This window comes from Curcuma longa, chromosome 9 (genome assembly GCF_044706935.1).
Source record: "Curcuma longa cultivar G26 ecotype Majalengka, Jawa Barat chromosome 9, ITB_CL_G26_1.1, whole genome shotgun sequence".
In the NCBI taxonomy this organism is placed as follows: domain Eukaryota; kingdom Viridiplantae; phylum Streptophyta; class Magnoliopsida; order Zingiberales; family Zingiberaceae; genus Curcuma; species Curcuma longa.
This window is the reverse complement of record NC_133869.1, coordinates 5,144,074-5,207,064: the sequence shown is the minus strand read 5'-3', so window position 1 is coordinate 5,207,064 and position 62,991 is coordinate 5,144,074. Positions and strand designations below refer to the sequence as shown.

At 36.8% G+C, this 62,991-nt stretch overlaps 4 protein-coding genes, 1 long non-coding RNA gene and 2 pseudogenes across 6 annotated transcripts in view; 3 read left to right on the top strand and 4 right to left on the bottom strand.

Moving 5' to 3' along the window:
- Positions 1-9,223: 9,223 nt before the first annotated feature.
- Positions 9,224-15,156, top strand: LOC141834865 (calcium-dependent protein kinase 10-like). The gene is made up of 7 exons (XM_074722246.1): positions 9,224-10,465; positions 11,564-11,707; positions 11,823-11,975; positions 12,227-12,342; positions 13,738-13,905; positions 14,535-14,759; positions 14,837-15,156. The coding sequence occupies exons 1-7, from the start codon at positions 9,664-9,666 to the stop codon at positions 14,948-14,950; spliced, it is 1,722 nt and encodes a 573-aa protein (XP_074578347.1). The 5' UTR covers positions 9,224-9,663; the 3' UTR covers positions 14,951-15,156.
- Positions 15,157-16,579: 1,423 nt separating this feature from the next.
- On the top strand, positions 16,580-21,635 carry LOC141834894 (ARF guanine-nucleotide exchange factor GNOM-like). Its single transcript, XM_074722284.1, has 2 exons — positions 16,580-17,621; positions 17,735-21,635. Exons 1-2 carry the CDS (start codon positions 16,911-16,913, stop codon positions 21,296-21,298), a joined length of 4,275 nt encoding a protein of 1,424 aa, XP_074578385.1. The 5' UTR covers positions 16,580-16,910; the 3' UTR covers positions 21,299-21,635.
- A 5,373-nt stretch (positions 21,636-27,008) lies between these two features.
- On the bottom strand, positions 27,009-29,303 carry LOC141835433 (uncharacterized). Its single transcript, XR_012602387.1, has 3 exons — positions 29,054-29,303; positions 28,295-28,562; positions 27,009-27,036 (listed from the first exon to the last, which is right to left on the bottom strand). It is a non-coding gene; the product is annotated as an uncharacterized LOC141835433 (long non-coding RNA).
- Positions 29,304-39,111: 9,808 nt separating this feature from the next.
- Positions 39,112-42,324, top strand: LOC141835188 (receptor-like protein EIX2; annotated as a pseudogene).
- Positions 42,325-43,506: 1,182 nt separating this feature from the next.
- Positions 43,507-44,739, bottom strand: LOC141834978 (uncharacterized). The gene is made up of 2 exons (XM_074722384.1): positions 44,491-44,739; positions 43,507-44,410 (listed from the first exon to the last, which is right to left on the bottom strand). Exons 1-2 carry the CDS (start codon positions 44,698-44,700, stop codon positions 43,664-43,666), a joined length of 957 nt encoding a protein of 318 aa, XP_074578485.1. The 5' UTR covers positions 44,701-44,739; the 3' UTR covers positions 43,507-43,663.
- A 15,653-nt stretch (positions 44,740-60,392) lies between these two features.
- On the bottom strand, positions 60,393-62,154 carry LOC141834434 (thermospermine synthase ACAULIS5-like; annotated as a pseudogene).
- LOC141835196 (ribosome-recycling factor, chloroplastic-like) overlaps positions 62,011-62,991 on the bottom strand; it is a 20,994-nt gene continuing 20,013 nt past the window's right edge. For both annotated transcript variants that reach the window (XM_074722626.1, XM_074722627.1), the window contains exon 11: positions 62,011-62,223. In XM_074722626.1, coding sequence (XP_074578727.1) covers positions 62,206-62,223 — 18 coding nt within the window. In that variant the 3' untranslated portion in view covers positions 62,011-62,205. The remainder of the gene's footprint in view (positions 62,224-62,991) is intronic.

Below are 62,991 nucleotides of genomic sequence, written 5' to 3'. Positions count from 1 at the left end.
GATTGTAAAACCCTAACCTGAATTAATTTAAGAAATTGTCAAACATCAAAAAGGGAGAGATTATTGGTGCAAAGAACACTAGGTCTGACCCTAGAGTTTTGATGTTTAACAATACACCTAGGTCTGATCAGTTTATCCAAGGATTGATCCAAACAGGACATAATATTTGAATGTGAGTGAAGTCTAGTCAGGTCAGTTTGATCAGATGATTAGCGAGAAGTCCTAGTCAGTTAGACTAGGTAGTAGAAGTCCTGATCTGAAAGATTGGGCAAGGAAGTCCTGGTGAGTGAAGCTAGGCAAGAAGTCCTAGTTAGTGAAGCTAGGCAAGGAAGTCCTAGTTGGAGGCTAGGCAGTGGAAGTCCTGGTCTGGAGGACTAGACAGAAGTCTTGGCGGATCAAGTGCACCAGGTGAAAGTCCAGGCAGGTCAGGTAGACCAGATGCATGGCAGGAAATCCAGGCAGGTCAGGTGGACCAGATGTCAGGTGAAATTCTAAGCAGGTCAAGTAGACCAGATGTCTAGCAGTAAATCCTCGAGGCTGATGATTGAGGCTAAGTGAAAGTCCAACAAGTTTAGAGGACTTGGTTGGCAAGTAAATTCTCCCGAGTGGAGTAGGTAAGGGTGTGTTCCCAGTGTTGGAATAGTAGGCGTCAGTCTAATTCAGGATTTCATTGAAAATTCAAAGTTAGACCTACAAGGTAAGGCTTAAGTTGCTTTCATATTTGTATGCTTATTTTGCAGGAACTAGGAGCTAGAAGCAAGATGGAGAAAACATAAGTGGAGCAAACAGAGGTAGCCGAACCAAACTCGGGGTCAACTTAGGTCAAACCTAAGTCAATTGAATCTAGGCGCCCTAAAGATTCCCAGGCGCCTGGATGGTTCGGGCGCCCCTATTATGCTTCCAGGTGCTCCGATTGAGAAGACTCAGTCTGGATAAGATCAAGAGATCGGATCGGATCAGATCTTATCTAGGCACCCGGATAAGATTTCCAAGCGTCTGAAAGGGGCTATATAAGGGACCTTGGCATGAATCACAGATAGACAACTTCTCTACGCCATCCTCTTCTTCTAGTAGTGTTGCTAAATGTGAACGGGACCAGGCTCGTGCAACCAAGAAAGTTCCAAGAGGAGTGTGTGACGTTCAGGACTTTTGGATCAGCTTCGACACAAGTGTTTGGTTTTCTTTCAAGTCTTACTTTCTGTATTTCATTTATATATTTATTCTGGACTGTAAGACATATTTCTCCGCCTCTAACAAGGTTCGAAAAGGAGACCACTAGTGGACTGGCGCCTCCCATACATAAGCCTTGGATGTACTAATCTTGGGGGGTTAGGAACCAAGTAAATCCATAAATCCTTGCATATTTTATCTAATTCTGCTGTTTAGTTATCTCTGATAGAATGAAAATGAATGAACGACGAATGCACTATTCACCCCACTCTAGCGCGTCCCACAGATCCTACAGTTCCCTGATTTTAGTAATGTGATCCAATTCTATCTGTCGTTTATCGCTATTATCACTTCCATAAGTATGGACTCGACTTGATTCCTCTCTGACTTCTACAGGTATCACTGCTTCTCCTCCATAGACTAGGTGAAAAAGAATCATTTGGGTACTATCTCTTGGAGTAGTTCTGTAAGTCCACAAAATACCGAGTAGCTCATCCACCCAATTTCCTTGCACTTGGTCTAATTTTATTTTGAGACCTTTGACGAGCTCCCCGTTAAATACCTCTGCTTGTCCATTACTTTGTGGGTAAGCCACAAAAGTAAAGGCTTAGATAATTTCTAGCTCTTTACACCAATCCTGTATCATGTGCCCTTGGAACTGTCGTCCATTATTAGATCCTATCTTTGCGAGAAATACCATATCGTCAAATGATGTTCTTCTATAGAAACTTTAAAACAACGTCTTCAGTGATCCTAGGCAATGACTCAACTTCCACCCATTTGGAGAAGTAATCCACAACTACCAGAAGAAACTTCTTTTGGTTAGGTCCTATTGGGAAAGGACTTACAATATCCATTTCTCCATTGATTAAACAGGCAAGAGGCAGTGACAGTTCATAATAGTTTCGTCGACTGATGAGGAAGACTCTAATGCCTCTGACAATTAAGATAGGTACTGGTCATTTGAGCCGTATCCTTTTGCAAAGTAGGTCAAAAATATCCAGCCAATAATACCTTTTGAGCCAGAGTTCTGCCTCCTATATGTTTTCCACAAATACCTTGATGAACCTCTTGCATGACATACTCAGCCTCATTAGGTCCAAAACATTTAAGTAAGGGTTGAGAGAAGGTCCTCTTGTATAGAATATCTCCAATCATAGTGAACTGAACTGCTCTCTTTATGATAATCCTAGCTTGCTCAGATTCGATTGGTAAATTTCCATTTTTAAGAAAGTTTATTATGGGAATTCTTCAATTAGCCATCTCATTTGTTTCAATGACCTAGTCAATGTGAGCTATTAGTTGATCATGTATTATAGGCTGCTCTTGTTCCCAACTAGTCAGACTACTGCCAGACAAGCCAGCTCATTTGCCTTCTAATTGTCAGCTTGGGGTATCTTCTAAACAGTGACTTCCTAGAAGGAAGTTTTTAATTTGTTGAAGGCCTCTGTATACTTCCAGAGTTTATCATTACGAATCTTAAAAGTTCCCTCTATATGCTGGGTGGCTAATTGAGAGTCTGAACAGAGTATTGCCCGAGTTTCTCCTACATGCCGAGCTGCCTGTAACTCGGCAAGTAATGCCTCATACTCGGCCACATTATTAGAAGCTCTAAATTGAAGGTTTATGGCTATCAGCAATAAGTCTTCTTTAGGGAAGCATAATAAAATTCCAACTCCGCTTCCCTTTTTGGTGGATGATCCATCCATAAATATCTTCCATGTCTTGAGTTCACTGGTGTCAGAGGTTAAGAAATCTGCTAAAGCTTGTGCCTTTATAGTTGCCTTCGACTGGTATTGCATATCATATTCTCCTAGTTCAGTAGTCCATTTGATCAATCGCCTTGAAGCTTCGAGATTAGTCAATACTCGACCCAAAGCACTGTTAGTTAATATTGTTACTACATGAGAAAGAAAATATGGTCAAAGCCTGCGTACAATCAAAACCAAAACCATAGCCAATTTTTCCAAAGTGGTCTATCTAGTCTCAACATCCTTTAGCAAATGACTGAAGAAGTAAATAGTTCTCTGAATACTTCCTTTTTATTTAACCAGAACTGAACTTACAGCACCTTCGGAGGAGGATAAGTATAACCATAGAGATTCTCTCTGAGTAGACTTTGCTAAAATGGGTAAGGTTGCCAAATAGATCTTTAGGTCATTAAAGGCTTGTTTACACTTCTCGTCCAAGTGAATTTAGCAGCCTTGCTTAATATATTAAAGAAGGGCAGGCTTTGTGTGGCTGACTGTGATATGAATAGTGATAATGCATTGATCCGTCCCACCAAATTCTGTAGTTCTCTAGTATTCCAAGGCGAGATCATATTTTGCAAGGCTTGTACTTTTTTGAAATTAGCTTCTTTACCTCTTTCAGTGACTATGTATTCCAGAAACTTGCCACTTTTGATACCAAACAAACATTTATTAGGATTCAATTTAAGATTATACCTGTAGGGAGTACCACACATTTCATTGATATCACTAATCAAGCTTTCAGCTCAGACTGACTTGATTAGAATATCGTCTACTATACTTCCATGTTACGACCTATCTGATGTTTGAAAACCTTATCCATGAGTCTCTGATACGTTGCTCCTGTATGTTTTTGTCCGAAAGGCATAACTGTATAACAAAAAATTCCTCCAGAGATAATAAAACTAACCTTTTCGTGATCCTCCCAAGCTAACAGAATTTGATGGTATCCCTGATAGGCATCCAACATGCATATATATTCGTGTCCTGAAGTAGAATCCACCAATTGATCGATACGCGACAGAGGGTAACAATCTTTGGGACAAGCCTTGTTGTGATCTTGGAAATCAATGCAAACGCGCCATTTTCCTCCTGTTTTTGGGACCAATACTATGTTAGCGAGCCAGGTGGGGAATTGAACTTCTCGGATATGTCCGACATCTAAGAGCTTGGCGACTTCATCTTGTATCACCTTGTCTTGTTAAGGTCCGAAATGTCTTTTCTTTTGCATGATAGGTCGGGCATTAGGGAGGACATTAAGCCTATGTTCTATGATGCCAGGAGCTATTCCTGTGACTTCTTGAGGCACCCAAGCAAATACATCATTATTTTGGATGAGGCAGGTCACCAGTTCGGCTTTCAGCTCAGGTGTTAGATCAACAACTATCTGAGAGACTCTGTCGGACAGCTCGGGTATGATCTGCACTTTTTCTTTTTCTTGCGCTTGCAATAGTTGTGTCACAAGACTCTTTTGTAAGGAATGTACTTCTTCTTGTAGAGTTCTTCTTAACTTCTTAACATCAGTGTGAACCATAGTTGTATAATATTTTCGAGAAACAGCCTGATCTCCTTTAACCAAGCTAATTTGATCATCTATTGGAAATTTTATCTTCTGATGAAAAATAGAGAATATTGCTTGGAAAGCACTAAGTGCAGGTCTTCCATAATAACATTATATGGAGCATCTACCACTGTAAAAATAATACTACGAGTTCGTATTAAAGGTTCTTGTCCCAAAGAGAGAGGTAGGCTAACCTGTCCCAATGGTTGTACTTCATGTCTAGTGAATCTGAATAAAGCAATAGTCATAGATTTTAGCTTGGATTTCTCTATCTGCATCTGACTGAAGGCTTCTTTGAATAATATGTTGATAGAACTACCGTGTATCAATGAAAACCCAAGCTACATCATAGTTTGCTATTATGGCACGAATGACTAAGGCATCATCATGAGGAGTGGAGACCCCTTGGAGATCTTGTGGTCCGAAGCTGATGATGGGTCCTTTGGCTTTACCTCTTCTAATACTGATATTGTAACTTTCCAGCCTTCTTCCATAAGCTTTCCTAGCACGATTAGAATCTTCATCCGTAGATCCTCTTGAGATCATGTTGATGATGGCCCGATGAGGAAGGTTATCCTGTTGAGTTTGATCGACACGTGCTTGTTCTTTTCTTCAATCTATCCGATGATTCTGAGGTGAATCGGGAGAATGTCTTTTTAAGGATCTGATATCTCGGCCTCGGGAGGAACTAGTTTGATTTCTTTCTGTGTGATTCTTTGTCCTTCTTGCTTGAGATATTTATGGGTGTCATGTCTCGACGTGGGGGGCGAAGCTCTTTTTCCTTGTTGCTTTTCCTTTATTACTCGCTCCACCTCTAGTGCTAACTGCCTGCATTAATTAGTGTTATGACTAGAAGATTGGTGATATGCGCAAAAATGAACCTGCTCTTCTGGAGGCCTCTGGCTAAGTGCTTCTTCTAAAATAGGAAAGGACGAAACAACGTGCACAGTGTGTTTTCCTTGTCGGGAAGGTACGTAAACGTAAAGTCCACATGATACCCCTTTGTGATGCATAGGTGGAGAGGCCTTTTTTCCAATCTATAGCTGGCCGAGCTGTCATCTCGTCGGGTAAGTTGAGTTTCCTCTAAATGTATATATTTTTTGGCTCTTTCCAATGACTTAGCATAATTGACAGGATATTTTTTCACTAGGTATCTGAAGAATTCTCCATCCATCAGCGCTTGGGATAAAGCACTGGTCAGCACCTCTGTGGGTGTGGAAGGGACATCCCAAACGACTCGGTCAAATCTCAGGATATACTCTCTAAGAGTCTCTTGAGGCTTCTGCTTCATAGTGAACAAGTTCAAGGGTGTTTTCTAATATCTTTTACTACTAGAAAATTGATGGAGGAAGGCAGCCTTGAAATCAGCAAAGGAATGTATCGACAAATGAGGAAGATGACTAAACCATCTCTGAGCAGAGCTTGACAAAGTGGTTAAGAAGACTTGACACTTGACTCTATCCGAATATTGGTGAAGTAGGGCAGCATTTTTGAAACGACACAAATGATCTTCTGGATCCAAAGATCTGGTGTATTCTCCTAATTAAGATTGGTGAAAGTACCGAGGCAGTTCCTGTTCCAAAATTATTTTAGAAAAAGACGTGTGAAGTAGGCTTACCTCTTCCTCCATGGTTGCCTTGCTTTTATAATTAGGTCGGTTCTTGACTCGTGCAAATCTTCTTCCAAAAAAGCAATTTCTTTGCGAAGGAAGTTTAATAGGAGCACGTTATCCTCTCTTGGCGTTGGTTGCCTTCTATGGAGAGAGAGGTCTTCTGGAGAGGGTGCAGGATTTCCCAAAGGGGGCAGTAATGAATGTTGTTGCAATACCTTTATCATTGTTTGCAAGACCAACTCATTGACCTTCTCGGGGGTGACTATCATTTTATCGCCACAACTTTTTTCTCCAGCAGAATCATGCTCGCCAACGATTTCTCCGGTGTTAGCCATTGTAGCATTTCAACTCAGTATTCTCACAGACGGTGGCAATTTATTCAGGCCAATACACCGTGGATGGTTCCAATACTGGTTTAAGGATTGTCGACGTGCACACTCCTGAGATAAGGTTACGGAGAGCGGAGAAGAGACATGCAAAGCACTCAAAAAGAGGGTTAGAATGGGGTCAAGGGTGGGTCCCAGCAAGCTACTCTGACGCTCAAGTTAGGGTTCGGCACGAGGAAGAAATTTAATGACTTGGAGAAATTAGGGTTGATGTGTGTGTACCTCTGCCCATGGATATGGGCCACCTTTTTATAATAGTCGATGTCAGACTCGATTTTAAGAAACATTCTGAAATACTTGTTCTTATTTAGAAAGATCTCTTCAATTTTCATAAGTTTGGTGAATATGCTCCTGTATTTTTGGAAGAGATGGTCCTGTGATCTCCGAATTATATGGGAGCATTATCTTCCTTACGATAAGGTTAAGATAAGAATCTCACACAAACACCAGGGTTCGTGTCACGAGGTCGGCACGTGATGCAGGAAACATGTCGAGACCGAGGCAAGAGGTCGGCACGCGGTGCAGGAAGCATGCTGAGACTAGAGCAGGAGGTTAGCACGCGATGCAGGTAGCATGCCGAGACCGGAGCAGGAGGTCGGCACATGATGCAGGTAACATGTCGAGACCTAAGCAGGAGGTCGGTACACGATGCAAGAAGCACGCCTAGACCGAGCAGGAGGTCGTCACATGATGCAGGAAGCACGCCAAGACCGGAGCAGGAGGTCGTCACATGATGTAGGCAACATGCCGAGAGGTCGGCTGAGCAGAAGGTCGGCACACGATGTAGAAAGCACGCCGAGATCGGAGCAGGAGGTCGGCACATGATGCAAGAAGCACGCCGAGACCGGAGCAGCAGGTCAGCACACGAAGCAGGAAGCATACCGAGACCGGAGCAGGGGTTGACACATGATGCAGGCAACATGCCGAGACCAGAGCAGGAGGTCAGAACATGATGTAGGAACATGTAGAGACCGGAGTAGGAGGTTGACACATGATGGCTTGGATTCATGAATTAATCTTAAAAGTTAATCGATAATTATGCTTACCCCACCTTCTTACATTTCTCTAAACCTCCTCTCCATATGTTGTCCACGTAATCACTAAAAAAACTCCACCGGATCACATATAATGATACATCGAATAAAATCGAATGATGCATCTATAGGATCTAGTTATCATCAACAATAAGGCTACATCATGAAATTGAATTAATACAATGGCAAAACTGAATGTCGACATGAGTCAAAAGCAAAACCATTGTATCTCTTATTTATCATCGGGGAGATTCCTACAATGCAGCGGAAGTCTTTTTGCAAGGATCGAGCAATAATCCGCAATCCTTCTTAATGGGAAAGAGAGAAGGAATAAGAGACTCTTGATCAAGCTCTTAACATCATGCTCATATACCGATCCATCCTAAGGTTATCCATATAAAACTCATATTCGATAACAACCATTAATCTACATATTAAATTAACATCCATTAATCTAAATCACTTTCATGTCATAAATATTAGATTACTTAATTATAATTTAATTCCTTAATGATAATTATTATTGATAGTAATTCAAGAAGAATAAATCCATCCAATGAAGAACTTAATCCTTTTAGGAACGACTTAACTCATAAATATCCTCGAAAGCTGAGAGAGGTTGTGTCAGAATACTAAATAAATGTTAGTAGATGCTTGGAGGAGTAGGTTATGTATGGCAAGTGTCGAGTTGTGTAGGGCACTTTTGAGGAGTGAGTCCTTGAAGGGATCCAAATGCAGCACTCAGGACGGGATTATTTGATAATATCTTAGGTATGGACAAAAAGAAAGTGACAGAAGATATGCATTTTAGAAAATTCCAAATTAGGATGCCTAATTTAGGGTGGGAAAGAGTACATATGCTTAAAATTGGCTGTAGTTGTAATGATATATGATTTATTTATTAGGACAGCCAAGTCAACTTCAGAAAGCGCGTCTGCCGTTTGCTCAAGTCAAACATGAGGACGAGCCGGTTTCCAAACCCTTTGAAATGACCGTTGTGCCCTTTTTCTAGTTGCAAGTCCTCCTAATTTTGCTTCCGCACCCTCGCAGAACTGAAATTTATTATCCTACACCTTCCGTGTGTGAAAGTGAAACCTCATAATTTTGGGGGGTTTATTTTCATTTTCCCAGCATAAATTATCCTTTGCTTTTTATTCACAAACTATATCCTTGAAATTTGAGTAACACTTATAACCCTCTTTAAATTTAAACTCATATAATTATTTTCTTTTCCTTTTTTGATCTATTCAAAATTTCAACTTGTTCAACCCATCTAGAACATTCAATACGTATGGATTGTGAAATAGTTCGTCTAATTTATTCAATTCTTTTGAAAGGTCTAATTTATTTATTTTTGTCAAATTTGATTCGCTTATTTAATTAAGTCAATTTGACTGTCTATTCAAATAGATCAACCTCTCAATTAGCTAACTTATCATCTTGTTCGGCATATGAAGTTTGTTGGATCTCTCAAACGTGTTTACTTTATAAACTTGTTAAATTACAAAATAAAATTTGGGGGTATGTTGCAAAATCTGACAATAAATAAACTACAGGCATCTAATTCAAATTATTTCGCTTTGGTAAATCTAATTTGTACGGGGTTGGTAGTGCAAAGTTAGGAGGGGCATAAGAGTGAACAACAGAGCTCATTTTTTTATCTTTATTTCGGCGTCGTTTCCTCCACTTCGTCTCGTGGCAATTCGCTATCGAGCAGGCGGATTTGATGGGTATTTGATTTCTTGACGGGTTCCTGCTTCCGCTTTCGATCATCTCGATCTTTGCCCCCTTCCTAGTTCTTTATTATCCATCCCCTGTCTTCTTCGAGTTACCTTTTCCGTTGAAAATTGCGAGATCTTTTTGGCTGTTCTCGTCCAGTTTCACTATCGTTCCTAATCAAAGATTCAAGTTTTCCAGCATTTTTTACCTCTATCGATCATTTGTTCCTGTTATTGGTTAGCAAGTTTTGATTTTTACCTGTGTTTCTGGATTTGGAAGCCTTTTCTCCCTCTGTGGTTGCGGCTCCATGCTGGGATGGTGGTGTTGTAGCGGTGAGGTTTGAGCTGTCAGTAGATCTTGGATGCTCGTTGAGTGTCCCCCAAATCGGATGCTGAAGAGCGAGATAGGAGGGATTTGAGCGGCGGATCTCATGGGCAACACATGCGTCAGGCCGAGCCTGACGAAAAATGGCTTCTTCCAATCAGTTTCAGCTACCATTTGGCGCCCCCGATCCGAGAACGAGCCTCTCCCGCCGGCCACCGGCATCGATTCCCCGAAATCTTCTTCGGTAGTCGCCATAGATGCTCCCGAACCCATCAAGATCGACGGAACCGATTCGAAGCCCTCAAAAGTCCCCGAAGTCGTCGGGAACGCGGCGCCGGCGCATTCTTCGAAGAAGCCGATCCAGTTCAAGAGGATTGAGAGCTCCGCCGGCCTTCAGGCCGGATCAGTGTTGAAGCGCAAGACCGAAAACTTGAAGGAGATTTATAACTTAGGAAGGAAGCTTGGCCAGGGGCAATTTGGTACCACATTTTTGTGTGCGGAGAAGGCAACTGGAAAGGAGTACGCTTGCAAGTCGATCTTGAAGCGGAAACTGGTCACCAAGGACGATGTCGAGGATGTGCGGAGAGAGATCCAAATAATGCACCACTTGTCCGGCCACCCCAGTGTCATCTCCATCAAAGGGGCTTACGAAGACGCAGTGGCAGTCCATTTGGTCATGGAGCTGTGTGCAGGTGGGGAGCTCTTCGATAGGATCATCCAGAAGGGCCACTACACAGAGAGGAAGGCCGCAGAACTCGCGAGGGTGATCGTTGGAGTAGTAGAAGCTTGCCATTCCATGGGCGTCATGCACCGGGATCTTAAGCCAGAGAATTTTCTTTTTGTAAACCAGATGGAGGATGCTCCTCTTAAGACCATTGACTTTGGATTGTCAATATTCTTTCGACCTGGTAATATTTCTTTCCTTCTACAAATGAACTCCTGGAAGTACTCCTGTTTGTTGGTTTTGCAAATAAGCTTTTTTAGATAAATGCAGATTCACCCTTGATCTAGAATGTGTTAAAAGTTGAACTCAGTTCAACATCGAACAAAATGGAGGAGAATGAATGAACCTGTTTGTTGATATGTTAGACCATTTAAAACAAATTTTTTTTTTTTTTCGTTTGCAAGGTGGATGTTCATAGTTCATCAGCAAGCTGCCATATTTCATGATCAGTTGAGTTGCTATATGAATTGCTTGTGCACCTTGCTGATTGAGGATGATATTGTTGCACAAAGCACATCTGAGAGCTTGATAATAGTAATTTATCAATATATTTCTAAAAGGAAGTTTTTAGAAACATCATAGTAGTGAATAAGGTTTCAGGTGATCTCAAGTTAGTATCAATCCTAATTCTTGGAGAGAATAAAGGGATATCCAAATCAATTGTTCACTCGTCTCTTGTATACATTCTTGGTTTTTATTCCACTAATGACTACACACATTCCACAAAATTTTTTGAATTGTTTCTCTGATTGTTAGAAAACTTGTTAGCCTGTCATCATTAGAAAATAAGTAGCATGAGTGATGTTTGTGCTTACAAATGTGTCATCATTAGAAGATGGTGTACATACTACATTGGTAATGACCTTTTTTACTTCAAAGTCAGACAGTGAGCATCAAGGATGGCTCAAGATGGAAGTTCAGTAGTTAAAGCTAACTATAGGTCTAGTTCACATTATTGCATCAAAGATAATTCTGCAAATTTCCTTCTTAGATGCTCATCTTTATTTCTGCTCCATAAGAGTCAATTGGTACTTGTTCTATGTGAGTCAACTTGACATTTAGTATTTAAAATATTGAACAAGAAGTTCAAGACAAGATCACTCGATCATTTTTTATGCCTCAGATAAGTCTGTCATATAAACCTCGAGAAAAATAATTCTGTTTGCTAGATTGAAATGTCAGTTATAGATTCATTGTAGGTTTATTAGCTTCTATAAGATAACGTGTGGGAGGAATTTCACCTGACTTAGCTGATTTCTAACTGGAATATATTCATTTTCAGGAGAAATATTCAAAGATGTGGTTGGAAGTCCTTACTATGTTGCACCAGAAGTCCTGAAGAAGCTCTATGGTCCAGAAGCAGATGTTTGGAGTGCTGGAATAATCATCTACATTCTTCTTAGTGGCGTGCCTCCATTTTGGGCTGGTGAGAATTTGTCCTGACTGATTTTCAGTTCTATTGTCGAGCCACTTCAAAGCTATTTGTCGACACTCTTAATATTAGTGTATATATTCCTACTCTTTCAACCCTATGTTCCCAGAATCCGAGCAAGGAATATTTGAGGAGGTGTTGCATGGTACACTTGATTTTGAGTCTGATCCATGGCCTAGCATCTCAGACAGTGCAAAGGATCTTGTAAGGAGGATGCTTGTGAGAGACCCCAAGAAGCGGTTGACTGCCCATGAAGTTCTATGTGAGTTTTATACATATGCTTTAATTTTAGATTTTTTTTCATAGAAGCTAATTCATTTCCTCCAGTGAGGAATAACATGTATGACTTACTCATCTTGGTTTTGATTTTTTTTTTTGTTTCGATTTATCTTAGAATAATTCAGAAAATTGTGCCACTGGAGGTTGATATGATAAGTCAGCCTGTTTTTTTCACTTCAGTTAAAAATGGCACTCACATAATGCATTGCATTGGTGTTTACAATTACTTTCCAGGTCATCCTTGGGTTCAGGTAGATGGTGTGGCTCCAGATAAGCCTCTGGATTCTGCAGTCCTCACTCGCTTAAAACAATTTTCAGCAATGAATAAACTCAAGAAGATGGCCCTCAGGGTAAGTCTCTGCTGCTCCAAACATTGTAATTTTGAATCTTGCAAATAAATGCACTAATAAATCATCAAGTCTTGAAGATCCCAATTGTATAGTCAAAAATGCACCCTTATCTTTTGGAGAATTTAGGATTCACAAGTAAGATGTGATTGTGATTGACTTTCATCACCATGTGATAGGGCTTTATTATTTGTGTGGGTTCTAAAAGTTTAGACAGACACAAGGTCCTCCCGTAAATTATCTTTAAATAAATTTATAGAATCTTCTATTAAAGAGCCAAATAAATAATCATCAATTATGCAACACATTTTGTTATTATGGTATCCGTTACATGGAAAGTAAAACTTGGAATGCATAGAATAGTTTGAGAAATTTGGTAGAAATTAGTAGGGGAGCCTATCTGAGGCTTAGCAATGCGCTTGAAGACTCAAACATATTTCTGGTTCTGAGCTTGACTAGTGGTGCAAGACACGCTGACAAGCTTGCAACTTGGAATTGGGTTCAATTTGGGTGGAGTTTGAATTTATCATATGTGATGTGGTTTTTGATCAAGCGACTTGGCTTTTGATGAGTCAAATGACTCAAAAAGGATCCAACAATCAACCGAGTTACTCAAAAGGACCGAGTACAATTGAAATTTAATCAGACTACTCAAGGGAATTCAATTTGGTGTGGTTTCTAACCAAACAACCGAAAAGGACTTGGTAGAATTTAACTTTAGTTAGATGACATAAAGCATCCGACTATCAACTGAGTGACTCAAAATACTTGGTGGCATATAAATTTGCATTAGATGACTCTTAAGGGATTCAATGTAATGTGGTTTTTGACCAAGTGTCTCTTTGACACTTTGTAAAATCTGAATGTAGTTAGACTACTAAATGAGATCCAACTTTCAACCGAGTAACTCAAATTAGAATTTGAATTTTCCCCAAATGACTTGAGATCTTATATGATTGGATATTAAATTGCCATGAAGTTGGCTCAAACTTGAAATTTTAGTGTTCTAGTGCCATAGGAAACACTGAATTTGCAAAGCAATGTTTGCTTTGAGTTGATAACTAGTCAATTTATCTTAGTTGAAGTATTTGAAATATTAAATTTGTTAAATGACAACTTCGTAATCTACATGCGTTAATCCAATATGGATTTCTTACATGATCCACTGTTCAAGAAAATTACTTCCATGGAAATGAAGTGACCTAAAAAATGCAACACTAACAGTTTAATGAAAAATAAAATATAATGAAAAACATAGAACATGGATGCAGATATGGCCATTAGTGTTTTTTTTTTCAAAAACATCATGCATCCACTAAATATATATTTGCTATTCATTCTTAGCACTGACTGATATGTTTCCTACAATTTCCCTTCTCTCTCTATTTTCCTATCTAGGTTATTGCTTCAAACCTCTCTGAGGAGGAAATTGCTGGACTCAAAGAGATGTTTAAGATGATAGACACAGATAATAGTGGACAGATAACTTTTGAAGAACTCAAGGTTGGATTAGAAAGAGTGGGTGCCAATCTTACCGAATCCGAAATTGTTGCACTGATGCAATCAGTAAGTTGTATAGTAATAGTTATTGATTTTATTGTGTTAGGTTTTCTGTGGTTATCGTTCACATTTACTTTGCACTAATCAGTCAAAGTCGACTAAAATCAGCAATTGTTACTTTAGAACATATAACAAATCTTTTTCATAGTAACATAAAATTGATTCATAGGTGGTAATTAAGATCGTGGTGCTAGATTTTGGCCACCAATTTTCTTCTAGATAAGTTCATCTTTTAAACAATGTTCTTTTTTTCTTTGCGATGCTTCTCCCATCATTGATGTTACTAATTGTTATGCAAGTCTATGTTCGCTAAAAATGTCTAGTTTTCTTTAAATTTTATACTAGATGTTGCATTTACACATGGATTTTTTGTTGCAATTTCATATAGACGATAAATGAGCTACAATAGATTGAGATAATATGAAGATGTTCCATAGACATAGAAGAATTGAACCTATTAGAGTGTAAAGCATAAGAAAAAATCAGTTTAAATATTATTAGTAACATATACTTGCATAAAGCAAGTTCAATGGAGAGTTGATACTATAGCCATAAACTAGTTGGAACCAACACGGTTTGAAGATCGATGGCAATGATGACATTAACTTCTCTCTGTGTTGATATGTGAATTTCAGGCAGATGTTGATAACAGTGGCACTATAGATTATGACGAATTCATCGCCGCTACATTGCATCTAAACAAGATAGAGAAAGAGGACCACTTGTTTGCAGCCTTCCAATATTTCGATAAAGACAGCAGTGGCTACATAACTGCAGACGAGCTACAACAAGCCTGCGAAGAGTTCGGTATAGAAGATGTTCGGTTGGAGGAAATGATCAGAGAAGTAGATCAAGATAATGTATGCTAGCTATTCACCTGTCATCCTTTTGCACTTAAGAATCTCGCAACGATGTATTCATTATCGTAATCTTGCAGGATGGACGCATCGACTATAATGAATTCGTAGCAATGATGCAAAAGGGTAATGCTGGCCTTGGCAGAAAAGGATTACAAAATACTTTCAGCATTGGCTATAGGAGGCCTGCCTAAAGCTCGTTTGGAATGTGCATGCTTGTTGTTTTTGTTAGATTTATTGTAGTTTCTTCCAAGATTTGTCATCGTATTTTTTGGAAGAAATTGAAATAAAGAACACAATAGTTGCATTCATAGAATCCACAGAGAGCTTGCAATTACTTGTAAAGATCCATGGAGCTACTACAATTGCAATGAGTATCAATTACTGACTTTTGTATTCATACGATTAGTTAGTGGATTCTTTTATCTCCCAATCTCTTGTTCTATTTGGGAAATATAGAAACGATCTTGAAGTTTGTATTCATGTATCATCCAGGCTAGGCTTACTAAGAGATAGACGGTCTTTTCTCTAGTTCAATTATTTGTAAAGATCTATGGAGGGATCGACGGTATTTCTTATTATTATTCTGATATTAAATAAATTCTAAGTACAACTTTTATATATATATATATATATATATATATATATAAATATTGATATTCTGTGCGATCTATGCCGTGCGACCCTGTGCGTGACACAGCCGACCTCCGCCGCTTCCAACTGCCCTTGCCGCGCCGTCCGATCACCGTTGGCCGCCGGACCGGGCCCGATCGACACGCCACTCGCCGGCGCGTTGGCCAGCATCGGATTTCGGGCGGATTGTAGTCGGAATCCGGCGCAATTTGGCCGGAACACGGCCGGTAGTGGCACGCGGCGTTTCCGGCTAAGTCGCGGTCGGATTCCGACCAAATCGCGGTCGGAGACCGGTCGGGGAAGGACCGGCGTGCGACGGCGGTCCTTCCTCGGTCGGTCTCCGACCGCGATTTGGTCGGAAACCCCGCGTGCCACTGCCGACCGTGTTCCAGTCAAATTCCGTCGGATTCCGACCACAATCCGATCGGAATCCGACGTCAGCTGACACGTCGGTGAGTGGAGCGTCGATCGGGTCCGGTCCGACGGTTGGCAGTGACCAGACAACGAGGCGAGAGCGGCCGGAAGCGGCTGGGGTCGGGTGGGCGAACATACTATGCATTTCTACATTTGGACGATCAGATCTGGCTTACGATCGCGTGATGAACGGTGGATCACGAGTCGCGCACGAAACAGTCGCGCAAAATATCAAAATAATATATATATATATATATATGACTTCTAGAATACTTATTTCAATTGAAATTCAAATCTGTTTCATTCATTACATCACATGTAGTCAATAATAATATTTTAGAAAATATTTGTAAATTTAAAAATAGATATTTTGACTATTTTTATGAGTACAAAATTAAGATAAAAAAAATTAGTTATATATTTACTAGTATTAAGTAAAGAATATAATAAAAACAAAAAATAAATATTAAATGTTAATGCTAGCAAAGATTTAATATTGTTCCTAGTTTATAGCTACTATATTTCTTTAAACATATATATTTTTTTCTTTTGTAAAAGATATATAAAATTAAGTATAAAGAATAAAGAAATTTAAAATATTTATGATAAAAGAGAATTAAATTTTTAGTCAAAATTATTTGCTAGAGCCTAGAGTTGCCCTTTCCATTTTAACCCAAAAGTTTGTGATATTTTCGAAGTTGTAATTTTCGAGGAGTTAAGATTAAAATTTTGTCAAATTGATAGAAAAAATAGAGCGAGAGAAGAGCCTTCTCTCTCTCCTTCCTCGCTCTCTCTCTCTCTCTCTCTCTCTCTCGCTCTCTCTGTTTCTCGCTTCGGACTTTCTTCCTCACGGAGATCTCGTCGCTGGCGTCTCCGTTTCATCGTCGGAGTTCCCTCCTCATCGTCGATCTCCATTAATCCCTCGATAAACCTCTGATCTCCACTCGTTCTTCCCATTTCTTGTTTCCATCCCCAGATCTGGCGGACTTCTCTTCCCTCGGAGATCTAATCTTTTCAATCACTTCCCGATCCGATCCCCTTCGGATCCCTCTGGCGCTGATGCTTATTTAGCCCTCTGATTTCAAAGATCCAATCTTTTCTACCAAGATGGGCCGCCGAGGGATCCAGAATTCCGCCATCGATGCTGCATCTCCAGAGGCGGGGGATCTCGCTTGCGTGATATGCTCGGAGGTGAGCGCTGTTCTCGCCGTGATGCGACGGAATGTTCGGTGGGGCAGCCGGTATGGTTCCCCCGAGGATGACGCCGCACTGGAACACTCCCTCATACGTTCTCTCAAGTTACTTCGCCGGCAGGTCTTTTCTTGGGGGCACGCCGGCAGCCCTTGGAGTTCCATTGAACCTTCCCTCTATCTCCGACCCTTCCTCGACGTGGTCTGCTCCGACGAGACGAGTGCTCCTATTACCGGCGTCGCACTGTCCTCAGTCTACAAAATCGTTGTGCTGGACACCCTGGATCCGGAGGCTGGTATCGGAGTGGATGCTGCCATGCATTTGGTGGTTGAGGCGGTCACGAGTTGCCGGTTTGAGGTCACGGACCCGGTGTCTGAGGAGGCTGTGTTGATGAAGATCCTCCAGGTCCTGCTTGCAATAATGCGGAGCCGAGCGTCTTCTGTGCTCAGCAATCAGCATGTCTGCACGGTTGTCAACACATGCTTCCGTGTTGTCCACCAGGCGGGCACCAAGGGGGAGCTGCTGCAGAGGTTCTCGCGTCAGACCATGCATGAGCTCATCCGATGTATCTTCTCACGCTTGCCTGATCTAAAGGCTGGTGCCGGATCTCTTTCTGTCAAGCCAGAGGTATTTACTAAGGAACTATACTAGAAAAAAGTTCGGTAATTTATTTTCGTGTTATCTGGAAGCTTACTTTGTAGCAGTTTTCTTTCGTATCAAATGATGATTTGGTTTTGCAGATGGGTGCAGTTGACAAGGACCAAACTTTTGGGATCAACCAAGAAGATAATGCAAATTCTAGTGTTGGACCTGCGAGCGCAGGTGGGGAAGATAGCCATTCACCAGTACCAGAAGCTCCAAATGGAGAGCAAATTAAAGTAGAACCGTATGGAATCCCTTGCATGTTGGAAATATTTCACTTTTTATGTTCCCTTTTGAATATAGATGAGCATATCGGGATAACTCGTGGAACAAATCAGATAGCTATTTATGAGGATGTGCCACTTTTTGCTCTTGGAATGATTAATTCAGTTATTGAATTAGGGGGTTCATCAATAAACCAGCATCAAAAGTTTCTATCACTGATACAAGATGAGTTGTTTAGGAATCTGATGCAGCTTGGGTTGTCCATGAGTCCACTTATTTTGTCCATGGTTTGCAGCATAGTTCTGAACCTCTATAGGCAATTGTGTACTGAACTCAAATTGCAGCTCGAGGCATTCTTCTCTTGTGTTATCTTGAGGGTTGCACAAAGCCGATATGGGGCTACATACCATCAGCAAGAGGTAGCCATGGAGGCTCTTGTGGACTTCTGCAGGCAGAGAACATTTATGGCTGAAATGTATGCCAACTTTGATTGTGACATATCTTCTAGCAATGTCTTTGAAGAATTAGCTAACCTTCTATCAAAGAGTGCATTTCCTGTTAATTGCCCTCTTGCTTTCACACATCTTCTTGCACTGGATGGTTTGATTGCCATGGTTAAGGAAATGTCCAATAGGATTGAAAATGCATCTCTTTCTTCAGAACAAACTACATTAGAACTTGAGGTATTTTCTCCCTTTTGGACATTGAAATGTGAAGACTACTCTGACCCAAACCAGTGGGTAAAGTTTGTCAATCATATGAAGCACATCAAAAGAAGATTAATGATTGTTGCTGATCATTTCAATAGAGACCCCAAGAAAGGGTTAGAGTTTCTTAAAGGAACTCACCTCGTGCCTGAAAATCTGGATCCCCATAGTGTGGCATGTTTCCTCAGATATACAGCTGGATTGGATAAAAACCTTGTGGGGGATTACTTGGGAAATCATGATGAATTTTGTGTGAAGGTGCTTCATGAGTTTGTCCGCACTTTTGATTTCCAGAATTTGAATTTGGATACTGCTCTTCGCCTTTTTCTAGATACCTTCCGGCTGCCTGGTGAATCTCAGAAGATTCAGAGGGTACTTGAGGCTTTCTCAGAGCGATACTTTGAACAATCACCAGAGATTCTTGTTGACAAGGACGCTGCCCTTGTGCTGGCTTATTCACTTATAATGCTCAATACTGACCAACACAATGCCCAGGTTAAGAAGAAGATGACTGAGGAGGATTTTATACGGAATAATCGTCGCATTAATGGTGGACATGATCTTCCAAGGGAGTTTTTATCAGAACTCTATCACTCAATATGCAGGAATGAGATAAGGACAATTCCTGAACAGGGTTCTGGTTTTTCAGAAATGTATCACAGCCGTTGGATTAATCTTATCCGAAAGTCCAAGAAGATGTCTCCTTATATTGTTTGTGATTCCCGTCCTCTCCTTGATCGTCAAATGTTTACAATCATGTCAGGCCCCACTGTTGCTGCTATCTCAGTAGTTTTTGATAATGCAGAACATGAAGAAATTCTTTTGACATGTATAGATGGCTTCTTGACAGTGGCGAAGATCTCAGCACACTACCATCTAGAAGATGTTTTAGATGATTTAGTAGTGTCCCTATGCAAATTCACAACCCTCTTGGACTCATCTTTCTTTGAGGAACCAGTGACCATATTTTCAGATGACATGAAAGCTAGATTAGCGCTTGAGACAGTTTTCAGTATAGCAAATTCATATGGAGACTGCATACGTAATGGCTGGAGAAATATCCTTGATTGCATACTAAGATTGCACAAGTTGGGTCTTCTTCCTGCTTGCATTACCAGTGATGCTGCTGATGATTCTGAAACTTCTCTAGATTCAGTCTATGGAAAGCTTGTTCCTAACTCACTTTCTACCTCTCAAGTTCAAATGGTCACTCCTCGTAAATCCTCTGGGTTGATGGGGAGATTTACCCAGCTGTTATCTTTTGACATGGAAGAGACAAGGTTGGAACCAGATGAACAGCAGCTTGCTGCTCATCAGAGGACACTGCAGATAATAGAAGAGTGTCACATCAACAGTATATTCATGGAAAGCAAGTTTTTACATGCTGATTCACTAATGCAGATTGCTAGGGCCCTTATTGTAGCTGGTCATCCTCAGAAAGTTACCAATTCATCTGATGATGAAGAAACTGCAGTTTTCTGCTTGGAGCTACTTATTGCTATCACATTAAACAATCGAGACAGAATTGGACTCCTCTGGCAAGGTGTATATGAGCACATAGCCAATATAGTTCAGTCTACTGCAATGCCTTGTCCTCTTGTGGAAAAGGCAGTTTTTGGACTCCTAAGAATTTGCCAGAGGTTACTACCTTACAAGGAGAACCTGGTTGATGAGCTTTTAAGATCACTGCAGTTGGTTTTAAAGCTTGATGCACGTGTTGCAGATGCTTATTGTGAAAATATTACTCAGGAAATCACACGGCTTGTGAAGGCTAATGCAACCCATATGAAATCTCAGGTTGGTTGGCGGACCATAATTTCACTGCTTTCTATCACAGCTCGCCACCCAGAAGCTTCAGAAGTGGGTTTTGAAGCACTTTTGTTCATTATGTCTGAAGGAGCTCACATTTCACCAGCCAACTATATCCTTTTGATTGAAGCTTCACGTCATTTTGCCGAATCTCGTGTTGGACTAACAGATAGATCAGTACGTGCAATAGATCTAATGGCTGAATCCTTTAATTGCCTTTCTTGCTGGTCTCGTGAGACTAGAGATGCTGGTGAGGAAGCTGATAAAATTGCAGAGGGAATTAGAGAGATGTGGGAAAGGCTTATCCAAGCACTGAGAAAGATCTGCCTGGATCAGAGAGAGAAAGTAAGGAATCATGCTTTGTTATCTTTGCAGAAATGCCTGGTAGGAGCAGAAGGAATGTGCCTGTTACCCTCAACATGGTTGTGGGCCTTTGATCAAGTTATATTTACTGTGCTTGATGATTTACTGGAGATTGTACAAAACCAGTCACCAAAAGATTACCGGAACATGGAGGGCACACTTTTGCATGCCATGAAGTTGCTATCAAGAGTGTTTTTGCAGCTAGTTCAAGAGCTTTCTCAGCAAAGTAGTTTCTGCAAGCTGTGGCTAGGGGTCATTGGGCGAATGGAGAAGTACATGAAAGTTAAGGTGCGAGGTAGGAAAAGTGAGAAACTACAAGAACTGATTCCTGAACTTCTCAAGAACATTCTGTTGATCATGAAATCAAAGGGGATCCTTTCAGAAAGGAGCACCACAGATGAGGATAACTTGTGGGAGTTGACATGGCTTCATGCAAACAATATTGCACCTCTATTGCAGTCTGAACTGTTACCTGTTCAGGAAATGGAACAATTACATTCAGGTGTTCAGGCTGATCTGAGTAGCCCTAGGCTAGTGGCTGAGCCCTCTGTTGGTTAGGCTGAAGTTACGAGGTCCTTCTGATTCATTTTATTGTAAGAGGCATAAAAATTCTCTCAAAGGCCACTCCTGTGTATTTCTCACATACAGTGGTTACCAGCTTTTAGCCACTTATGGTGTCATGTTCTTTTGGATCCTTGATTGCTTGAGTCAAGTCTCATTTTGTGGGACGAGCATAGCTGAGTCTTAAGCTGAATTGATTCTCTTTGACTACCATGTAAAGTTAGGAGTTTGTTAAAGATTTGGATGAGCAAAGAAGTACTAATGGATTAAAGGCTAAATTTTTCTTGCCAGTGACTCCCTCCAGGTGCAATCTATAAGATCACATCTCTGCATTCATCTTTTTTACTTCCCATGCTTTTGTTTTCTCAATGTCAATACACTTCTTATAGAATGTTAATTAAAATTAATTTTTGGTATTTCTGATATCATTATATGTAATACAGGCAATTTGGCTCATCTTTCTAAGATGTCAAACAAATTTTGTCTATTTTCAGTTCATTGTATCCTGCAAATTATGGTAGTAAGAGATCTTTCTAATCTGATCCTGTTTGTAGAGTAGGACTTGGAAAATTTTAGTAAATTTTTCCAGAAGCCAGGATTTGCATAAATAGTGATTCTAATAATTGTTGCTTCAGCACTTTAGCAGGATATTTTGTCCTTCAGAAAACTCAGCTGGATATCCTAGTAAATCTTAGTTGAAATATTATATATATATATATGTATTTCAAATTGTTAAATCATTTGGATCTATAATCTTCAAAATAATAAATGTAGTTAAGTGGTATGTTAATCCAACTTGGTATGATAAAAAATATCCAACATGTCTAGTGGTTTAGGTGATCAATTTTTCATTTTCTAAGGCTGTGTTACTTCAATAGAAAGGAACACAAGTAGAGAGGTGGGGGAGGAGGGGAGGGGATACCCTCCACTGTTTAATTTGGTAGATAAACAATTCTGGCAAATGAAGAAATACACAAGTGCTCCTTTCTTCTCAAGCTCTTCCTCCCAAACATGGACAGGACACCTATGGTGCAGAAAAACATAAAAATACAAACAACATATAAAGCTCTGGTGAAAAATACAAAGTGGAATGATTTGGTCCTTTTTTTCCTCCTTCCCTTTTCTTCCACATCCTTGATTCTTTTCCCCTCCTTTTCTTCTTCCTCCTTTGACCCCCTTCACCTTGCCCATCCACTGAAGTAAAACAGTATGAAAGTTGGTAAAGATTAGTTGCAGTTTGAAGAATTTATTAAGTAGGTAAAAGTCTTCAAATCTACTGCCAAGTCTTGAGCTCAAAACTTACCTTACAAATTGAGGATAAGTCCAATCCTGGTTATTTCAGTAATAAATTTCTTCAATTATTCTCCTCGTCTCTGCTTCATCATTTCCAACCTCTCTCTTAGAAACACTAGTTCTTAAGGGAAAGCCACTGGTTGGTGGTTGGCAGTCTAAGTTGTTTGATGTGGATTTGCTTAGCAAATTATTAATCGACATAGTTATCAAAATCATACGATTCACAATAAATATTATATGATTTGATATGATCCACATATAAAACAATACAATTCTTACATACGAATTGAAAATAAAAAAGTACCATGATGATGATTTGATATGAATCTTATTTAGACAATTCTAAAAAAGAAAAAATCATTTAAAGTTAACCTGATCAAAACCAAATCCAACCTGTTAAAATAAATAAACACATTAATATAAAAGGAAGAAAAGAATAATGGATTTTGTATTATGCTATAGAGGTATGAACACATTGTGTTCTCAGAGTTGACCATGATATAGAAGAAAAAAAATATCTTATCAAATCGAGACACAAAATTGATGATAGCCAACTGTGAATTTGACACCTAACAATTAATGAGAAGAATAATTTTTTGTCATGTTATCACGTTGATATATAAAATGACAATAAAAATGACATGTTAGTAACCTTGAAGTAGTATCATGTCTAAGTTGCTTTCCATTTGATTTGATGACAATGATTCTATCTGTCAAGCATTTGAAAGGAAAAATTCAGATTACTCATTTTATTTCAATTCTTAATGAAATGAAATAAATAATAATTTGTGCTTTGTCATTAGTGGATAACATGAACTTATATATTTGGTAATGAATCAATATCAATTTTACTCTAGGTTGTTAAAACCCAAGAGGGAGCCAAATCCAACCCAAAATAACAAGGTACTTAGCTGGGATACTGCTTTTGTATCTAAGCATTTTTTAACTCTATACATTCTACTCTCTTTTAACATCTTTACTCTATCATACTATTAAATGAAATATTATTTTTTAGATACTGTTACATATCAAAACTCTTAATAAAGGATGTTAATTCTAACATTTTGTAATTTTTATTTGTACCTTACCATTTACAATTCAAGGTGTGGATACTGGATTACAAATTGTAATGGGTTAAGTTTTGAAGTCTGATATTCCAAATGAAATTAAAAAAAAAAATTGAGCCATTGAACTTACCCACTTAGAAGTATGTTCTTTCGTTGGATTATTTTCAAAGCAGCCAGTGATTTTTGGTTACCTTGAAAACTTGATTGGCATATATGTTTGATTCGGCACTTATGATTGGTACAAAAACATAACACTTCAATGGCTCTGTGTGTTTCCCTTGTTAGTACCTTAATTTATATGTATAATATTTTCTCAAATTATTTCTGGACAGGAACACTTAAAAATATTTATTCCTGCTTTTGAGAGGCTGTATTTCAGTCCGTGAGTCAAAATATTTTGGGCAAAAATACGAAGTGAACCATTTGATTTCCGAATCATAAGGTGTCTCACTTTGATTTTTTTTTTTATCAAAAAGGTTGTCCATCTCACTATTTTGCGGTGTATATTTATCCAAATGTCTTCTAATACTATTATGTATTATTCAACTACAATGTGAACAGGTCAAATCCGTTTTGTAGTAGTTATGATTTCGTTACTGTTATAATAATTATTGTAGTTACGATTTCGTAGTTAATATAACATGAATAATTAATAAATAAAGTTGAATACACATTGTAACAATTATGAAATTATAATTATTATAAGATGAATATTTTTTTATGTTAAGTATGTCAAACACATATTAGAGGACATTTGGATAAATATATACGACAAAATAATGAAAGTGATGGGGTGTATCTTTTTCCTAAACTAAACATATAATTTAGTTCTGTCTCTCCGTGATTAAGGAAAAAAATATCACTGTATTTCAATTTATTGGTGCAGGCGATAACTAGTTTGGAGCATATATATTTGTAGAACAAGCCTTAAACTGAGATGGCAAAGCATGCCACCACCATTCATCATGTTCTTGATTGAATCGATAATGGTTTCTACAGGATGAAGCCGTTTTTATTTTATAAGATTTCCAATGCTTGTTTTGCATTGTGTTCTTTGATTGAGATTTCAGATTTTGATCGAATTAGAAAAACGGAAATTCTGTTGTTTTTTTCCTCTAGTTTTGAACTGATCGGTTATCAACTGTGTAGGTTTGCAAGTTTTTAAGTATTTAATCTGAAAAACAAAACCCAAAGATTGTTTACTTATTCTCGTTTTGTTTGTTCATTCTTTTTAATTTTGCTGGGTTCGGCTATATCAGCAATTGCCATAAACCTTAAGGACAACGATTTTTTTCTCCAGAGATTACGATACAATTAATCAGATATCTATAGATTAATTTTTAATTACAATGTTAGTTTTTAATTTACTTTGATGATCAATAAATTTTTTATAGAATTGGATAAAAATTTTTAGAATTAATTGATTGAAGAATTATCTGAATTAAAAAAATTACTTAATTGGTAATTTTAGAAAATATTTTTGTGTTTTTAAATTAAAATATTTTAATTTAATAAGTCTATGCATATGTTTTCAAATTCATGCAAATATCATATAATTGCGATTTAGCATGTGGCATCACACTTTTTTTTTATGAGCCACACACTTCATCATACAACAATTCAATGATTTTGTTTCTTAAAAAAATATTTACATTTTTTTTAAACTACTAAAATTTCTTTTTAAGATCATAATAGATTTGTTTAAAAAAATTACCAACATCGAGCTTGGAATGAAATAATAAATAAAAAAACTTTTATTAACCAACAATATAATTTTTAAACCTCATCCAGGAGACAACTTAGATGGATTAGTGATCTTCACTTTCCAAATTTATTCTTCAATGTAAAATTTTCATGAAAAAATGATCTTCACTTTCAGATTTATTCTTCAATGTAAAATTTGTAATTGGCATCACAATTTTTAAAGATTAATCAGTTTAAAAAATTAAATATCTGATACCAATTAAATGGATTAGTCAAGCCATTAATTGTAAATTAATCAAACTAGTTAGCATGGTCAGGTCGATGAGACAATGGCATTCAAGACAAGTAAGCTTGTTTAATGAGTTAAGCTAGATGCGTTTAGTAAACAATTCATCTAAGCTAGATGAGTTAGATAAATTACTTGTTTATATTATGTTCTTTAGCTATGCCCCAGATAACTATTTTATATTTTTTTAATTAGGTAAACCACACTATCATATATGAGTAACTAGGGACATAGCCCGAGGCATAACGTAAATAGTTGATATAAATAGGGACATCTAAAATCAATTTCCAACTGGACTTGAAATAATTGTTCAAATTTATCTTAATTTTTTTTTATAAGTTTAGTTTGATTTGAATTTTTAATTTAAACTTATTTAATTATTTGAAAACTTTTAAATTTTTTGATTGTTTGAACTTTTATATTTTAAATTTATTTGATAGATTATTAAATTTAATAATATAAATTTATTTTTTATTTTTTTAAAAAAATAAATTTATTTTTTATTTTAAAAAATTATTTATTAAATTTTATTCATGAATATTATTTATGAATATTAACAAATCGGATATATATATGTTCAAATTTATTCATTTAATTTAATAAATTATTTAAATTTATTCATTTAATTGATTTTATATGTTAAACGAATATAAATATATTTTTACCCAATCAAACATCAAATTTATTCATAAATATTTAATTTATTTATGACCCTAAAATTTGTCAACGTAATTAGTTGTCAAAAAAAAATCCTATTTTATATTTTCTTGATTTATTTTAATAGTCGAGTGAGATCAAGTCGATCACAAGAACACAAGAATAGTCAATTTGAAAAATTGAATACCTACATTGTAAAAAAAAATTATGGACAAAAGAATAGCTACATGAGCACATGATTATTTTTTTAACAATACATTAACATCACCTGGTAATTAAATATTTCTTGCACCTGTACGAACCAGCAATAACAAAACTAAACATGGTAACCAATTACAACAAACATTTTTTCATTTTTTTCCAATTACACATTCTCACAACTCAATATTTGAAAGAAAAATAATACAAAACTACTGATAATAATCATAAAACTGAAATTTAAGTTCCTAAATTTAACACTATAAAAACGCTTACGGTATAAATATTGGGAAGTGCTTCCTTTGGCTGAAGAGGCAAAGGCAACAGATTTGATTGCAAATCATAATCAATGTAGCTAGGTTTTCAAATTGTTGTGCCTCAGGATGCCACAGAAGTTAATATGTTTAACATGCCCAACAAATTTTGGAGTAAGATCAAGTTTATTTGTGCTTTATAAAGCTTCCATGTGCTAAAGTAATGAATATAATACATAGAAGACCGCTTAAAGAAGGGCAAAGGCAACAGATGAACTGTGATTGCAAATCATAATCATCACACTATTGCGATAAAACTCCCTTTCAATAATGAATATAGCACATAATAACAAAAATAGAGTAACCATGCTTTGTAAGTACAAGATTCAGTAAATTTATATGTTGGCTAGCTATTGGGCTAGCATAGTTTCCTAGTAAACCTTACCTTAACTCCTATCGTTGTCAATATTGTTTCTTTGTATATTTTATTGATTCTAAGGAAATTAACAGTTGTGTTATTAATATATGGTTTGTGTTATTAACACAAGATAAAACCTTATTATGATGATTGAATATTCTTGGTTATGACATATATGAAAATTTCAGACCCATTCATACCCCACTGATATTTAAATTTTGTGATTATCCGATCTCAATACCATTATCAATTTAAACAATTCACTTTTCTCTATTTCTTGTCTATTTTCTCTTAGCTTTCTTTAGGCCTTGTCCCTGCTCTCATTCCAATTCTGGAAATGAAACTTTTAACAGCCTTAGGATGAACATACCTAAGTTAACACTGAAGCATAAGTTACATTGTGGAGGAGAAAACAAGTAATCGAACTTTGCAAGCGGTATCGATTAGAAAACAGCTTTCTACATTTTGATCTGGAACTCAGTCTTCTGTTTGATCTGGAACTATGTACCAAATGCAGATGTTATTGTGTACCAATTTTCAAAATAGCATAATTTCTAAGCAAACATAATTAGCAAACTGATCCAATAGAGGCATCAATTTCATGTGAAAATTGCAATAATATGTTTTCCTTCCATTTCACTTAATCACTCACTTTGTAATTTTTTGTGCTTTCCTGTTAATGGTAATTCAATGTCTTCAATTGCTGTTGAAGCAAGTAAATTAAAGGTTCATTTGATCATCACTTGTCATTCTTGCATATTGGTAACACACTACCATTAAAGATAACGACTAAAGCAGTTGTAGGGAAGTCAACTCAAGTAATCAAAACCTTTAAATAGACTGAAAAGTTCAGACCAGTTATAATTGCTGTCTAAATCAGATGAGAGAAGTCAATTTATACATAATGAATGACTTATTTGTGATTAATGATAATGAAAAACAAAACACCCAGTTTTAGTAAGATATTCAGCTGAGCAGCATTTGCAAATCATACAAAGAAAGGGCATACAAACTAAACATATAAACTAAGAGACGAAGAGAATCGAAGTGATAGCCCTCCTAAATTGGATTGCAAAGAAACCTGTTGACTATTGAAAATGTAATAAGATGGCTTACCTCTGCTGGTTCAAGATGGAGATCGTCCTTCAAATGAAAGCTTACAGCAAGCCTTGCAAGGCCTAAAACCCCTTGCACAAAATATACAATTGCAACTGCCAAGTTATCGGAGGCCATATCCATCTCAAAAAAACATGTTAATCTGTCAGCCTTGGATTGGCTTCTCTGAGGTTTTTTTTGGGGGTGGGAGAAGTGTTCCTCTGCTGCAACTGGCCAGATAATGTATCTTCTTTGCCTACAACTAATTGATTCACTGATCTGGAAATCCCTAAAATAGTCACGACAATATATTAAGATTAGTACCAATACCAAGAAGCTTTAGAACAATTGAAATGCCTATTAAAATTCTTACAAATAGAATTAAGCAAGCATATTTAGGACTTCCTGTTGAAACTGAACAACTAGTAAGAATAATTTGTGTATAAATTATATACGAGAACAAACTCATAAGAAGGATTTTTTCCTCACAAGTGGAAGTTTTTCTTTCTTTTTTTACTATCAGTATTTTTTTAAACTTTCTTATCTTTGGTTTCATCCGAGATTTTCCTGAATAGAATGGGATGCTCAGTTAGTCTATACCAGGTTCGGAAGAGTTCAATGCATTTACATATTGACTCGAAGAGGATAGGGATCTTAAACTGCTACCTCAAAATAAGGAAATTTGGGGTTAGAAAGACAAGGAAAATTTTCATAGAATTGCAGATCCACTCTGCACTGAAACAATAGAAATCCCTGATACTAACAGTAAAAAGAACTTACGGATGCCGCGGTCGGAGGAGGAATTCTCGATCTCGGCTAGATCGTGCTCCAGAGGACGCAGAGCTGTTTCTTCGTCTTCATACCCGCTGCCGCCGCCGCGGTCCTTCTGGCGGAGCGGCGGAGGGGTCGAGGCTGCGAAAGTCGACGCCATACGGTCGCCGACGGGGGGACGCCGTCTGACTCTCCGTCGGGGGCGTTGCGAAGCACCGACTCCATGGCGAGCTGCAAAGGGCCGCCGTGCTGGGTACAGGGAAGAGGAAGAAAGGGGGCGAAATCAAATTAATTTTTAAAATATAAAAAATGGGGGAAAATAAACTTTAAAATAAAAATATATAAGAAAGGGGGGGGGGGGGGGGGGGGGGGGGGGGGGGGGGGGGGGGGGGGAATCAAATTAATTTTTAAAATCTAAAAAATGGGGGAAAAAATAAACTTTAAAATAAAAATATATAAACAAATAGTTTTTACAAGCCTCGTCTCTATTTAAATGATTTTTGTCGGTTTATTTTGAATAAACCTTATTGTTTGATCTAACCATCACATTTTGATAGGTTAACAATGTGATTAATATATATATATATATATATATATATAATATAGATAGAAATTAAAAATAGATTGAGTTAAAATTTTAATTAGTGTAAATTCAAACTAGTAAGAATACTCTCTAAACAAAGAAGATATAACTAAGCAATTTAATGCACACAGATAATGGATCTTTAATTAAGCACATTTTGAATGATCTTTTTATGTTTAATTATGTCCCACTCGGATCCTCACCTTTCTTGTCAGAAAAAACAAAAACATATGAAGGAAACAATGAACACAAAGAAACTGATGATCAACCTAATTAACTCACCTGGCCTGATCTAAGCATCTAACTAATACTGTTCTTCATTAATCATGTTCTTATAATAGGCGTCCGAGAATGTTGGGAAGAAGTGAGGCTGTCACAGCATGACCTAGCAATAATTAACCTCCTCAAATCACCAAATGCATGCGTTCGATCGAGATTCCAGTTACTCAAAGCTAGATCATGCTGGCAGCTTCACTCTTTCCCTCGGGCACTGCACATGAAGCTAAGCTAAGCTAGCCATGGGATCATACAACAAGCTAAGAGGTTAGAACGAAACGAAACCCTACACCTCCATTCAAACGTATTGCAGGAGAGAATGAATTTATAGAGCCAAGAAGAGGAGGAGGAGGAGGAGGTGTTGTGCATACGATGAATTAAAGCCGAAGGTGGAGGTTGTTGAGCAGCTGGCTAGCGTAAAGTGGAGAGAAGATAGGAAGAAGAAGCTAAGGCTCATGCATGCATGTAAGTAAGTAGGATGGCAGGGGTTAGGGTTAGGGTTAGGGTTAGGGTGACAGTGTTACAGTGTTAAGAGCGTAGATAGGGATTTACGTAGGGTTGCAGCTAGCGGTGCATATATAGAGAGGGCGGCATGATGCAGGAGTAGTGAATTAGCTAGCTAGCTGAAGCTGAGCATGCGTAGGGTACTTGATCAAATATATTGCTGATATTAATTATATGAGTACAATTTTTTTAAATTAATAATAATTATTACAGGGAGAAAATACGTTAAAAGGAGTGGGGCATTAATTGAAGGCACAGGGAATCGCACTGTTTGGATGGGTGACCAGTGGATCATATATATATTGCAGAAGTTTCTTGTGAGGCTTTTCAGAAACTCGGTTCGTGAATTAATGATGGCCAAAATACAAAATGTATATAAATATATATAGGATGAGTAATGTTGGACTTCACTCTTTTTCTTGTTTGGGGTTAGAGATTTTAAGATGTCACATTAAATCTCTATACAGGATTATGAATAGATTAATAATAGTGTAGATTGGATTTATTTGAGACTTTGTAGGTTATATATATATAAGACTGTGATAGAAGTTCAGTCTCAATCAACTTCATGACCATGGATATATAGATATATCTTCCTATATATGGTCCTATATATGGATCTTATTGTAGAGTTAACAAAATCAGTCTTCAGACTGGACTTTGTTCTTAATACGAGTATCTGTGTCCCCTTGTTCATTCTATATTTTATTAATTTCTTCAGCCCTTGGCAACACTGTAGGTCTTGATTAATTCTGTATTTAGTTTCATGAATGTGTTTAGTTAAAAATGTTTGAGATGTTTAAGCTGGAGTTGTAACATTACTTTGATGTTAATTAATCAGATCTATATTATATATATATATATATATATATACATGCTCATAACTCATTCATTCCTTCACATTTGTATGTTAAACTGCAGATATCCATGAAAGTGAAATTGCTATCTTCACTTTGATAGAAAAATAAAGATTAAAGTGACATGGAATTTGAGAATGCTCAAAAGACATACTTAATTTTTGTTTTTCTTCAAAGAGAGCATCTGATTCCTATTTTATCCCTCCCATTTAAGGATGATAATTCCTCTGAATCCGATAAAAGATTTGATACCCGCGACCCAAATAGAGAAGAATATAGAGGAATTTTTTAGACATGATTAAATAATAAGATAATCGGGTATGGAGATTTTCAGATATGAGTATGGAGTTAAGTCTAGCAAAATTACCTATACCTGACTCTAATACTAGATTAAATTATATATATATATATATATATCCACTAATTATTTTTTTATTTCATCGGCAACTAATTAAAATAAAATAAGAAAATAAATCTGATTTTCTTCTTCTCTCTAATACCCTCATAGCCTATAGATGTTTATTCTGTTTTTATTAAATTATATTTTTTTGATATGGTGTTAATTCTAATATAATTTTATTAAATGATAGTAGTTGGATGAAATGAAAACAAATATTAATATAAAGGATATCCAATTCTTGGATGGATATGGAGATGGGGATGGATATTCATCCTCCGATAGATATGTGAATGAAAATGTAGATGAATATAATAAATAGGGATGGGGATAAAGATGGAGACAGAGGATATGGACTCCAATCCAAATCCGATCCATTGTCATCCCTACTACGACCAATGGCTGACATCTTTCCTCTCTTCTTTTTCCTCTTCAATTAAATTAAACTTTAATAAATAATCTCCTAAATTTATTTATTTTTTATTTTAAAATTTTAATAAAAAATAAAAATATTTTTTCTTTTTTTAATATCTAATCATAAAATAAAATTAATAATAAAAATTGATTTTATTTAAAAAATAAAAAATCACTTTGGTATTGATTTTAAAAAATTAGGACTACAACTTAAATACCAATATTGTTGTAATGCTAGTGTTTAAATATCAGTACCACTATATTGCTAATTTTTAAAAATGAATATCACTGTAGTGCTGATTTTTAAAATTCAACACTACAACGTAAAAACCAATACCGTTATAGTGTTAGTTTTATAAAAATCAGCGCCACAATGGGCTTGGTGTTTAAAAATCAACACCACGTAGATATCTGAACAAACTTCAATTGGTGCATAGAATATCCAATTTTAATATCCAAGTCAAAAGTTATAACCTCCGAAAATAGATATTTGGCACATAGACATAACTTATCATAGGGAACTAAACATGAACATCATAAATACCTTCATTGCACTATACTCTTCCATTACATGTCAACTTTTCAAAATTTCAAATCTCTTAGGTCCATCAAGGGGTTTCGATCAAAACTCATTAATTAACCTAAAAAGCTCTGATCAGACATATTTCAAGTGCTACAGATTTCTGAAATATCTTGAAGTCTATATGTGCTCAGAGATATCATCTTGAAGTCATTAACGGTTATTTTGAGAGATGTCGCAATCGCCTTATGGTTATACTATTTATTCGATAAATAGAAATTTACTATTTGAGTGCACATTCTCTATGTGTTTGATTGAATCTTAAACTCATTTACTAAATGTCCGTAATACGATTCATAGCCTAAGAGAATTTGTAATTGGATAACAACTAGTGAACATCTCTACATGTACAATTATGAATGTATTGAAAATATCCTTAGTCGAGGAATCGATGAGCACGGACGTCATCGATTCTGCTGAGACTAGCACATTTTAAACTTTTTGGTTTACCAAGCAGCCAATCTCATTGGCCGAAGACATTGAATGTTGAGAGTTAAACGTGGATGTTAATTAAAGGTAACTAGTTCATTGGAGTAACTTGCCTTGAGACTTTATATGAATTTATACATATGTCAATGAAGATCTCAGTGCAGCTTAAGTGCGAGTTTTCTTTGACTTGCGGGATTCAAGTCACCTTGATCATGGAGACTTATACTTTGACATCTTAAGCAAACATCTCCGAGGAGGTGTAGACCCGGGATAATTGGATTTAAGTCGAAGTGTCCGAAGATGTTTGAATAGTCCACAGAGGATTCATCGCTCTTTGTAAAAAGAGACGTATACCATGTAATTGCTTGTTAAGATTGTTACTGAAAATCTTTGGTCAAAGCATCACATGTCAAAAGTATGATACTCTTGGACACATGTACAAGTAACTTGAATCCATAGGACAAGAAAGTAAGTTTGGACTTAGTGTGATGTAGTCAGCCTAGTAGGGACTGACACATATAGATCATGTTCTGAACCAAGTAATTAAATATAAGACGGTGAAAGGAACAAGACATGTTTCATTATGACCGCTGAAAAATTTAAAAAATAATCTGGAATCAATTCACTACAAAAAAACAGGTTTTTAGGACGAATTTTTGGGACGAATAATATTCGTCGCCAATCAGCAACGAAATTTGGGACAAATAAATATTTCGTCGCTAATCTGCAACAAATTTAGCGACGAACCAAATATTAGTCGCCAATTTAGCAACTAAATTAATTCGTTGCTGAGTTCGTTGGGAAAAATAAATCGTCGCTAAATTCGTCGCAATTTGGACGAAAAATATATTCGTCGCCAATTTGGCGTTTTCGTCGCCAATTTGGCGACGAATAATTTTTCGTCGCCAATTTGGCGACGAATTTATTTTTCGTCGCCAAATTGGCGACGAAAATGTTTTTCGTCGCCAAATTGGCGACGAATATATTTTTCGTCGCCAAATTGGCGACGAATTTTGCGACGATTTATTTATTTGTTGCAAAAAACCCAACAGCCGAATAATTGTTTCCATATCCAACGTTAATTTGGCGACGAACGTCATATTCGTCGCCGATTTGGCGACGAATATTGTGTTCGTCGCCAATTTGGCGACGAATATGATGTTCGTCGCCAAATCGGCGACGAATAATCAAATTCGTTGCCAAATTGGCAACGAATTTGGGGACGAACTAGCTTTTGTTGGAAAAAGAACCTAGCCGAACAATTTTTTCCTTAATGTGACGCTAACTTGGCGACGAACAGAGTATTCATCGCTAAATTGGCGACGAATAAGTTTATTCGTCGCCAAATTGGCGACGAACAATGATGTTCGTCGCCAAATCGGCGACGAATATTTAAATTCGTCGCCAAATTGACGAATTTGGGGACGAATAGGTTTTGTTGGAAAAAACCCTAGCCGAACAAGTTTTTCTTTATTGTGAGGCTAACTTGGCGACGAAAAACCATATTCGTCGCCAAATTGGCGACGAATAAAACGTTTCGTCGCCAATTTGGCGACGAATAGGGTTTTTCGTCGCCAATTTGGCGACGAATAGGGTTTTTCGTCGCCAATTTGGCGACGAATTTTGCGACGAATTTGGTTTCGTCGCAAAATACTTAACTAAAACCCTAAGTCCGCTCACTTCTCTTCTCCCACGCGCACAGCCGCACAGCCGCCCTCTTTCGCCTCTCTCTTTCTCGCGATTTCTCCCGATTTCTCGCCGGATCGTCGCCGGATCTCTCCCTCGCCGCCGGATCTCTCTTCCTCGCCGCCGGATCTCTCTTCCTCGCCGCCGGATCTCTTTCCCTCGCCGCCGGTTCTCTCTGTCTTCTCTGCCGGATCTTTCTCGCCGATTTCTCGCCGGATCTCTCTCCCTCGTCGCCGGATCTCTCCCTCACCGCCGGATTTCCTCACGTGGTAAGCTTTCCCTCTTTTCTGCTGTGATTTTCGCCGTCGAGCGTCGCTGGCCGCCCCTAGCCGTCGCTGGCTGTCGGTTGCCGGCGCTGGGCGGCGCTGGCCGGCGCTGGGCGGCCCTGGGCGGCGCTGGGCGGCGCTGGCCGGCGCTGGGCGGCGCTGGCCGGCGCTGGCCGGCCCTTGGATGGCCCTGGCCGGCGCTGGTCGGCGCTGGGCGGCCCTGGCCGGCGCTGGATGGCCCTGGCCGGCGCTGGCCGGCGCTGGCAGGCTGGCCGGCCCTTGCATACCTTCAATTAGCAGCATTGCTGCATTAGTGCTGTTGGCTATTGTAATTTTGAGCAAACATTTGAAAGTCTAATAATAACTAACAAGAACAAGCATGATGAAATGTTATCACAATAGTGAGAAGACTATATATGCCCAAAATATTAGTCTATATTGCCTGTTAAACTTCAAATGCCTGTTAACTTTTGGATAATTAGATCCAATAACTTTTTGTACATTGAATGTTTAATTGTATAGATTTTGAATTATTTTCTCAACCAATTGTGATCGACATCATTGTAGCACTTAGCAAATAATTTAAATTTATTTCTGTTTTGTGATTTATAATTTAGATGATGTTGTATATTAAATTGGTGTCTCCAGTAGGAAAAAAAACATGGACGCCTCCTACATCTGTTAATTAGTTCTCCTGTTCAAAGAAAAAACACAAAATCCTAATTCATCAAACCCTAAATCCTAAACCTAAACCCAAAAATTCTAAACCCCTAAACCTTAAAAAATCATTAATCCATAAAAACATAATTAAACTCGTAAACCCTTAAACAATAAATCATAAACTCTAAAGCCCCTAAACACTAAACCCTAATTCCTCAAACCCTAGACTCCTAAATCCTCCCTCTAAATCCTAAACCTCTTACACCCTAATTCCTCAAACCCTAAATCCTAATCTTAAATCCAAAAACCCTAAACCCCCTAAATCTTAAAAAATTATTAATCCATAAAAACCTAAACTCGTAAACCTTTAAACAATAAATCATAAACTAACTCTAAAGCCCCTAAACACTAAACCCTAATTCCTCAAACCCTAAACCCCCTAAATCCTCTCACTAAATCCTATATCTATTAAACCCTAATTCCTCAAACCCTAAATCCTAAACCCAAAAATCCTAAACCTTAAAAAATAATTTGACTAAAGACTAAACCCTAAAACCTACAACTAAACCCAAAAATCCTAAACCCCCTAAACCTTAAATATTCACTAAATCATAAAAACCTAAACTCGTAAACTCTTAAACAATAAATGTTAAACTCTTAAAAAATCATAAATCTTAAATCCTAAACTTAAACTCAAAAACCCTAAACCTCCTAAACCTAAAGACTAAAGACTAAACCCTAAACTACAACTAAACCCAAAAATCCTAAACCCCCTAAACCTTCAAAATTCACTAAAATCTAAAACCTAAACCTAAACCCAAAACCCCCTAAACCTTAAAAAATCACTAAATCATAAAAACCTAAACTCGTAAACACGTAACCTATAAATCATAAACTTTTAAAAATTCTTAAATCTTAAATTCTAAACCCTAAGGCCTAAATCCTCCTCCTAAATCGTAAACCTCTTAAACCCTAAATCCTCCTCCTAAATCCTAAACCTCTTAAACCCTAAACGTTATAACAAGTGTTGATGATTTAAAAAAAAATTATTAATGAAATATATGTTAATATGTTTGAATTTGTGGATTTAGGAAAAATGCAGAACGCAAGAGGATGGTAACTGATGCTGCAGGTCAGAATATTTTTGCAGGAACTCCTCTGGTGTCGAAGGATGAAGGTAAAGACACAAAAGTTTCAATTAAAGCTCTTGTCTGAGAATGGTCAAGCAACTCAAACCAGAAGTGTTGAGGTGTATAGTAGTTATCCTTGATAATCCCCTTGAATTGGTTCTCTGTGAGGGTGCCAATATATTCTGATGCATCCGTAAAATCAAATCTGACTCCAATTTCTTTAAGTTCTTCTGTGTATTCCGTTATCTTTTCACCCTCCTGTAGTTTCTCGATTTAAATCTGACTCCAATATTCGTCGCCAATTGGCGACGAATTTTTGAGTTCGTCGCCAATTGGCGACGAATAAAGTTCGTCGCCAATTGGCGACGAAACTGTTTTTGTCGCCAATTGGCGACGAATTTTAGAGTTCGTCGCCAATTGGCGATGAATTTTAGAGTTCGTCGCCAATTGGCGACGGAACAGTTTTCGTCGCCAATTGGCGACGAAAATATTTTCGTCCCCAATTGGCGACGAACTCTAAAATTCGTCGCCAATTGGCGACGAATTTGGCGACGAAATTTTGAGTTCGTCGCAAAAAATGGCGACAATTGTGAGGATTTCGTCGCAGATTTTTGGCGACGACTTGATTGCGACTAATTTTATTTCGTTGCAAAATTCGTCGCCAAATTTTTTGGGACGAATTTTTTGTTAAAATTCGTCCCAGATTTCGTCGCAGATTGGTTATTTTTTTGTAGTGAGCGTTGCAAGTGGAGAGGAGTTGCTTGTGAGTTGCAACAACACCACTAGCCATGTCATTAGGAAAATTTCTTACGCATATCTATTAATTGTAAAGATTGTGTGAAAGTTAATTAAGCAAACCCCTTCTTCACGGTATAGTCATCGTGTATGTCATGCTCATAGCGACAAAGTCATCCAATTCATTTTCCAACAACAAAAAATAATTAATTAATTAAATAAAATCTAACTTCTTTCCTGCAAGTGAATGGACCTTGTGTGTGTATATACATACAAGCTAAGTATGGTCTTTCCTTCAACTCGTGAGTCAATCTAACTAATCTTCCTTAATCACTCAATGACTATTAGTTGTGGTTCTTCACGGTATAGTCATCGTGTATGTCATGGTCATAGTGACAAAGTCATCCAATTCATTTTCCAACAACAAAAAATAATTAATTAATTAAATAAAATCTAACTTACTTTCGTGCAAGTGAATGGACCTTGTGTGTGTATATACATACAAGCTAAGTTAAGTATGGTCTTTCCTTCAACTCGTGAGTCAATCTAACTAATCTTCCTTAATCACTCAATGACTATTAGTTGTGGTTGCAAGGGCCATTCTAATTAATTTATCAAAACATGTCATTTTCTTCTAATGATCTTATTGTTTAGCACTAGAGTATTCTGTCTAAGAGGATCATCCGAAAACAATTTTAATTTTTCTATATATGTTATAAAAAAAATTTATATATTTTAAACTGTTCAAATATATTTTGAAGTGAAGAAATGACCGGATCAATAATTAATATAATTAAAATAATTAATACATTCTACAAAACAAGACTTTGACTAGCTAAACTAAAGCTAGCATTGATTGTAGGATAATTTTACAAAATAAAGACTTTGACTAAACAAAGCTGGCATTGATTCAAGGAGACTTTGACTTTATACTGACCACATGACTGGTGGTTTTACAAACGAAGATAAGGGCATGTCATATTCATATTTAAATGTATTGTGGAAAATATTTAATGAGGTGATTAATTTTAATAGAGAAATATTAAATTATAAATCAACTTGACAATTATAATAAAACATAACAAAGATTATTTCTAGTCCTAATCATAATCGTAGTCAAGGCACTGAAAGTTTCTTAATTATGCATATCTATCAATTTGTTAATATTTTATAGAAGTTAAGCAAACCCCTTCTTCACGGTATTATCAATCTATCATAGTCACAATTATAATAAAACATAACAAAGATTATTTCTAATTCTAATCATAATCGTAGTCAAGGCACTGAAAGTTTCTTAATTATGCATATCTATCAATTTGTTAACATTTTATAGAAGTTAAGCAAACCCCTTCTTCACGGTATTATCAATCTGTCATAGTCATAATCTTTTATAGAAGTCATCCAATTCATTTTTCAAAAGAAAAAAAAAATCAAACTTACTTCCACACATGATTGAAAGGGCCTTGTGTGTGTATATTATATATACATGTTAAGTATGGTTTTTTCCTTCAATTTATGATTCAATCTAGCTACTCTTCCATAATCACTGTATGGCTATTAGTTGTGGTTGTAAGGGCAGCTATATTTCCTCTAAGCATGCTATTCTCTTCCTACTCATCTTATTGTTTAGCACGAGAGCATGCTGTGATGATCATCCAAATGCATCTAAGGGGATCAGTTGCTTGGAGAGTGAAAGGAGAGCTCTACTTGCTATCAAATCTGACTTGTATGAATCTGATCACTGGCTTTCTTCTTGGACTGGTTATGATTGTTGCAAGTGGAGAGGAATTGCTTGTGACAACACCACTGGCCATGTCAATAAACTTGACCTTCGCTTCCCAGTTGGTCTATATGGTTTTTTTGTCTACAAAAGTAAGGTAAATCCTGCTTTGTTTAAATTGAAGCATTTAAAATACTTGGATTTAAGCTTCAACAACTTCTCAACCCAAATGCCTACTATGATTTCCTCACTTGTCCATTTGGAACATCTTGACCTCTCCAATGCCAACTTTAATGGATTAATTCCACAACAACTAGGCAACCTTTCTAACCTAAGCTTCCTCAAGCTTAGTTGTTGTTTTCGGCATCCTTGGTATTCTTCTCTACTATGGTCAAATGACCTAAGTTGGCTCTCCCACCTAACTTCTCTAGAATTTCTAGACATGAGTTGTGTCAATCTCTCTTTGGCAACTACTTGGCCACAAGATGCAATACGAGCTTACACAAACAATTTATCAAGAAATCAAATAGAAGAAAATATTTCAGTGAATGTCACTACAAAGTTGAAGCATTTGGCACTAGTTGGTAATTCTTTAACAAAAGTTCCATTGAATATGAGAAGTCTTTTTCATCTTGAGTCTCTCGATTTATCTGGGAATTATATTACTAATGTGATATTTTTGAGCATGGCCAACCTTAGTTCCTTGGAGGATTTAGATTTGTCTTATAATCATATCACTGGAGAGATACCTCTCAGCATGGGCAACCTCTCTAGCTTGTTATATTTGGATGTGTCACATAATGAGTTTTCTGGACTTATACCGGATGTTTTGGGTAATCTCGTCAATTTGGAGGCATTATACCTATCTTATAATAATTTTTCTGGTCAAATACCTGAAAATATTGACAGACTTCACAACTTATGGTATTTTGAAGCATCACAGAATAACTTGATGGGGCAGCATTCCAATGAGTTTGGGTGATCTATGCAACTTGAAGGTTTTGGATTTATCTGGGAATAATATTGGTGGAGAACTAACAAATCTACTTGATGGTTTGTCTAAATGTCCACAAGGATCCAAGTTATGGAACTTTAACATTCATGGCAATAAGTTCAGTGGGTCAATCCCTTTCAGTCTTGGGCAATTAGCTCAACTGCAATCTTGTATATCTCATGGAATTCATTACAGGGCAACATGATATATGCTCACTTCTCCCAGCTCACCAACTTATTGAGGTTGGATACATCTTATAACTCCTTGAATTTGATTTTATCAGATGATTGGCTTCCTCCTTTTCATGCCGAGATTATCGATATGAGCTATTGTCATTTGGGAACTAGATTTCCTTCCTGGATTCAAACACAAACAACTTTGGAAGACTTATCTTTATCTGGAGTTGGACTTTATGGAAATATTCCAGATTGGTTCTCGGATTTCATTTTCAATAATTCACAATTACAACTTGACATAAGCTCAAACAATTTGAATGGTCAGTTACCTTCTAGTATATCTATCTCTATGGATCTATCAAATAATTCCTTTGAAGGAACAATTCCATTAAGCTATGCAAATTTTGAACATGTTGAAGAATTAAAGTTGTCTAATAACTATATCCATGGTAGTTTGCCAGCATTCTTTTGCAATTTCACTAGGTTAGAGTTACTACACCTATCCAACAATTACTTATCAGGCGAGGTCCCAAATTGCAATGGCTCATATTCAAGTAGTTTGCACTCCCTGCACATGAATGATAACAATTTGTCAGGACCATTTCCTTCTATCTTAAGAAATTGCGATGAATTAGTAACTCTTGACCTTGGTGGGAATAAATTTTCTGGTGAAATACCAGATTGGGTGGGAAGGAGCTTCCCGTTCCTAAAGTTTTTACGTTTAAGTTCAAATTCATTCCATGGTGCTATTCCAATGAGTATAGGAAATCTTGCTCTCCTCCAAATTTTGGATCTTTCATCCAACAATCTTATTGGGAGTATACCATCCACTATTGCAAATTTTAGTTCTATGGGTGTGGGACAAAACTACACTGATCTATTGCGTTTTAGCTATCGATTTTATTATCCTCATGCCTACCTGCCGAAGGAGGTAGAATATGAATTCAGAGATAACATTCTTATAACTGCAAAAGGGTTGACCAATGAATACACTAAGGCTCTTAGTGCAGTGGCAAGCATAGACCTCTCGAACAATGAGCTTTCTGGTGAGATTCCACAAGGGATCACGAAGCTACATGGCTTGTACTTCCTTAACTTATCCAACAACCATTTGACAGGAAGGATTCCAGAAAATATTGGTGCCATGTCAGAATTGGAGTCTCTTGACTTGTCGGTGAACCGTCTCATGGGAGAAATTCCTTTTGACCTATCTTCTTTGACCTTTCTCAGCTTCTTGAATCTCTCCTACAACAACTTGTCAGGAAGAATCCCAACAGGAGGTCAATTGTCAACCTTCAATGACTCGACCTATGCCGGCAATGAGGGCCTTTGTGGTGTGCCACTTCCAAAGTGTCCTGGTGATGACACTGCTAATCATTCACCATCTCAAATAGGAGAAAATGAAGAAGGTGACAAGCTTGAAAGAGTTCTGAATTATACCTTCATTGTGATGGGGTTCATAGTTGGTTTTTGGGCATATTTTGGCATGATTATGATGAAAAAGTCCATAAAGGTTGCTCTCTTCCAGTTGGTGGACAAGATGTATGATTGGGTGTATGTGCAACTCTCGCTGAAGATTGCAAAGCTGAAGTTGAAATGGCAAAAATGAGCTTAAGCCCTTGAACTTTCAAGTAGCGAAGAGGGATATGATTGCTTCCTTATTATATAGTTGATCATATTTAGTTGTTGTGAATGTTATAATTGTGTATGATGAAAGTGTGGTGTGAAAGTTGAAACGATAAAAGCTGAAGCTATAGCATGGTGTGATGATGTTATTCTATGATATTTTTGCTCTACAAAAAAAAAGAAGAAAAATAGAGATGTAATTTAATATTTTGAACATCTTTATGTAATGGTCATTTTGGTAATCAATAATCAGGCAACATATTAAGTATTATATACAGTACTTTGGTGCGTCATTAATTAATTACTTGTAAAGTTTTTTTTTTTCATTCTCACAAGAATCTAAATGTTAATTTTTTTGAAAAAAAGAGAAGTCAAACAGTATGAGAGAGTTCTACCGCAACAGAGTATTGAGATTTCAAACAATCTCCATGCTCCAATTTGAGGATGAAATGAGTTCGATTAATAGAAAATTCTGGTCTGATTCAACTAGAAAAACTTGAGGATCTACGTAGCAAATCAAACCCAAACTTCAAAAGATCCAGTCCTATTGCATGAGTTCGATTTGAATGCTGATGTAGCTTAAGAAATGGGGAAAATGTCGAGTTCTTTATCCCTTTGCAGAATATACACATCCAAATAGTTTTATTATAACAACGAGATGCCCATAATTTAACTACAGCAAAAGCAAACAAGAAATACAACAAAAGTTGCATAAAGGCCCAGAAAGAACTTGCATCCACTCATCACTTTGTTGTCTCATACTCTATATCTGCCATTGGTCTTCAAGGAACATGTCCAAGGTTCTGCATCACTAAAAACGCATTGCATAAGATACAACAATAGTAAAAAAATTGGATTAATGTTTAGAATAATCTTAAAAATCCATCTGGAGTATCTAAATTTAGTTGCAAATTATATAATTGGAGAGGTACCTTTAAGCATGTGCAATTTTTTCCCCTTGTAGTATTTAGATTAATTTATCTTGAAATCATATCACTGGAGAGATGCCTTAATTTGAGCATGAACCACCTCACTGGCTTGTTACATTTGGGTTTGTCACCTACTGGATATTTTGGACATATACCAGATTTTTTGGGCAACCTTGCTAGCATATTACATTTGGCCGGATTTGTCATCTAATGGATATTTTGGATGTGTACTAGATTTTTTGGGCAACCTAACCTCTCTAGCTTGTTATTGTTGAATCTGTCATACAATGAATTTTCTAGACATATATCAGATGCTTTGTACAATCTCTTCTATTTGGAGGAGTTATTCCTATCTGATAATAATATTTCTTCCTATTTGTTCGCTGAATCAACTCTATTAATCAAAAGAATCTTCAAAGGTTGACCAGTCAATTCACAACAATCCCGAGAGACTGTCGGTACACACGAAGCGAAGAGACGAGACTGCACACCTCACACAGTAAGCAAACGGCTAACTCTCTTTCTAAGTAATGCGATACAACGATCCTTCGATATCATTATCATACCCTTAACGCTTGGCCAGATTTACATTAAACAGCCACTTCAACAAAGAAATTAACAAAAGGAAAAAAATATAAAACAACTAAAATCATCGGCCTACTTCCTCGCCTTCTTCGCCGGCGCTTTCTTCGCCGGAGGCGCTGCCGCCTTCCTCTTGGATGCGGCCGGAGCCTTCTTCGGCGGCGCTGGCTTCTTCGACGGTGTGTCCTTCGTCGATGTCTTTGGCGCCTTAGAAGCCGGTGCGGGGGACTTTGCTTTCGATCGTGTCACGGCTGGCTTGGACTTTGCGGCCGCAGGCTTTGACTTAGGCTTCGGCTTAGGTTTGGCCGCCGCTGGTGCTTTAGGCTTAACCTTCGAGTTCGCCGCTGGCGGAGCAGGCTGCGCCTTGGACTTAGCAGCCTTTGCTGGCTTAGCCTTCGCCTTCGGATCCGAATTAGACTTTGTTTTAGCAGCAGGAGCCGCCTTGGCTTTGGGATTGGCGGCTGTAGCAGGCTTCGACTTGGACTTGGCCGCTGCCGGGCTAGCCTTGGGCTTAGCTGTAGCAGGCTTCGCAATGGGTTTCTTAGGGACGGTTTTAGGCTTAGGCTTCGATTTGGACTTAGGCTTTGCCTTCGGCTTGGCCAGGGCAGCCGAGGAAGATGTGGCCGGAGCACCAGGGAGCTTGTATGAATTCTTTACCTTCTTCAGCTTTCCAGCGGCCACGAGCTTCTTCAGCTGGCCGAGGAGGATCTTCCTAAAGTTCCCAGGGAGGTGATCCTTCTGCTTGTCCTCGATGTACTTGCCGATTGCGTACTGGCTCGATCCAGCACGCTCCTTCAACGTCACGATCGCCTCGGTAATCATCTACATATCCCGACTAGAAACTCACAATCGAGATTTATCCTAGACCAAGATCCAATCGACGAGGGAGATACTGTTGTTACCTCAGCGTAGGGCGGGTGTGAGGAGAGCTTCCGGGGACCTGACGGCTTCTTCTTAGGCTTGGGCTCCTTCTTTTCCTTGGGAGGATTGACATCGCCGGCCGGATGCGCTTCGGCAGCCTCCGCGCCGCCTTCAGCCGGGACTTCAGCACTGGACGGATCAACCAAGGTTTCACCGGCCGCCGTGGCGACTTCTACCTCTTCCTGCGCCATCCCGGGACCTCTGGTACTTGGCCGGATCTAAGACACAGATCTGGGGGTCGATTGAAGAGATGGTTAAGAAGCCGGAGGAGGAAGGATTTAAATATAAGACTGAAGGGAGAACGACGAAAGCTGATTGGCTCACGGGTTCTTCCCACGGATCGCTCCCCCAGCCGCCTTCAAATGTGAGCCCTCAGATGGGATGCTACCAACGGTCAAGATGGAGTTAAGGCCAGCGGCCAGGTTGTAGTGTGGGTGGGCAGGGAGTTTTGGACTTGGATAGAGTGTGCTTCTTTTCTCACTTTGCAGGACAATAACTCAAGAAATATTCAACTAAATTCCCCAAAATTTTCATCACTCTACAGCTATTGAACTTGGCTTTCAAACGAGTCTGGATTCAGGAGAATTGGTTGAGTTATCAGTGATAAATTGAATTTTGAATGCGTAAAGGTCGAATCGAGACCTTTGTGTGAGTTTGTCAGAGTTCAAGAACTTCAGAGAGAACCACAGAGATCCTTATCCAACGATTTTTGTTTCATATTAAAGTAGAGTAACAGAAGAATCCTTAGAACTTGAAATCATGAGATTTGGTTAAGAAATAGGGGAGTAATGATCCATTCAAGATCATGCAACTCACACACCATAGATGCATGCTTGATGCTCTCATCACCCTTCATTTGGTTAGATCAAGTTCATGCAACCAAAAAAGCTAAAATAAATATCTTTTTTGCTGAATCAATGAACAACTCTTTTAGATCTGAAGAGTAGTAAATTTCTTACTTCTTTTGCCTGATTAATTAAGACATTTTATAGATTGTTTTGGATAATGTTGTGCAAGTATCATCAAGTGTTCCTAGTTGAGTGGCTAGAAAGAACTGTGGGTCAATAAGTGGAGGCAAATTGAGATTAGACTGATCAATCTTCAACATTTGTACTGATTCTAAAGTTTGCACAGTTTATTCATGTCATCAAAGCAAACAGATATGGCTAGTTATTCTGGAAATGAGAGACTGAGTAGCATAGTCTATTGCTAAACCTACAAGAATACTTTAGAGCTCTAGAAGTTGTTGAAGCAATGAAGAATAGAATGAATGAGAGTGTTCGAGTTGTATGAGAGTTATGCATCGAGGTCCCTTTGTCTCTCTATTTATATCTACGAGTTCGCATGTGGGATAACTTTTGACCATTAGTTTTACTTGAATCTAGTGGAATTAACTTTACCTTTCAATGACTAGTGCATCAACCAACTGTGTGCATATCTGGTCAATTGCTCAAACACCCAATCAACTCTTATGAACAAGATAATAATCTTATCTTGTCGACGGGTAGTTTGTAAACACTTCTAATCATCAACACATATTCTCTAGTTGATTGAAATTGCATAACAATTAATGTGAGTCAACAACGAAATGTTAGTTGCCTAGACCAATTTGACTGAAAATTTACATAGTCATTTGAGCATTGAAATTCAAATAGAAATAATCTATTTGTGAACAAAGAATTTTCAATCGACTCTCAAGTTTACTTAACCTTTCATTCGATTAAGAATTATATCCAATCAATTGAATCTTCTTGAATTTTATTCAAAATTGAGCTTTAATTTCAATTGCAATTTAAATCTATTGTTCTTTGATCAAACACTTGAGCTTATCATCACCTAATATTTTTTCAAGAATGTGAATGTCAAAATTCCATTTACTCGCAAGTTCTCATAACACTTGAGTCCACTTTGTCAAACCTTCAATTCCCTGGCTACACTACATTGGTGGAAAATTTGGTCGATTCTATTTTTGTCAAGAAACTATTGTTGCTACTGTCAATTGTTGTAGGACTTTGCTTCTTCAATTCAACTCTTGTCAGGGAATTACCACTATCGAGAAACTTCATAAATCCTTCAATAAATTAGATAATGAATCTAAGGCGCGTACATTCGTTTTCCTTAAGAAACTATTTGCTCCCATCCACGGTGATACACTCAGACTAAGCAATTATTCCTCTAAGGTACAATGGATTTCTTAATAATGTTGTTTCCAAAGTGACACGCTTGAAAATAACCCCGAATACATTGGATTTATTCAAACTCGACAATTGAATATTTGTATATTATTACTACAGTACAACAATATACAAACAACACTTTGAAAGCAAGTGATTTTGAGAGAAAAGATTTTTGTTATAAAGATTTTGAATTGTTTGTGTAGAATGATATTTTATAGTGTTTGAATTATTGTCAATGAAAGAATATGTCTTTTGGATCATAACCTTTCATTCAAGCATCAAAAGTAGAGTCACCAATACATAAATCATTGTCAATGAAAGGACATGTCTTTTGGATCATAACCTTTCATTCAAATTTCAAAAGACATCAATACATGAAGGAATACAATTGAAGAGACACAACTGTTTTGCTTCCTTATTACTTCTATTCTTTTCCATTCTATGGAAATCACCAACAATCCTTCACCATTTCCATAAAAAATGAATTTGAAAGCTTTCAATTATCAAGCAGTAAGCCTTATACATAAATAAAAATATCTAATAGATTTGAACCTTTATATAATGAAGACCTCTCAAATGCTAATTGATGTGATTGGTAGACCAGCTTTAAACCAACAACCTTATTTGATTAACCGGAGCAATCTTACACATAGGCTTTTCTTATCCTCGGTATTCATATTGGTGACCTGTGGATTGACCTTGTGTATTACTACCTTGATTTTTCATGAATATTTATATAGTTAACAAACTACACTAGGTGAATGTTATAAAGAATACTCACATAACTAAGTATGCCAAAGGATTGCCCTTTATAACTTCATTCAAAGCTTACAAGCTTTTCATAACCACTTCATTACATGAACCAAGCACTTCCTTAGGACAAATTAAGTGCTTTAATTATTAGTAGTAGCCTTAGAGCTAATTATGTAATGATTGACTAGGGACTTTTGTATCATATTCTATTATTAATAAAGGTAAGGATTTTTTGTTATTATACTTGCTTTGTATTTGTGCCAAATAACTAAGTATAATAATGTCCTTGGGTAACTAATTCTAATCTACATCATATCAATTATTTGAATCGATAGTGAGATGATGTAGAGAACACTACTCTTAATCATTCCTAATCAAGCATTAATATTTAGGGATGATGTTAATGCGTTGAGACTAACATGTAAGTCCACTGGATGACTTGATCTCACAAGTCATGGATATGGGATATTGAGTTGACACATGGGTATACATTAGAGAATGTATACTGAATTGACCCACCATAAAAAAGTTTTATGGATTGTTATATGAGTGTCATAAACTTTCTTATGTGACTATTGATATGAATAGTCCTTAGACCTGAAGTCACCCGTAATAGGGTGAACTATAAAGGTGATCACTGAGTATGTAGTAAATTATACGGAGGAATATGAGTGATGTAGATGAGATTTATCCTTTCCATATAACGAGAGTGATATCTTGCGGCCTCTTGATAGAGTAGGACCACGAAATGTATGACCATACTTAAATGAGTTAATATGAGATATTGAGCTCATTTGCTTGAGTGAGTCTACTTGGGGATCAAGAAACATAAAGATTGATAAGAGGATGATACGATCTATGTCTCATTGATCAATCTAGATATTAAGGATAGAAGGACATAGTCATACATTATAATAGTCACGAAGGTTATGTCAGATCTTGACATTTTTGTCACTTGGGTAACAATGATGCATTGCTACATATCACTTATTGCTTATGTTTCTAAAATGAATTTTAGAAGCATTACCAATATTACAAGAACCTATTGGGTCACACACAAATAATATTCTATTTGGAGATAGGTTTATTTTAGTTTGATTAAAGAAACAATTAAGCTCATTGGATGACCTAGACTTGAGTTAGACTTAAGTTAGTTGAATTTGAGTTAGACTCAAATTAAACCAAGTTGATAAATGGATTTGATTCATCATGTATGATTAATGTGGATTAATCATGCATTGAAGAAGAGGAAGTTATCATGTATGATTAATAAGATTAATCATGCATTGATAAGAGAATACCAAAAGCCTAAAAACCTTTGGTATTCATGGCATGAGTATAAAATAGTTTTTAAAACAAAAACTCTATAGTTTCATCTTCTTCTCTCTTCTTCTTACTTGGTCGAAACTCACAAGGGTTGCTAGCACAACCACCTTTCTCCAAAAGTCAGTGTTAGTGTGGATACGCATAGAGGCACAGACACTTGAACGTGCTAGAGATCCGACAACTTTTGGACGAGCGGGATAAGCGAAGGACATGCATTAAAGGTAAATTCTATTAGATAGGATCTTATAGATCTAAACTTGTACAGATTTTTCGTATGGATCGCTCGAGGTATCCTATTTTCCGCTATGAATTTTTATTTTATCGCATAGGATTCCCAACATTAACTATTCATATAGTACACTTTGCTCATTAAACTCAAGATTTGATAATCATCCAAAGTCGAGTTAAGTTTCTACTATTGATAATTAGTAAGTTAACTTATTAGTAAGTTAACTTTAGTCTTATGTCCTTTGACGTTTTCAAAACTCAATCCTTTGCAAGACCTTTTGATAAAGGATCAGCCAAGTTAAGATTTAACTTCATATAGTCGATAGTTATGATACATTCAGATATCAATTGTCTAACTGAACTATGTCTCAATTTAATATGCCTCAATTTTTCATTATAAATATTGTTGTAGGCCCCTTGATAGTGTAGCCTCATTATCTCAATGTATAGCAACTAGAGGCATTGATTTTGTCCACAAAAGAACTTCCATTATCAAGTTCCTCAACCATTCTACTTCCTTAGTACATGAAGCAAGAGCTATAAACTCGATCACCATTGTGGAATCAGCAATATAAGTTTGCTTTTTGGAACCCCAAGATATGGATCCTTCATCAATTATGAATATCCATTCACTTGTAGATGCATGATCTTCTAAATCAGATAAGCATTTGTATATCCTTCTAAAACATGAGGATATCCAGGATAATGTATATCATAATCCATAATATATTTTAAGTACTTCAATACTTTATGAATTGCATTCTAATGCAATTGAATAGGATTGCTTGTATACCTACTCAATTTTCCAACTACAAATGCAATGCATAGTCGATATTATTACATACATCTGGAAATAGATAACCCTGACATATACTAGTTGGTTAACTACCCTTCCCGTATTGGGATATATTGTAATACTAGGATCAATAGGTGTTGTAACTGTTCAACAATCAAAATGGTCAAACTTCTCAATACTTTTTCAATGTAATGAGATTGTGAAAGACCACAAGATCACGTATGCTTGACTTAAATCTTTCATATTGAAGTAGGATGACAATAATGATTTAGTATCATTTACACTAATCATATCATTCCAAAAATCAACATGTCATCCACATAAAGACAAATAATAACACCTTTATTATTATTAAACTTACTATACACACATTTGTCACATTTATGGATTTTAAATCCATTAGCAATTATCACTTGATCAAAATTTTCATACCATTGTTTAGGACCCTGTTTAAGTCCATATAATGACGTAACCAATTTACACACTTTATGTTCTTGTCTAGGCATAATGAACCTTTTCGATTGCTCCATATAGATCTCCTCATCTAGCTTTCCATTAAGAAAATTTATTTTTACATCTATTTAATGTATCTCAAGATGATAAATTGATGCTAATGCGATCAAGATTCTAATAGTAGCAAACGTAGCAACGGGTGCATAGGTATCAAAATAGTTTAGGCCTTCCTTTTTTTAAAAGCCCTTGTTTGTGTCACAGTTTCATTTTCTTTTTTCGCCAATTTCGGTGTGGTAAGAACATATACCACATTTAGCGAAGTGAGTAAGGAAATGTAATTTCTTTTGCTAACACTGTAAGTTTTCTCCATCGAACCTTTCCAACTTGACAAAATTTGCAACAAAGTTATAAAGCGAATTTCCTTGAGAAACCATAAATAATTTCTTAAGATTGTTGGTGGGAATCCTGTTGATTCTGCTTCTGTTAGGAAACTATTATTGCTGTTGTTGATTGTTGTAGGTTTTGCTTATTTAATTCTACTCTTGTTAGGGAATTACTACCGTCAAGAAACTTCATAAATACTTCAATAAATTAGAGAACGAATTCAAGGTGCATACACTTGCTTTCTTTAAAAAGCTATTTGCTCCCACCACAATGATATACTCTGACTAAGCAAATGTTCCTCCATAATACAATGAATTACTTAATAATGTTTGTTTCTAAAGTGCACGCTTGAAAACAACCTTGAATACCTTGGATTTATTCAAACTCGATAATTGAATGTTTTGTATGTTGTTACTGTACAACAATATACAAATAACACTTTGAAAACAAGTGATTTGAAGAGGAAAAGTTTTGGTTATGAAGATTCTAGAATGTTTGTGTAGAATGGTATTTTATAGTGTTTAAATTATTGTCAATGAAAGGACATGTCTTTTGGATTATAACCTTTCATTCAAGCATCAAAAATCACCAATATATGAATCATTGTCAATGAAAGGACATGTCTTTTGGATCATAATCTTTTGTTCAAACATCAAAAGACATCAATGCATGAAGGGACACAATTGTTTTGCTTCTTTGTTCCTTTCATTCTTTTCCATTTTATGGAAATCACCAACACACCAAGCCTTCCCAATTTACTTTATGTCGTCCTTGCCTTGCTTGAGTTAGCCTCAATCTAGTGCCATGAAGTTATTGAACTAGCAAATACATGTTTCTCATCCTATAGTCACCCTCAATAGGAATCTTTGGTCTCACTCATTCACTACTAAAAAATCATGATTTTGCGGCAGTTATTTAGCGGCGGTTTTTAAAACCGCCGCTATTATTTTTTTTCCCGGCGGTTTCAAGCAACCGCCGCAAAAATAAATTTTTTGTGGCGGTTTAAATTTGATTTGCGGCGGTTTAGTGATTAGCGGCAGTTTATAATTTATTTCACGGCGGTTTAAAATTAAACCGCCGTTATATTCTATTTTCCCGGCGGTTTATAATAAATTATAAAACCGCCGCAAATCAACTTCCGCTAATAAATTATAAAATCGGCGCTCCCTCTCGCCCGAACCAACCTCACGCCGCGCGGTTCACTCTCGCCCCCAAACCCTAAACTTCACGTCTTCACGCCGCGGCTCCCTCTCGCCCGAATCAACTTCACGCCGCGGCTCCCTCTCGCCCGAACCCTACGAACTTCGCCGAGCCTTCCAGACTTCGCCGCTGAGACTTCCTCTCTGAGACTTCGCCGCTTGCCACCCTACGAACTTCGCCGCTGCGACTTCCTCTCTGGACGCTGCGGCTTCCTCTCTGGACGCTGCAGCTTCCTCTCTGGACTTCCTCTCTGGAAAATCTACCCTCTTCAATGCCGTCGTAAGCTCCCCGTTCATACCCACGTATCGTATTCTTTTGTACTTGCAATCCCTTTCGCTTCTTGGTGTTGGGAGCCAAAAATAGATAGCTTTTTGTTATCAAAGAACAGTCGAAAATGAAAAAGAATTCCATTTTAAATCACAATTGTGAGTGAGTATGGTCTTTTTTTTGGTGATTCTGATATAGGTTATCTTACGATGATGCCTTGTTTTCAGGTGGAGAATGGGAAAGCCCAGGCAGCAAATTTTCCCTTTTGTACCATAGAGCCAAATGTTGGCATAGTGGCAGTCCCTGACCCTCGATTGAATGTATTTGGAAAGCTTAGTAAATCTCAGCGGACAGTTCCAGCGTTTGTAGAGTTTGTTGACATTGCTGGCCTCGTCAAGGGAGCAAGTCAAGGAGAGGTAAACAGTTTGTTATTATGTTTATTGTGTTGGTAAGTCACTAATAGGATAAACATTAGTCTTGTTTAACACCTTCAATAGAGAGATAGATCTGCCTAGTTTTTTATCCAAAATAATTGAATCAAATTAAATTAAAAGTCCTTGATTTGGATGGAATGTCTATCCTTATTAGAGCCTTAGCCCTAGCCCTTTCCTTTTGTTTTAGCCCTAGCCCTTTCCGTTATCATATTATTAATGGTTCATGTTATTTTGGGCCACAATCTGTATAGTTTGGCATACTTGCAACAACAACATCTTGACAATATAAGTTTTCTGTGCTTAGCTGGTTTTTGAATGTTTGTTTAGTCTAATTAATTTTGATTTATATCTGCCACCTCTGTTTGTTGTTCACAATTTACCTTTTGGATGGCAACAAGCTATTTTAATCTCTGTTTGTTGTTCAAAGTTTTTTCTACAGTGCTTTTGAATTTTAATCTCAATATCTCTTTTGTGTGGATAGTAACTCTCCCAAAGGATTGACATAACTAAGGGTATTTATATTTTTTTGATCTACTGACAATAGCAATTAATAGGATTCAAACATAGAACTTGCTATTCTGATACCATGTTTTCAATTTTTGGTGAATTTTTATCCCATAGATGTTGGATGATCAAGAGGATGAAGATGTTGATTCATTTGATGAAAATGCTGACACTGCTTCGAGTGGTAGCAAGAAGAAAAGTTATTGGATGGTTAATGTTATTGGTAACGATTTTCTTCCTTCATTTCTACAATATTTTACTTCTACTATAATTTTTTCAATATGTTTACAATATTGTTTCATATTTAATCTGTAAACTTAGGAAAAAAAATATTTTATTTGTTTTAGATGAGTTGGATCACACAAGTAAGGAAGCACGATATATGGTGCAAGATGTTTGGTCAATTCCTGATGGTAGAAAAATTTTAGTTCCATGCAATGAGCTTGGGCAAGCCATAGGCGATGCAGGTGGCCTTTTGGGTGGCTTTTTAGGAGTGTTGGGGAGTGATTTCAATGTTTCAAATTATGGTTAATTTCATTTATTGAACTTCTCTTAATGTTTGGATGTTACATGTTTTTTTTATCTATTCATAATAATTCACATGCATTTACTGTCATCTTCTAATAGGACTTATGCAAGAAAAATACTGAAAATTGGAAGAAGCAATTATACACCCACACGGGTGGTTCAAAAACCATAGCAAGGAGAAAGCATGAAGAGGTAGTAGACCCAATAATTCACTTATTAGTTCATTTTTTGTGTAATTATTTAACTATATGTCAATAATGTGATATAGGAACGACAACGTGGAAGCAGCATTAGCCGAGGGGAGTTATGGGTTATGTTGCACAAGAAAAAGGATGGTTCTTATATTCACGACAATGCTGAAGTCATTGGTGTAAGTTTAGTATTAATTACAACATGATTCTTATATAATTGATAAAATATAATGTATGCAGGAAAAAATTATCAACATTGAGCGTGAAGATGATTCCTCTAAGGGATTTTCAAAAATTGATTCACTTTCTCAAGCTATAGGGAAGGAGCACCCGGGCCGAGTTCGAGGTGTGGGTTCTGGGCCATGCCCTACTCAAGTCTTTGGTCAAACATCATGTTCAAATGCTCCTGTTGATTTTGGACTCCAAACATATATGACTGAGATGAAATCTGAATTAGAAGCTTCTCGAGTAAAAGTACAGAATTTGGAATCAATAATTGAAACAGAAAGATCAAGAAGACAAGCATTTGAGGGAGCTGTTAAATATATTCTGCAAATGCAAGGAAGCAATTTGCCACCTGAATTGGCCACTTTGATTAGTGCGATGGTATGTATGTTAATGGTGTTAAAATTACTTTTAATTTTTTATATTCAATTAGTATTTTTAATTTTAGGCCCCAGATGAAGGGAGTGCACCTGCACTCTCACAAGGTGCAAGACCATCTTCCTCGGCTAGTCATGATGCTCAACAACTTGCTGATCATTCCAACCGTAGTCCAAATTAAATTAGTAGCTAGATTGCATCATAGCTTAGGTATGTTTTACTATTTACCTTTGCTTATGAGAAGTGATTTTGCACCTTTACATGTCTTCAAATGTGTGGTTGTTATCTTAATTTATTAACAACGTCAATATTTGCTGCATTTGTCTGTGGTTGCAGGTGTGTAAGCTGGGAAGAAGGCTGCTGGTGAAGTATTAACTCTGCAGAAGAGGATCTTGACTGTTTTGAATGAGGCCAGGTAAATTATTTTTACCTTTTCTTGCTTCTCCTTGGAATTCAATGGACTGTCCATCTTACTCACTTGCAAGATTCAAACATGGTTTCCGGTTTTGATAGAATATTAAATTTAATGGTTGTGCTTTTATCCCCAAAACTTAAAGATGTTAGCAAAGAGACTCATTAGACAAAAATCTGCCAAGAGAGCACGAAGGATCAAAAAGTAGGCAGCAGGTTCATACTTTAATGGTTGCCTTTACCCCCTCTCAACAGCAATAAACAATAAGATATATAAATCATTAATCTTAATTCAGAAATTAATCCAAATGAACGTGTGTATATATATATATATATATTTATTTATTAATTAATTACTCTTGAAGCGTGGGAGTATAGCTCCGATGGGACCATTTAGCTTCCACTAAGAAGGCATTGCATAGATCTCTCCACTGCATGCAAGCACCACATTACCGATCCACTGCTCATCCTTGTGCATGTCCTGCACAGCGTTGAAGTCGAGTTTGGCCAAATCAAGCAGTAGAGGGTTCATGTGTTCAGTTTTACTATGGGAGAAGTGTTCGATGAACCACCTGGTGTGTAATCTTTGGAACTGAAACATGTGCATGTCCTTGTTGCTATTCTGAAATTACTGAAACATTAAAATTACTGAATAATATCTTTTGTTTTAGTAATTCATTTGTTTGCTATGCTGTCACTTATATTGTTTCCTGAATATTGCAGTAGATCTTCTTCTAGTGGTACTCAAAATCCATGTTGAATCAACTTGTGTCGTATACCTACAATGTGCTTATTATTAACTGTTGAGATAGGTGCTTATTTGTCTATATAAATATGTTTGCATTTTGTGTTTTCTCTGTATGCTAAGTTGAAATTTACAATGAACACCTTCTGTCTTCTTATTTTTAACTGTTGAGATAGATGCTTATGTTTGCATTTTAATGTGTTGTGCAATCATATTAACTAATTTCTATGTTTCTTGCAGGATAAATTTAGGAGCTCTACCTCAATGCTCGGCTTAGGAGCTCTACCTCAATGCTCGGCGCCCCGTTTATTCTCTATTTCTAGGATTTTGCATCTGAGAAAGTTAGAAAGATTTCTCGGTTTTTTTTGTAACCATGTAAACTTTTAGTTTTTTTTGTAACCTAAATTCACTGTCTGTGATTTGATATTTGACAAATTTGATATCCGTGTGTAATGACTTATATTTGTTCACTAGTTTTGCAAGAAATTAATGCAAGTAAAATTTTTAATTTATTACAATTTTTGGTTTAATTTTTCTATTTATTTGTAAAAACTATCGCAGGTTGAAAATTATGTAATTGCACACTAAAAGCTAAAACTGTCGGGAAATTTTTCGCGGCACTTTTAGCAAACCGCCGGGAAACCATTTTGCGGCAGTTTTAGCAAACCGCCGGGAAACCATTTTGCGGCAGTTTTAGCAAACCGCCGGGAAATCAATTCGAACCGCCGCAAAAAATAAACCGCCGGGAAATCATTTCTAACCGCCGTTAAAAGAACCGCCGGGAAATTATCTCGAACCGCCGCAAAAACAACCGCCGAAAAATTATTTCTAACCGCCACTAAACAAACCGCCGGGAAATATTTCGAACCGCCGCAAAAACAACCGCCGGAAAATCTACTTTAGTGGCGGTTATTCCAGCGGTTCTCTAAAACCGCCGCTAAATGGTTTAACGACACCGGTATCAGCGGCGGTTTATCAAACCGCCGGGAAATGATTTTGCGGCGGTTCCAAACCGCCGCTAAACGATTTTGTCCTTGGGTAACTAGTTATAATCTACATCATATTAATTGTTTGAGTCAATAGTGAGATGATGTAGAGAATACTAGCATTAATCATTTCTAATCAAGCATTAATATTCAGGGACGATATTAATGCGTTGAGACTAGCATGTAGGTTAGCTGAATGACTTGATCTCACAAGTCATGGATATGAGATATCGAGTGGATACAAGAATATACATTAAAGAATATATACTAAATTAACTCATCATGAGAAAGTTTCATAGATCGTTATATGAGTGTCATAAATTTTTTCATGTGGCTATTGGTATGAATAGTCCTTAGACCTGAAGTCATTACAGTTCTCTACATAAGAAGTTATGTACTTTGGTATCGTCAAACGTCACTCGTAACAAGGTGGACTATAAAGGCGATCACTGAGTATGTAACAAATTATGTGAAGGGATGTGAGTGATGTAGATGTGATCTATCCCTCCAATATGACTAGGGTGATATCTTGAGACCTCTTGATAGAGTAGGACCACAAAATGCATGGTCATGCTCAAATGAGTTAATATGAGATATTGAGCTCATTTGCTTGAGTGAGTCTACTTGGTGATCAAGAAACACAAAGATTGATAAGAAGATGACATGGTCTATGCCTCATTAATCAATCTAGATATCGAGAATAGAAGGACATGATCATATATTATCATAGTCACAAAGGTTATGTCGGATCTCGACATTCTTATCATTTGGGTAGTAATAATGCATTGCTAGATGTCACTCATTGCTTATGTTTCTAAAATGAGTTTTAGATACATTGCCAACGTTACAAGAACATATTGGATCACACACAAATAACATTCTATTTTAGAGATAAGTTCATTTTAGTTTGACTAAAAGAACAATTATGCTCATTGGATGGCCAAGACTTGAGTTAGACTCAAGTTAATTGGTTGAATTTGAGTTAGATTCAAATTAAACTAAGTTGATGAATGAAGTTTAATTCATCATGCATGATTAATGTAGATTAATCATGCATTGAAGAAAATAAGGTTATCATGCATGGAGGTTATCCATGATTAATAAAAATTAATCATGCATTGATAAGAGAATACCAAAATTCTAAAAATCTTTGGTATTCATGGCTTGGGTATAAAAAGAGTTTTTCTTTTCAAAAGTCATATTGGATTTTCCGACCACTCCTCTAAGGGGAGTATCCGACCAACCTCTCAAAAGAGTTTTTCTTCTCAAAGTCATGTTGGATTTTTCTTCTCAAAAGAGTTTTTCTTCAAAAGTCATGTTAGATTTTTCTTCTCAAAAGCCTACCAATTAACCCACCCTCACGACCAGGGTTAGGCGAGGTCGTCGCTCCTCTAAGGGGAGTATCCGGCCGATCGGCAACCGTGAATCAACGACGCGGGAGGGGAGAGGGGAGAAGAGGAGACAAGAGAAAGCTTACCGTCGAAGATCTTGTCGCCTAAGACGTCGCCGTCGCAATCTCATCGACGAGGAGGATTGGGATTGTGGGATCAGGGAGAATGTGGGAGATCGTAGGTTGTCGCCATCGCAGTCTCACGAACGAGGAGGATCGGGATCGCAGGATCAGGGAGAATATGAGAGATCGGGGGAATTAGGGATTGGAAGAATGAGGGAGATCGAGCGTAAGCGGGTTAAATTAGGGTTTCTGGCGACGAATTATAATTCGTTGTCAAATTTCTCGCCACATTAGTGACGAATCTTATTTTCGTCATCAATTTGACGACGAATAATGCGATGAAAATAAGATTCGTCGTCAAAAATAAGATTCGTTGCCAATTCAAGTTAAAATTTTAATTTAGTTATTGTTATTTTATATTTTATTAGTAGAATAGCACAATTAATAATTGAAATTTTTTTGTTGATATATAATATATAATATTGCTTAGTCAAAAAAAAATCTAATTAATAATTTTTTATTTATTTTAATAATCTATTCTAACTAATAATTTATCTTAATAATAATAATTTAAGTTGATAGAGTTTTATTAGATAATTTATCTCTTTTATCTCAATTTGTTATGTTAGTAAAAAATATATAAAAATTTATTTATGAATTTTGATATAATTAAATATAGCAGAAATGTCAAATTGGTGATGAAAATTAATTTTGTCGTCAAATATAGCGATGAAAACCTGATTGATCACCAAATTTGATGACAAATAATGGATTTGTCGCACTCTTGGCGATGAATTAATTTTCATCGCCAAAACACAATTCAAATTGACAATGAAAATATGATTCGTTGCCAATTTGGCGATGAAAATATAATTTGTTGCTAATAGGCGATAAATTTTACAACGAAAATAATTTTTGCAATGAATTTGGTGACAAAATTTATATATGGCTAATTTTGCAATTAAATTATTTTTATCACAAAATTTATTGTCATTTGACGACGAAACTATTTTTTGTTGTAAAAATTATTGCTAATTAGGGACGACAAATTATTTGTCGCTAAACTTCGTTGCTAATAAACTATTTTTTTATAGTGACGTGTTGTAGATGAGCACGTGATAACAACGAATAAACTCACAAATCACGAATTATTATTCACCCCCTCTAACGATATCATCAATATAATCCCAATAGCATGAATACTCTCCCTTTCTCCTTTTTTTCAGCACAAGTTGTGACTTTTCTTCTCTCCTTGTCATCATCATCCCCACACCTTCAACACTATGAATACTCTCCCTTTCTTCTTTTCTCACAGCACAAGTTGTGACTTCTCTTGTCTCCCTCCCTTCTCTAAAAGAGTTCTAAAGGTTTCGAAGATTGAACTCAAAATTTGAAGTATTACTATTTTAAATATTAGATCATCAATAAATCATAAACACCTAAGTGGGTCAATATCGTATTAAGAAAAAAGATTTAGCCTTTGCATCGACCTTAAATCTCTTATCCGAAAGAATAAGATTACCTAAAAGAGTGTGTCCACATCCGAAAAAGTATTCAACGACCGATGATATCAAGTCTGTGACCAACAAGACCAAGTCAATGACAACGATACTGAAAAGAGTACATCGAGAACATAAAGAGGATTAGATCCACCTTGTCATCCATCGGTTCAAGCCGTCAACTTATCGACAAACTGACTAACCGGACCTAGATTGTTAGATCGACATCAATAATTTTCGCCAACAGAGGAAAGCTACTGATCATTCTCATCTAAAGAAAATAAAATTACAAATTGAAAGAATATGTGATGATATCAAACTATAAAAGATTAGGATCTCCTATAATAAATAAGTTATTGAGTTAATATAATTTATAATTTTTTTTTATTAAACTGAAAATCGATAGCTTTCCTCTCAGATAAGATCATAACTGTTTTTTTTCATCTGGTCTGCTGCGTGAAATGTACTCACAACAGATAGATGATTTCTTGAAAAGGATAATTAAGGATGATAATGTGTTGTTTGCTTGACTAGGGGATATATTAAAAGGACTTATTGATTGTAGCATTCTTTAAGTAAATCTAAAACAAGGAAGAGTTTTTGCTGTTGCATGCATTAATATTCACTTGATTCATTAATTAACTTACTGTTGTAAAAGTGTTTAAATGAGTCTTAAAGCTCATGAATGAATGATGGATTCGATGAAAAACAGTTTTCAGTGAAGCCACAATTTATTAATCTATCACATCTTTAAGACTTGGCCATCTTTTTCAAAGCAGAGTTTTAAGCTTGAGTATCAATCAGTGCAGTTTCCATGGCCATCTTTTCATCTTTGGTCCTTAAACAGAGTCTTAAGCTTGAGTATCAATCAGTGCAGTTTCCATGGCCATATATGAACTTGGCTGATACAAAACAATAGTGAAACTATGAGAAACATTTTGAGTATTACATCTGAAAACATGCATGTCTTAGTGTGTTGTAGATGCAGGAAATTAAAACACTTGTGTATGAGAAATTAAAGACTCCTGCTGGTCCTGCCTAGAACAGACAAAAAGGTTTTCATTGCGACATGCATGTTTAGTGCAAAACTTAATTTGTTTGTTTTGTTTTGTTTTGAATCCTCCAGACCTGCCTGTGTGACAAATATTCCTTCACCCTCCTTGAGCCTGGGCTTTAGGGTCCCCTCGTAGAAGGACTTGCTTGGTGTACAGTTTATAGCATGGTCCTCCTTCAATTGGATCAGCCAAGTCTCCTACGATCACATCAAATTAAACTGGTCCTTTCTCTTCTCCAACTCAGCTCTATTCATTGTTTAATTTACAGGAAAATATATATATATATATATATATATATATATATATATATATATATATATATATATATATATATATATATTACCTCGTCTATGTCCCACATGGTCAGTCACCATCTCAACTGTGCAGTGCCTCAGGATTTCCCTTGCTGTGGAGCCCTGATCATCTCCCCCCATGATGAATACATGCATGCATTCTTCGGACTGAAGAACAGCTATAGCTAGAAAGATCATAAAAATAACATAAAATAGAAAAGTATATATGTACGTAATTAATTACTTAGCTTGTGGTGATGGAGGAGGGCAGGGTGAACAAGTGACTCGTGGTACATAAATGAACTCATCCATTTCTGCACTCTGAAGCTTTCCATCAAGATTCAAGAACAAGCTAAGCGCCTGCAGTACTAGCTAGTCAATCAATGAATGAATACATAAAAATTTGTGCATGGCGGCCGCCGGAGCTCAGTCACTGACCTTAATTCCCGAATGGCTTGGTGTCGAGCAAAGCGATCGATCGATGTATGTCCTGATAGTGAGATGAGCTAGCTAGCCAGTGTGTAAGATGCTGCCATGCATGCAATAAAAGATCAGATTACAGAGGAGGAGGAAGGAAGGAAATTAATTAAGGTTAAAGAGGAAAAAGCTGCATGATGAATCTGTTGAGAGCAAAGCACCATCTCAGATTCGTAAAGAATATTTTTAGGATAAATATGATTTTTTTTTCTCTACGTTGACAATTTTAATACATGCTGTGTCGTTTTTATCCGCTTTAACTCTCGTTTTAGTTTTTATTTGAGTTTTTTAGATTTATCTAACAATTTTAGAAATATAAGCTGAGAACATTTGGGCCGATCTTTAACTCAAAGGAGCCCCACTTTTTCATTTGTTTGTTTCATGTGCTTCATAAATTGTTTCAAAGCATATATTCTTTTTCCATTTCTTTTTTTATTTCAATCGATGAATCAGATTTTAAAATATATATATGTTTTTTTATTATTCATATCTCTTCTTTAGGGAAAATTGTCTTATTCCTTGTTATAGATGATAATTATCAAGAAAAATTCACTTTCATCTTCTGAGCTCATAATGAATCAATCTTACCAATCCTATGGATTCTTTTTCAGAAACCAGAAACAGTAAACAATATCTTTATAAAAAAGAAAGAAATAATCTGCTAAGAAGAATACCAAGACAAGAGACTACAACTGATGAGTTCTTCAAGAACAATACTTTGAGATCATGCACTTAATCATGCACTTAATCGAAAAGATGAAATCTCAAAAGATAATTCACTGCATCAAATGCAATGCCAGTCTTCAAGTCCTAATACAACCATGATCAGTTGTTTGAAAGAGAATTTGTACACAGGGAAAAGAAAAGAATTAAGACCGCCATCAATCCGGTTAAGTGTTACTTTGCCATCAAACAAAGTTAATAGGGCAGGCACTAAACTGTTAGCAGTTCCTGCAAGAGGAGAGACGATGAATGTTACGCGAAATCAAGGCAACATCAGAGAAGACGACGCTGTCAAAGAAAAAGCAGATAAAAAAACAAAACTCCATATTTTGTAGGCTCAGATACTTTGTCAAAACAGAGTTCATTTAGAATGCATCAATCAAATTTGCAGATGTAGGATAGAACATATAGCAAGATTGCAATCGTTGCTGAGAAATGAAAAATGATCCGCTGGAAGCACAAACTTTGAAATGTAGAAATCGACATATGCTTCCATACTGTTGGTGAACATAACCTAACCTTGACAAGCATCTGATATGTGCCTTGAACTGAAGTCTTGAGCCCAGAAAAGATCTAAACCTACATTCTCATGAACAAGATATTGGGGCCTGAACCACTAAGAAATCCGACTGCGTTATCATAGCCAACATTACATTTGAATGATTTGAGACGCTAGGTGATTATAACTTGAACGATTTGTAATTTGTAATTCAGTACAACTTTGCTCACAAGCTGCTCTGTTTCTCATGTGGAACCACATCCCAGATTGTATTCAAATAGACTACGATGACAAATTGAAAGTTTAGGATGAAGTAATTTTTTAAATTTTCAAATGAATGTATAGCAAAATAAAAAAAGGTAGATTCGCTACCTCAACAACCCCCCTAGAATCGGCTCCACGGATATGGAGGAAGGTTCATTCAAGTACACAGGCATTAGGCACATGGCGGGATCGACCCCAGGTCGTCACCTCCTGGAATCGATCCTTGATCATTA

What these genes read in the sequence shown, in the direction of transcription:
- LOC141834865 (XM_074722246.1), top strand. Translation starts at nt 9,664, where the DNA reads ATGGGCAACACATGCGTCAGGCCGAGCCTGACGAAAAATGGCTTCTTC. An exon ending in CGTGCCTCCATTTTGGGCTG is followed by an intron (nt 11,708 to 11,822) that starts GTGAGAATTTGT and finishes CTATGTTCCCAG; the next exon opens with AATCCGAGCAAGGAATATTT. An exon ending in GAGAAGTAGATCAAGATAAT is followed by an intron (nt 14,760 to 14,836) that starts GTATGCTAGCTA and finishes GTAATCTTGCAG; the next exon opens with GATGGACGCATCGACTATAA.
- LOC141834978 (XM_074722384.1), bottom strand. Translation starts at nt 44,700, where the DNA reads ATGGCGCAGGAAGAGGTAGAAGTCGCCACGGCGGCCGGTGAAACCTTG. An exon ending in CACACCCGCCCTACGCTGAG is followed by an intron (nt 44,411 to 44,490) that starts GTAACAACAGTA and finishes CGGGATATGTAG; the next exon opens with ATGATTACCGAGGCGATCGT.
- LOC141834894 (XM_074722284.1), top strand. Translation starts at nt 16,911, where the DNA reads ATGGGCCGCCGAGGGATCCAGAATTCCGCCATCGATGCTGCATCTCCA. An exon ending in CTCTTTCTGTCAAGCCAGAG is followed by an intron (nt 17,622 to 17,734) that starts GTATTTACTAAG and finishes TTGGTTTTGCAG; the next exon opens with ATGGGTGCAGTTGACAAGGA.